We start from the raw sequence: 62,949 nt of genomic DNA on the forward strand, positions 1-62,949 counted from the left end.
ACTCCAAGATGTGGACTTCTGGGGAAGGAATCATTGTCTAGTACACAACCCCTCCAAATCTCAAGTACAGATTTATCCTCAATTCCCCTATTCCTAACAAACTACAGCTAGTTTAAGTATCACCTGGAAAATGAATGTACCCAAATTGTGTAAGTAACTCCCCAAACTATTTTCCCACCATTTAGATGCTGATTATTTTTAAGTTTCATTGTTCACTTATATAATATTATTTTCAAAATTCCATATAAAAAGGTATAGATACAAAGTGATAAATGGTTTTGTGTGAGTTAGATCCTAAATTTTTTTTTAATTTCAGAGAGAGAGAGAGAGCATGAGCAGGGGAGAGGGGATGAGGGAGATATATATAGAGAGAGAGAAAGACAATCTTAAGCAGACTCCACACCCAGTATGGAACCTGATGCGGGGCTCGATCCCACAACCCTGGGATCATGACCTGAGCCAAAATCAAGAGCCAGAGGCTCAAGTTAGCCACCCAGACGCCCCAAATTCAATCCTACACCTTAATGCATGATAGAGAACTTGGATCAATATCATCTCCATAAGTGAGAAAGACGTGCCCCTGCCCTGGGTCCTGGGCTTTGGAAACCCCTTTTCTGGATTTTCTCTGGCACTCACCCCCTTGTTGGAAAGAAGCCCGTAGAAAGGGGTCTGGCTATTCAGAGTCCTTCCCCACCCCCTAGACTACACGCATGACACCTGGTACCCTGGAAGTCTCAATTATGTCGCCCAGATTATGAGAATGCTTGATCTCTTCTCCCCTAAGTTTACCCCATCAGGAATATATGGAGGTTTCCCTTGATATCTGAAAGTAGAGACTTCCTATGAAACCCTCTGTAAGCTGAAATGGGATAAAGCAAAAAGTAGCCCCTACTTCCCAAAAGTTCCTGTTAGGCCACTTTACTTTCATAAAAGGCCTATGTTAATAGAGTAACGGCTTTCTTAATAAAAGCAAAAATCCTTTTCAGATTTCTTCTGGTTAGCGAATACAGGTACTAACACAGGTCTTTTGCAAAAGCAAATGGGTATAAAGCAAACTTTTGAAAAGTGGGGGGTACCTGTATGCATCCTTGGGCCTAAGAGGTGCCAAAACGTTAGTAAGTGCTTGAGGTATATATGGAGGTTGGAATGCAGGCTGTCATCTCCACACTAGCACCTGCAGGGTTTTGTAGTGCCCTACCAGCTAGAGGGAGGGAAGAGGAGACCAGGACACTTGGGGGGGGGGTGGCGGGGGAGGTACAGGGGGTGAAGGGTAGTTGCAGAGGCCAGAGGCCCTTCTGGGGCATCATCTTGCCACACAGATCTCCTAGGGATTCTAGAATTCAAATTCAAATCTGGCCTTTCAGGTTGTTGTAACTTACATTTGTCAAGGTAGGAGGGTAGAACATGTTTATTTGAGAGTTTGTTAGTTTGATTTATGACCTTTAAATATTTACATATAGAGTATGCAGGCTTGCATTTGTATACTCCTGCCTGGGGTCTTGAAAATATTAGGGGCCAGTCCGTCTTAGATATCCTTATTCTGATATTTTCATTCAAATTAAGTTTGCACATCAAGACAAATTAATACCTCTCGAAAAACACTTTTCAGACATATACTAGAATGTACCTATTTTTCCTCACCTAGTTCAAAGTATTCTGAAACTATCACAATTTGTTAATTTCAGGGCTTCAAGGACCTGATGATTCTTCAGTTTCTTATTGCTACAAGAAAAAGCTAATATTATTTGTGAATTCCTATCTATCTATCATCTACCTATCTACCTATCATCTATCTATCATCTATTTAGATATCTGTATAAATATGGGACCTGAGTTAGTGTATTTTGTTGGGAAGCCAAGAGAAACCATAAGAACTCTGGGCACTCAGAATGAACTAGGCATAAAGCCTTTCCATAGAGAGACTAACAGCAGGAAAGAGAAAAAAAGCCACTAGCAGTAATAGTAATTTTCACATTGTTTCATTGGTAGAATCATGAAGCAAAATATGGAGAACACAAGAAATTTTAAACTGGCATTCATACTTATTCGTTGAGTCAATGAATAAAATTTCAATTTGGCAAAAAGTATTTATAGAAATGTAAATTCAAGGGTCTTATTTTTACACTATGAATGTGAAAAGTCATAGAAGCTAGCTAATGATCAAGAGCAAATCTAACCAAGCCTCATCTTGTGTACTAACACCATCCCTGATAAATATGCACTAATCTCAGATTGAAGGTCAATCTTGTTTTTAATATATTATGTCAGTGTAACTACATTTTTAGATGTCTGTGTGATGGAAAAGAATAAAAAAGGAAAAGAAAAGAAAAGAAAAGAAAAGAAAAGAAAGAAAAGAAAAAAATAGAAAAGGAAAGAAAAGAAGAGGGAAGGAAAGAAAAAAGGAAAGGAAAAAAGGAAAGGAAAGGAAAGGAAAGGAAAGGAAAGGAAAGGAAAGGAAAGGAAAGGAAAGGAAATTCCAACCTCTCTTTGGAGAAAACTCTGAAAAGAACAAGCATATTTCTAATTTCCTATTGATCACAACTTCTACTGGTTATGGGTAACAATTATATAAATTTGACAAGGTTCATTCCTTTAGCTTGAGCCATTAAAAATCAATTCGTCTTTGTTTTATAGAACTATAGAACTACTGTTTTATATGCTATTGGATGTTCTTTATTGTAAGATCCTTTGATTATGTTTTCTACCAAAGAATATTGGGAATTTAATTAACTCCAAAAAATTACGAAATCTTAGGAAGTATTTTACAAAATGTCATTCTTTACTTAATAAAGGGCCAGCCCCATATTTCACGAGTTTCCATTCATCTGACAGAGCTGTGGTGTTTGTAATTGTGTATATAAAGCCATCAGTCTTCTAGAACCATCTTTAGCTGAGCGAGCCCCAAAGCATGGTCCATTCTGCTCATATCTGATCAGCATCTTTATAGCTTATCAGCCTTGGGGTTCAATTTTGTTTCGGATGCTTTTATAAATGAGCACAATCACTGGTGAATCTGTTCTTCCAGATTGCAAAGAGAAAAATCGAGAGAGGAACTTTAGTAGATTACTGTGTCATTGAGAATAAAGTACAAGCACAAATGCACCTAAAGTAGTCTCACAGATTATTTTTGTTGGGTGTACATTTTCAGTTTTATTTCAGTAAAATTAGATGATTGTCTTAGTTATTACTGTTTTTGAAGTTATGCTCTCACCCCAGGCTAGGGGTATGATCAATGCATTATCTTACTAAATCAATTTGTTCCAAAGTACTATTTTTTTTTTCTTAAAAGGAAGGAAAGATAAAAGAATACAGGAACAGCAATAGATAGAGAGCATAAGAATTATTTCAGGACTTTCTTCTTCTGGACAGGTGTATGATGCATTTTATAGTTTCTAGTAGCTAGATTCGACAGTATGGTTGTTCTCAGGATCCAAGGCAGTCACAGGAAATAGCAGAAGCCAAGAGGAAATTTTAAATCATTTTAGTGGCTTTTGCATTTATAAAATTTCTCTGTGAAAGAGGTCATAATAATATTTGCCTCAGCGAGTGGTTTCTTAAGTCAGTAGGACAATTAAAGTGTAATGTCCAGGGAAAAGTTGTATATCTCAAACACATGTATGAAAATCTTTCATAATATTCAATGTAGATCACATAAAATGTATCATTCAATATTTTAATAAAGGAAATAAAATCTCCAAAGATCAAGCTATCAAATGGTCAAGAGTATATGTTTAATTAATTAATCTTCAGAAAAACCATGAGGCTATCAAAGAAATTCCAGTGCCTGGCCAAGAATAATTTTCCTGTGTTACACCAGAAATTCAGAGGTGGAGTTTCAATGTTAAAAATCCACATTCAAATTGTTCCAGTCCTGGAAACATATTTTTCAGTCATTATAAAGTGTTATACTTTATAATAAAGTATGTCAAGTGATATAAAGCATTATTTCCTAGAGATTGTTCTCTTCATGGTAGGAGCAAACGCGGACATAAATGAGCCTCAAAGTACATGTGGTTTGTTCATTTTCTATCTACTCATACTGTGTGGGGCATATAATTGATGACATCTTTCTTAAAACACTTACAACACTTTTATCAACTAAATGTTTGTGTCCCTCCAAAATCCATATATTGAAACACTGTCCTCCAATATGATGGAGGGGGCTTTTAGGATTAGTTGAGATCAGAAGGGTAGAGTCCCCATGAATAGGATTTAGTGCCTTTGTAAGAGTCAATGAGAGAGCTTGCTTCCTCTCTCTGCTCTCTACCATGTGAGGACACAATGAGAAGCCTACAGTCTGCAACCCAGAAAAGGGTTCTCACCAGAACCCACCCATGCTGGCACCGGCCTCCAGAACTGGGAGAATTAAATTTCTGTGGGTTTATAAGCCACGCAATTACGGTATTAGAGCAGCACAAATGGACTAAGACAAAGAACTGTGAAACGTATTCCTGAGACTACTTCAGGTGCACTTGTGCTCATAATTTATTGTCAACGACATAATAATCTACTAAATATCCCCTCTCAATATTCAGTCCTCAAAACAGTTATCTTTTAGAATTGACCACATACTAACCATTTCGGCTGCTTGCATTGACAATCACTTTGGTTTACTTATAGACCAATCAATCAATGATGGAGCCAAAAATACCATCAAGATTTCTGGTTGAGGGAGCCTACAATGCATCATCTTGCCATTGTTACATCAAACAGACACCAGGAGAGGATTTCTTACAAGTGGTGAATGATTTAAGCTAAGTTAAAATTATTTCTAAAGAAGACGGAACTCCTGCCTGGATTTCTCTAAAATTATAGTCTATCACACTATAGACCCCTGGGTTCTTCCCTCCTCCTTTTCTCAATTCCGTGAGACTAAGTGTGGTTAAAAATAATTAATATGAAACACACTGACTTCAAAAGCAGATGCCGTGTTGGCCTAGCTACACTGTGCTCAGAAGTTTGTGGAGAACGGGCTTTTAGTAAAACTGAACCCATTTTAGAATAGCCATGATGACAAAAATAAATAAATAAATGAAAGAGACAGACTAGAACATCCAAGAGTATTAAATTCATGTACAAGTCTATTGGAGGAATTATAAAAATCTACTGTCTGATTCGTAGAGATCATTCAGCCAATCTTCTCACCCTTGGATGAGGAGAAAAGGAGCTTTAAGCACACAGTAGGTATATAAATAAAGCTGACCTAAAAGGACCAATGTATGGGAGGCAAAACAGCAAACAGTGATAGCGTCTCTCAATGCAGCTTTAAGGCTCGTACATGTTAGGCCTAGAGCAGCTGCTATAAACATTCCCTTGATAGGAAGGGACCACTAATGTGCCAAGGTAGCGCAGGAAATGGATGTGACACAGGAAACAATGGTTACAGTATGCTTGAAGTCTTAAATAGACTTATAGAGAAAAATAAATGAGACATATGGGCAATTCTATGAACATAGAAAATAGAAATGTCAGCATACATTTTAGTGAGAACTTTTGCGTGGAATTGGTACCTTCCTTTGCTATTTGGCCTTTTGAGGACATCTAGAGTCACAAAAGTTTCCCATAAATGAGGAGTTAAATAGAAGAAAATAAATAGCTGTCAGTCTCTCTGCTGGTCAGGTTTGGAAAACAAGTACAAGCGAAGAATGGCATTGCTTGAGGCCGGCCGGGAAGGTGTGGCAAGTTTGTTTTTTGCTTTACAATTTTTACGTATTTACTTTCATTTTTTTGTTTGTTTCTTTTAAGCTTTTATTTAAATACCATGTAGTTAACATACAGTGTAACATTCGCTGGAGGAGTCGAATTTAGTGATTCATCATTTGTATATACCACCCGATGCTCATCACAAGTGCCCTCCTTAATCCCCATCACCCATTTATCCCATCCCCCAGCCCACCTCCCGTCCAGCAACCCTTGCTCTCGAGAGCTAAGAGTTTGTTTTATGATTTGCCTCTCTCTCTTTTTTTTTCCACTATATTCATCTGTTTAGTTTCTTCAATTCCACATGAGTGAACTCATATGGTATTTGTCTTTCTCTGACTTATTTCGCTTAGCATAATACATTTTAGTTCCATCCCCGTTGTTGCACATGACAAGATTTCATTCTTTTTGGTGGCTGAGTAATAGTCCATTCCATTGTATATATACAATGGAAGATATACGTATATATATACGACCACCTCATCTTTATCCATTCATCAGTCGATGATCACTTGTGCTCTTTCCATAATTTGGCTATTGCTGATAATGCTGCTATAAACATTGAGGTGCATGTGTCCCTTCAAATCAGTATTTTTGTATCCTTTGGTAAACACCTACTAGTGCAATTGCTGGATTCTAGGATAGTTCTTTTTTTAATTTCTTGAGGAAACTCCATACTGTTTTCCAGAGTAGTTGCACCAGTTGGCATTCCCACAAACAACGCAAGAGGATTCCCCTTTCTCCACATCACCCCAACATTTGTTGTCTCATTGTGGTTTTGATTTGTATTTCCCAGATGAGTGATGTTGAGCATCTTTTCATGTGCCTGTTAGACATCAGAATGTCTTCTTTGGAAAAGTGTCTATTCATGACTTCTGCCCATTTCTTCACTGGATTATTTGTGGGTGTTGAGTTGGATAATTTTTATAGATTTGGGATAATAACCCTTTATCTGATATGTCATTTGCAAATGTCTTCTCTCATTCTGAAAGTTGCATTTTGGTTTTGTTGATTGTTTCCTTTGTGTGCAGAAGTTTTTTATCTTGATGAAGTCCCAGTAGTTCATTTTTGCCTTTGTTTCCCTTGCCTCTGGAGACATATCCAGTTGCTAGGGCTGATTCAAAGAAATCACTGCCTGTGTATTCCTCTTGGATTTTGATGGCTTCTTGTCTCACATTTAGGTTCTTTTATCCATTTTGAATTTATTTTTGTGTATGGTGTAAGAAAGTGATCTAGTTTCACTCCTTGCATGTTGATCTCCAGTTTTCCCTACACCAATTTGATGAAGAGACTTGTCTTTTAAACTATTCAGTAATACTACAGACCAGGAACTGTATAATAATCTCATTTGATAGAACTACTTTGCAAGATAGAAATTTTTTTTTTTAATTTTATGTTGTTGGGCTAAGAATACACAACATGAGATATACCATCTTAAAGAAATTTTTTAAGTATAGGGGCACCTGGGTGGCTCAGTTGGTTAAGCATCCAACTTTGGCTCAGTTCATGATCTCATGGTTCATGAGTTTGTGAGTTCAAGTCCCACATCAAGTTGTCTGCTGTCAGCACAGAGCCCACTTTGGATGCTCTGCCCCCCCCCTCTGCCCCTCCCATTATCATTCTCTCTTTCTCTCTCTCTCTCTCTCTCTCTCTCCCTCTCTCAAAAATAAGTAAGCATTAAACAAATGTTTTTTAAGTACAAAATATAGTATTGTTAGCTATAGATACAATGTTATACAATAGATCTCAGAAACTTATTAATCTTGCTTAACTGAAACTTTATTCTAGTTGAATAACAATGTTTGATTTCCAACTCTGCCTCAGTCCCTGTAAACCACCATTCTACTCTATGATTCTATATATTTGACTATGCTAGATACCTTGCATGAGTGAATTATGCAGTATGCGTCCATCTGAGATTGGCTTACTTCACTTAGGATAATGTCCTCAAGGTTTATCAATGTTGTGACATATTATGGGATTCCATCCCTTTTAATGGCTGAATAATTTTCTGTTGTACACATATACCATATTTTTTTCATCTAATCATCTGTGGATTGACATTAGGTTGCTTCTACATCTCAGCTATGAATAGTGTTGCATGAACATCGGGGTACACATATCTCTTCCATATCCTGATGTCAATTCTTTTGGGTAAACACCCAGAAGTGGAATTACTAGATCATACGACAGTACTTTTTTTATTTTTTATTTTTCTTAATGTTTATTTATTTTTGAGAGAGAGAGATACAGAGACAGACACAGAGACAGAGACAGAGTGTGAGCGGGGGAGGGACACAGAAGGGGAGGGACACAGAGGGGGAGACACAGAATCTGAAGCAAGCTCCAGGCTCTGAGCTGTAAGCACAGAGCCCGACGTGGGGCTTGAACTCACGAACTGTGAGATTATGACCTGAGCCGAAGTCCGACGCTTACCGACTGAGCCACCCAGGCACCCCCATATGGCAGTTCTATTTTAATGTTTTGAGGCACCTACCTACTGTTTTCCATAGTGACTGCACCATTTTGCATTCCTACCCATGGTATACAAAAGCTCCAATTTCTCCATATCCTTGCCAACATTTCTTTTTCTTTTTCTTTTCTTTTTTTTTTTTTTTTTTTTTTTTTGGTGGGGGAGGAGGGTAGAGGGATAGGCATAAGGTAATATCTTTTTGTGGTTTTGATTTGCATTTGCCTGATGATTAGTGACTCTAAGCATCTTTCCATATACTTTTTGGCCATTTGTGAATCTTCTTTGGAGAAATGTCCATTCAAGTGTTTAGCCCACTGACAGAGTTAAAAAGTAGCCTGTGGAATGGGAGAAAACATTTGTAAACCATATATCTGACAGGTGTCAAGTTACAAAATATGTAAGGAACTCCTGCAATTCAATACCAACAACAACAAAAAAGAAACTAATAAGTCAACTTAAAAATGGGCAAGGTTTTAGAGTTTAAAAACTCTACTGGGTCCAACTCAGTAGCTACTGGCTTGAGGGGCTATTGTTAGTGCAAAAGAGACAGTAGCATTAAAGTGTTCATGCTCAGAGAATCAGGTGCTATTTTCCTCACCACAGAAGCCTCCTCACCCATGTCCACATCTAAGGAATCTTAGCAACGCCCAAGGATTTCTTCCTTGAATTAATCCAGATGCAGCTCATAAATGTACATTATCACATGACATTTTCCCATACCATGAAATCTACGTTTATAAATAAACAGAGGAAGGGCTTTCTCATTGATATAATGTGGCCATAAATCTGTAAGTTAAATACTGGAAAAATAAATAGATAATGTAAAAGATTTTAACTTTTAAATTGTATATTACTTTTGGAATGAGGACTGTCATAATTCTGGTACCACTATTCTGGGGTGGCCTCTATTTGTCTTGGCAGCTTGAAGTTTTTAGAAACGGAGCTAATGCCGTGAATAAGTTGAGCCTCAAGATGTTAAGTGCCAACTGCTCAATACAAATATGTATTCTCTCTGCTTTTTCAGTTGTCTCACTCTTTTCCCTATAATTTTAATAAGCCCATTCACTTTGTCATCAAAAGTAGTTAACGTGATATAATCACAGGGACATTGACTTCTCCCCTCCTCCTGAATAAATACCATAGCAGTGAAACTTCTGAGTACTAGATACCAAATATATGATAATTTGTATGATGGGGAAGAGCCTACCAGGTCCAGAACTATGTCAAGAAAGAAGGATTTTAAATTCAAAAAACTTGTTTATTTTACCCTGTGCCAATCTGTAAATGTTAGAATTTGGAGGAACGGATACCTTCATAAGGGCTATCATCTTATTTGCTGAAAAGGTTATTTTCCAAATCTGGAAGATTTTTTTTTAACGTTTATTTATTTTTGAGACAGAGAGAGACAGAGCATGAATGAGGGAGGGCCAGAAAGAGGGAGACACAGAATCTGAAACAAGCTCCAGGTTCTGAGCTGTCAGCACAGAGCCTGATGCGGGGCTTGAACGCACGGTCTGCGAGATCATGACCTGAGCTGAAGTCGGCCACTTAACTGACTGAGCCACCCAGGTGCCTCTGGAAGATTTTAGACAATCAGATGTGAAGTTGGTAAAGGCCTAAGCTCCTAATATAAATTATTAGATATGATATAATGTATGAAGAAAATAATAAATATTGACCAACATCCTCTCTTCTAAGCCCATGTCAATGATAGATAAAATATAAAAACAAACAAAAACAAAAACAAAAAAAGGCACATAATGGCTCAAAATCATCTCTGTAGAGTAAAGCCAGAAGGCAGCCCAGTGGAGAGCAGGACTGAAGCCACTCAGCTTCAGCATAAAGAAAAGCAAGGGGGCCAAGAGATGGGTGCCTGCACAAAATTGAGAAACACGATGGGGCCACTATGGATTGAGGAACAGAGCTCACCTTATGGCTCGAGGCAACAGCCTGGGATAGAATATCCCTTGCTAGGAAAAGGAAGCTGAATCGAAAATTAGCTGCTGACCGCTGGTTTAGACTGTGTCTTTGGTGGCGGAGGACAAGATCACCTCCTCAAGCAGAGCTAGTGCTAAACCAACGCTGCTTTGGTGACTACTGGATCAGTGATATCTCTACCCACCACGGGGAAGAGCTCCAGAGTGACACCGTAAGGCCAAGTTCTGGACTTGGAGACTGGAATGCTGGAAAAGCTGGAAAGAAGCATCCCACCACACAAAGAAGAATTAGGAAAGAAAAAGAGATTGAGAGGGAGGGGTGGGGGAAGAAATGACACAAATAACCAAATCACCTTCCATTCAAAATCAATCTGTGACTAAAATATCAAAACACACGATGAGGAATTCTAATACTGAGAAAGTCAACCAAGTTAATCAATAGCATCAAAACATGAATGCATGTGAAAAACTTCGTCTTCATAGTCCAACAAAGACTTTAATTAGATTAGGACAATGAATGGGGTGTCAACATCCATTTAAAAGAAGAAACAGTGGCAATAATAAAATATAGGGAGAAATAGGTGATTGAGAAATAGATGATTTGAAAATGAAAAATAAAGACAAAGTTTGGACAACAAAGATTTCAAAATTAAACATTTCAAAATTAAAGATTTCAAATGGCAAAATAACTGGACCGAACTGGACACACCTGAAGAAAGAATGTTGGAGTTGATAAATGGTACTAAAGTATTTGGCTAGAGTATACCCCTCCCCTGAAAAAACACCAGAAACAGCAAATTTTGAAGAATTTTTAAGAGATATTAAATGATAATTTTATGGAATAATAATTTAAATTTTTTTTGTTTATTTATCCTTGAGAGAGAGAGACAGAATGTGAGCAGGGGAGGGGCAGACAGAGGGAGACACAGAATCTGAAGCAGGCTCCAGGCTCCGAGGTGTCAGCACAGAGCCCGACGCAGGGCTTGAACCCACGAACTATGACATCATGACCTGAGCTGAAGTCGGATGCCCAACTGACTGAGCCGAACCACCCAGGCGCCCCATAAGGAATAATAATTAAAAAAAAAAAATACGTTAGACCTGGGATCAGAAGTGCATTTAGGGGCACCTGAGTGGCTGAATTGGATGGTTAAGCATCCAAATCTTGATATTTACTCAGTTCATGATCTCACGGTTTGTGAGTTCCAGCCCTGCATCAGGCCCCACACTAGTAGTGTGGAGCCTGCTTGGGATTCTCTCTCTCCCTCTCTCTCTCTGCCCCTTCCCCCCTAAAAAATTTTGAAAATTAAAAATTAAAAAAAAGAAGTGCACTAAGAGAGTCAAGGAAGATAAATATAAATCCACTAGAAATACTGTAGTGAACCTACAGAAAATAAGAGAAAAAGCAAAATCCCATATGCTATCAGAGAGAAGATACACTACAAAGAAATAGCAAGTTGGCTTTGTATCAACAACAAATGCCAGGAAACAATAGGATAGTATCCTCAAATGCTGCTGGAAAATAATTGTCAGGATATGTTTAATAGATGAGTCTTACTCAAAATGAGCCCCCTGTGAAGCATTGGTGGCATAGTGGTGACCATAGCTGCCTTCCAAAATGAGCCTCAAATAAGTCATTTTAGACATATAAAAATAATCTACCACCCATAGACCTTCAGTACTAATGGGTACTCCAAAGCCAAGTTAATACAGATAAAGAAATGTATGTAAGGAACAAAGATGAGGACAAATTTTGAACAGAATAAGCTGGCAAGGAGCACCTGCGTGGCTCAGTTGGTTAAGCGTCAGACTCTTGAGACTCTTGATTTCAGCTCAGGTCATGATCTCCTGGTCATGAGATCTAGCTCTGCTGGGTGTTGAGCTTGTTTAAGATTCTCTCTCCTACGGGGCTCCCTCCACCCCTCCCCAATTCACGCACAAGTGCATGAGCTTTCACTCTCTCTCTCTCTCTCTCTCTCTCTCAAAAAAAAGAAAAAAAAGCTGACAAGTTTGATAAATAATATACTTTAATATAGAATCATGATATCTGTTTATACTTTTAAATTAAAAAAAAAAAAGACTCTTAAAAACAGTAGAAAATGCTTAGAAGCAGAGAAGTTTGCTTAACAGATCACCAAAATACTCTAAGGTCCTTTTTTGGGTTTGAGAAATAATTAAAACTATTGAGTAAGTTTGGAATTTGTTAAAAGATTTCATGGCTAAGTGCATGTGTTAAAAATTGAAGATAAATAATAAACTTAAACAATAAAAATAGTAAAAAAAAATACAGATGCAACTAATAGCTGTCAATTATTACAGGATGAGGACAAAAGAAAACATAAAAACTTTATCAAACTAACATGAGTCAGAAGAAGGAGAGGAGAATAGGCAAAGAATATAAAATGGAAGAAATTCAAACATAGAAATAATTAGGATTAAGGTAAACAAAGACAATTCATGTACTATTAGATCAGATTAAATATTTAAAACTCAACTTAAAATCAAAAAGACTTTAAAAAATATAGGACTAGAAAAAGATCTATCAGGTAAATCCTAATTAATTCTAATTAACTATAACTACTAATTCTTTTTTTAAGTATATTTATTCTGAGAGAGAGAGAACACAAGTGGGAGAGGGGGAGAGAGAGGGAGAGAGAGAATCCCAAGCAGGCTTCATGCTGTCAGTGCAAAACCTGACCCCAGGCTTGAACCCACAAACTGCAAGATCATGAGTTGAATGGTCAACCAACTGAGCCACACAGATGCCCCTATAACTAGTAATTCTAATACCTCTTATCACCAGATTATAAAATCACTGAAGTATAATTCATTGTTAAGAAAACATTAATCTAAAATAAATAATACATGTTTTATGCATTTAACAACATGACTGAAAAATATAAAGCAAAAGTTAACAAAATTATGAGGGGAAAAATACAACAACAAAATCAGAGTGGGATATTTTAGTATATTTCTGTCAGAAGCAGAGAAAAAAAATTAAGAATATAGAGTATGGAATTATAAATAAATTAAGAATAAAATTATAATATATAATATATATATATATATTATATATAATATATTTATATATATTATATAATATATATAATACTATATAATTTATCTGTAATAAAAATGTATATATATATATTAAACTTAAATAAATTCTGAACTAATCATAAAAATATACATTATTATCAAATTCACATGGAGCATTTACAGAACATATGACTCATTCAGTTGGTCATAAATTTAGAAAAACAATATCACAGAGATCATATTCTCTGACAAAGAAACATAAAATGGAGGGGCGCCTGGGTGGCGCAGTCGGTTAAGCGTCCGACTTCAGCCAGGTCATGATCTCGCGGTCAGTGAATTCGAGCCCCGCGTCGGGCTCTGGGCTGATGGCTCAGAGCCTGGAGCCTGTTTCCGATTCTGTGTCTCCCTCTCTCTCTGCCCCTCCCCCGTTCATGCTCTGTCTCTCTCTGTCCCAAAAATAAATAAACGTTGAAAAAAAAAAAAAGAAACATAAAATGGAATTCAGCACTGAGAAAACAAAGGTTTCTATACTTGGAAATTTAAACAAGCACATTTAAATAACTCCTTAGTTTAAAAAGAAAATAACAATGGAAATTATAAAATATTTCCAACTTGAAATAAATGAAACCAAACAATGGAAGTACTTATTTAAACAACTGTGAAATGCAGCTAAAGTAATACCTAGTAATAAATTAATACTTCAAAAATACTTAAAAAGGAAAAAGAAATAAGAATGAAGACTGAGGAAAAAGAGGACAGCATTTTTCAATTCAAAAGCTAAAAAAAGCATACTAATGTAAAACTGAAAAACCTAAGAATAAAATAATACATACTGTGTAAGTCAAAATGAATGTAACAGAAAACCAATAAGCAGGAAATCATCCACAATACTGTTAGCTGCCTAGTACAAATGTGATACCAAACCAGAAGGATAACACAAGAGAAGAAGGTAATAAATCAACATCATACACAAGCAGAAATGGAAAAATTCAAAATGAAGTTTTAGCCAATCAACTTCAGCAGCATGCAATATGGACTACACACACCTACACACATGTGTATAGTATGATGAGGAGAAGATCGATTTTAAAATCAGAGAGGGAGGGAGCCAAAACATAAGAGACTCTTAAAAACTGAGAACAAACTGAGGGTTGACGGGGGGTGGGAGGGAGGGGTGGGTGGGTGATGGGCATCGAGGAGGGCACCTGTTGGGATGAGCACTGGGTGTTGTATGGAAACCAATTTGACAATAAATTTCATATTTAAAAAATAAAATAAAAAAATATAAAATCAGAGAGAGCTGAGTTTGTGTCCTGCACTCTCTATCTATTAGGTAAGTTCCCTTGGTATTTAGTGTTTCTGGTGTTTATTTTGTTAACGTGATTTTAGTAGACAGTGTCAACATAGCTACAACCAAAACAGTTCTTAATTTACCCAATATGATGAAAATTGAAACTTTAATTGAAAGGTTTTAACTGAGAAAATGTCACCTTTGAAGCTATTTATCTGCCCTGAAAAATGCTAATGGTGTAATGGTTTTGTTGACTTCAGGTAAATATCACCAAAATATATATATTTTTTAAGTATAAACACATCTCAAGGGTGGCAACTGAATTCTATTTTTAGTTTTGTTTGTTTTGTTTTACAGCTAAAAAAACATGATTTCTTGGTGGTTTTGTCTTGGAGGTTAAACATGAAAACAATGCTCATTTCTTGACTTTTCCTATTGTGAGCTCTCCTGGCCTTCCTGGTGGAGGGTCCAAACCACACACAGTGTACTAACCCATAAACTGTAGGCACTGCATCCACCCAAAAGTTACATCATTCAGGGATGTATTGTGTCTGCTCCCACCTGCCTGAATTTTCATGGAAGTCCTGCTCTCATAACCTGAGGAAGGCAAGTAGGACATAGAGCCGTTGTCCTTCCAACCTGGACCCCCAAAATGCAGCCACCTTCCTCATCTCATCACCAGAGTCCATGTTACCACCCTGGAAGACACCATAGTGATCATAATCAACCATGTTGGAAATTTGAAAGCCACAAATTTAGTGGCTTGAGTGCCAGAGAAAATTGCCATTAACGAACATATCAATAAAAGCAGGTTGATTCCCAGCCAGCTGCCAACAGTAGGCATCTTCGCACTGTGCCTGTAGCCAACCCCTGCAATAGTGTCCCTCCACCTGCTAGTGGAAAATGGACTACTAACAATTACCAGACCAAATGTGCCGTAGCATGCCTTTCCAAGCAAATTTCAACAGGTATAATTTGTTCTGTTAAAATTTGCCACGTTAACCCCCATACCTAAGGACCCTGAAGAAAGTTGGCAGTTGTTTCATAGGTAGTCTGAGAGTTACAGCCCAGAATTTCCCCTGAACTTTTCCTGTAGCCTAGCTTACTTCCACCAGAGATGACCTTGCACTTTACTTACTTATTCATGTAAGAATGCCAGACCATCTCTCAGACACCTGAATACACATGGGGTGGAGAGAAAGCTGGAGTTTCTCCTTCAGAGGGGTAAGGTCCTTAAGGCCACTCTGTCCCTCCCTGAGATGTGCTGAACTTAGGTTTCCTCTTGGAACAAGTGTAGCAATTAATAATGTGGACCTGTCTTGTCTAATGACAAAAGTCAGACTTGTCACCATTATCACATGATGTGTTTGGGGATCAACATGAACCTATTATACATCATAAATAGTCAAGTATACGAAACGTTCTATGGCTTACTTAGAATTGTATAAGAAAAAAACATATTCTCCTCTACACATTATTACTTTATCTTCAATCACTTTCTTATTTTACTCTTTTTTTTACTTCCCCCAAAAAACTATTGATTGAATTAAATCCAAACATAATAAAATAACAATGTAGTGAATATTAATGCAGAAGCCACAATATTCTAGAAGAGAGGATGCTTTTGTTTCTCAGGATTTTCTTATTGTGGTGATAGGCACGGTGATGGTTGCAATCATTTTAGTAGCTTGGAGAGAAAAAAAGGAGACAAAATAAATGGCCTTGTTGGGCTTCTAAAAAAATAAAATTAATATAATCAATGTAATCATGGTGATGGCCATATTTTGAAAGAGAGTCTTTCCCAGTATATATATATATATATATATATATATATATATATATACATAGGCGTAAAATGTTTTTTGTTTGTTTTTAAAAATGTTTAATTTTTACCTTTCCAAAAAAAAAAATCTTATAATCAGGTAAATTGAAAAATGCCAAAAATTAACAATTGCCTATCTAACCAGATAAGGAGAGTTTTATTGCATTTTTAATTGCCTCCAGGGAGGAAGTTTCTTTGTAAAATGTAATCAGCTCCCAATCATGGATGAACCTATCTTAGATATATTAGGGTAACATTTAAAAACAGAGAATCAGAAACAGAGGGGCGCAAAGGAATCAATACTTTGCCACCTGCTCTTAAGAGCTTTCCTAGATGCAGAGCATCTATGGATGGTTTCTGGAAGGATGATTCTAGCAAGCACATGTTGGAGCAAAACGTACTAGGGTGTGTGTGTGTGTGTGTGTGTGTGTGTGTGTGTGTGTGTTAAGATGAAAAAGTATTCTCTAATTACTCTACTGTAGTAAGTAAAAGAAAGCTTCAAAGAAATAGTGAAGGATGCTGGCAGACAGCCAAAAATATTTAACGGTTAGCAGGACAAGTGGAGTCTTGCTGCCTTATTCTTAATCATGGTTAGAGAACTCTGCTCTCTTCCGATCACTGTGAACCCTCCCAGTTTGTACATTTCCCTTTCCATGCGTAGGACACCAGGAAAGCAAGCATCACCCAGACCCAGGCTCTGTCCTGATGCAGGGGATCTACGGAAATGCAACTTCGGCTGAGGGTTTCCTTTTGAATTGGTCACGGTCACGCTATTCAAATAGGAAGAAATCTGCAACCCATTAGACATTTTCCTCCTGCGTTAATAGTCAGAAAAATTAATTATATCTTGTAGCCATTCCTATTATTGGTTATTTTGTTTGTTTCCCCTGGTTGGGAAATGTTCTCAAAGAGCCGTGCCTGGATAACAGCATGTAGAGTCCATTCCATTAAGTGGTGAGAAAAGAGAAGGGAGCGGGCAGATTTGCAATCCTATCCTTGGAGGGAGAGGGAGGTGGCAACAGAAAAGGAGGGCAAAACTTTTGACATCTGGGGTACCACGAGCAGCCAATTCAGTAAAACGGAATTGCAGAAAACCAACCCTGTGCTTTTGAAACATTTCAAATAGAATCACAATGCGCTCTCCGTTGTAATCCTGTCCTGAGCTGGCTGAGACCGCCTTTCTCTTGGACTGAAAAGCTGAATCAAACTTCCGGTCTAAAAACCACGTGGGTGCTCCTGGACCGTCTGAGGCTCGAAACCTTTCAACAGAAGTATGCACACAATGACCCTGGGTTTCTCACAACCGTTTGGACAGAATCAAGTAACCACATGAGTTGCACAGATCCAGTTTTTTTTTTTTTTTTTAAGTTTATTTATTTATTGTAGGGAGACAGAGACAGAGACAGCCTGAGAGGAGAGGGGGCAGAGAGAGAGAGAGAGAGAGAGAGAGAGAGAGAGAATCCCAAGCAGGCTTCCCTGCTGCCAGCTTCAGAGCCCCCCAGGGTTGGAACCCACCAACCAGATCATGACGTGACTTAAACCAACTGAAACACCCAAGCACCCCTAGGGACCCAGGTTTAAAAAAAAAAAAAATGTGCCACTGCCCTTGGCAATCTAACTAGTTCACTTCCAAAGCACACGTTTTATTATTTCGCATTTTCAGAGATTGCATGAATTATAAAATGTTACTGCTAGTGGCAGCCTTACATAGCATCCAATTAAATTTCTTAAATTTCCAGATTAGGAAACTAACCCAAGGATATTAAATGACTAAATTCAAGGTGACAACTAACCAGCGACAGAGTGGGCCACAATCAGTTTTTTTATACTTATATAAAAAACTGGTAACAAAAAATCAAGCAAAATATATTTTCTTCCAAAGCTAATGCTCTATTTTCCAGATTTGACAGAAATGTGACATGCTCTACATAGCTGAAATTCAACAATATGTTGTTCTGTGTTCATTTGCTATATTTATGTATTTATACATGTGTTTCACATACTGTTAAAGCAGCAAATGGCATATTTACACAGGTGACTATAAGTCTCAGTCACAGAATAAGACAGAAGGATATTTTGAAGAGCAAGACTTCTTTTCCTTGCAAGATATTGCAAGGTATGAGGTAATTCCGTGCTCTAGGATTCATTATATGTCTCCTTTAAAATTCTGTAAAGTATCAGATAATCATGAGAGAGGCATTATCTCATGATTACTTGAATTTATTATAAGTACATATAAAAATTAATAGCAGATGAACAACTAAAAGCACTTTTATGTATGTAGCTTGAACGAATATAGCACTTTATGGTTTTCGAAGCAGATTTCAGTTTTGTAGCAACTTTTCAAGGAATAGCACTGGCCCTTGGATTCTGGTCTTTTGTCTCTTTGTGATTTTTTTTTTTTTTTTTCATTAATAGAAATGTGAAGATGGTCAATTCATGAGGACAGTGTTGGGTTTTCATGTAATTTACAAACACACCCAAAGGGGCATTTCTTATCTTTGGCTATCCAGCCATCCTTCCTCCAGATATCAGTACCTAGATTTTTCTCTCTGTTCATGCGGTTCTGGGCATCTAAACCCCCTCCTCCCAACCCCCACCACCGCCATCCTTACTTTTCTTTCCCACCAGCTAGGTGAAAACATGACCCAGATCCAACCAATAGAGTCTATCTCTTTGTCCACAGGGGTTTGGAGAGAAGCACAGAATGAATTCATTCCAAACTGAACCCTAGAACTTTCACTGGACCTATCATGAAAGAGATTTTCTTCTTCTGCTAGGCTTTACTAAGCTTAAAGGGTATGAGTTGAGAGTAGCCATTTTATAAGGAGACCGTGTTGGAAAAAAATGAAACCACACAAGAAAGTTCAGTGGAGAGAGCCACTGATGCTTTTAATATTGCCCACATCTTTGGATCCAGCCATCTCTACAGACTAGCCCTGGCGTTGAGGTGACATGTGCTAACGAGCCCCCCTCACCACCACACCCTGCTTTTACTTTGTTTTTACTTAAATCAGCAGGAGTTGGGTTTTATTCCCTTGCAGCTAAAAGACTTTTAACTAATATCAAACAGCAGAGAATTGAACTAGAACATATCAGGAATCTTTGACTTTGTCCCTTGATCTAATTATCCATTTAAATAGAGGCAGCAAACATTATAGGTTTAAGCAACTGGGGCTTCAAGTTCTGAACTCTTAAAGTTTTCTCAGCCTAAATCCCACCTTTTCTCACAGCTTTCCCAGGGTCCACTTTCTGGGATGGCATTTCTGTCTCTTGAGCATCCCAGAAAAGTCTTCAAATATACACAACAAAAGCTGAGCAATATTTCTGATTTCTTCCTGTTAGCAGATTGGTTAGCCCAAACACAAGCAGGAGAGGACGGGCATATCCAAGGTATCTGTGAAGCTGACAAAAAAAAAAAAAAAAAAAAAAAGTGAAAGGCTTCAGTAATTCAGTCAAATAGGAGGGTTTAGGAACCTTGTTACAGCGCTGATGTCAGGAAATGTGAATATTTTGACCATATCATATTTTAGGATTTTTTTCCTAAAAGTATATTTGGAGAAAGGTAAGAAGTCAGAAACCTCTAAGGTTATGATTTCAACAAGTCTACAATGTTTTAATGTCTTTAATCGAAGAAACATAGTTATTTTTAATTCTAGTTATGCATCCAACCAAGTTTCGTCTACATCATCTCAAATGACTGGTGATGGGAAACTTTTTAGTATTCAGGACATTCTTGCTTCCTTATCCCCTCCCCATCACCATTTGCAGAGTCACCACTCTGGGATCTCCTATCATAATGTGATTTGATATTATTATGTGTAGCAGCTTGAACGGAGAAATTAGTACACCGCATAGTAAACTTAACAGACATGACTCAGGCATCCTACCACATGTTTTTATATTTTGAATATTTCTGAGCACATAAGTTTGAGATAATTCTGAGGTTAATTCTATCAGAGGCCATAAAAAGCAAAAGTGATTTTAAAAAGAAGCTGTCATCTTACTTTAAATAATTTTAGTTAGCAATTATTGCTTATGAAAAGATATTATTACATTATATTAACATGTAACCGTATCTTATATTTATGTAGCTCCTTCTAGTTTCGAAATGATCTCAATCTGCCCCCCCACCCCAGAGATCCTACAAAATAGGTCCAAGAGATTTAGTCAAAGAGAAGGGTCTCTATCAAATAGGAAGAAGAGGCTCAAACCAGGCAGCTGGTAAATGTCAGATTTGGGTGTTTTCAGTTGGTTCATACCTTTGGACTGGATACCATAAAGCACCCAGTTAGAAGCATCTCCTATTTATGTATTGGGTCAGGGTATTCCCTGGCTAATCACCAATATCATGAACAAGTGTCCAAACTTGGGTCCAGATATGTCTACTAAAATCTTCCAATGAGGCTTGAAAAGGAGGAAATTAATAGAGCAAAGCCAAAAGAACACCGTAGAGACTAGCTCCGAAATGTTAGTTCCATGAAGGCTACAAAAATGTTGCCTGTCATGGTTCTTCTCCAATAGCACAAGTTTATCATGCATATAAACATTGCTCATGAACTGGTTTTCAGTGCATGAACAAATCTATCCAGTTCAATCAGTAAGACCTAGCAAATGTATGGATCTATATGTTACACATACACTATTATGAAACCAGTTAAGCTATGTATAACACAGATACAATTATTTATTATTTTGTTTATTCTTTTTTTTTTTAATTTTTTTTTCAACGTTTATTTATTTTTGGGACAGAGAGAGACAGAGCATGAACAGAGGAGGGGCAGAGAGAGAGGGAGACACAGAATCGGAAGCAGGCTCCAGGCTCTGAGCCATCAGCCCAGAGCCCAACGCAGGGCTCGAACTCACGGACTGCGAGATCGTGACCTGGCTGAAGTCGGACGCTTAACCGACTGCACCACCCAGGCGCCCCTATTTTGTTTATTCTTTAGAGAGAGAGGGAGTCCATATGTGAGCTAGGGAAGGGGCAGAGAGAGAGATAGAGAGAGAGAGAGAGAAAGAGAGAAAATCCCAAGCAGGCTCCATGCTTAGTGGAGCCTGACATGGAGCCTGACACGAGCTCCATGCCACGACCTTGGGATCATGACCTGAGCCCAAATCAAGAGTCGGGTGTTCAACTGACTGAGCCACTCAGGCACCCCAACACAGATACAATTCTTAACGAATACCAAACCTTTCTCTCCAGGATCAGGTAAAATGTGGTCATGAGTTGCCAAACACAAGTTCTCAGTTACAGCCTCAATATTCTTATATGTCAACTTGCTTGCTCTTAATTGGACTTCTTTTTCTTTATAAAACCTGTATAAATATACTGGCTATCGAAGCATCCTTACCATTCTCTAAGAGACCAAGGAAGTCAGGGTCACATCTTACCTAACTTTGGTTGTCCTAATAGACATAGCCTCATTAACTGCACTTAATCTGCTGTCTGCTGTCAGTCATCAGATTTCTCTACTCTACTCTGCTACCTGGGTCATGGCAATACCTTTAGTATAGACTTCTCTTTCAAGCCAACTATTCCTTCAGTTTCTTTAAGTGCCCTAGGAGAGACCATTGATTCTGGCTCCATGATTTTGCATGGGTAGAAACAGCTTGAGTAAACCTCTTATTTCCCTTTCCTAAATTTAATGGATTCCATTAAACTTAATGGATTCACACTTTTGAGATACTAATCAATATATTCTCATAATAGTTTGCAAGTCTAACCCACCCTTATTCCTACTCCTCCTCAAGAATTTACACCATTAAGTATATGTTATTTCCTGCCTCTGAACTATTTAAAAAACAAAAACAAAAACTCCTGAGACCAATGCTATGAAATCCAGGAAGAAATGTTATAATCACAGCAAAAGATTTGAGGAGAATAAGATTCTACTCTGAGGGGTGCCTGGGTGTCTCAGTTGGTTAAGCATCTAACTCTTGATCTCAGCTCCGATCATGATTTCATGGTTCATGCGTTTGAGCTCTGCACTTACATCCAGAGCCTGCTTGAGATTCTCTGTCTCCCTCTCTCTCTCTCTCTTCCCCTCCCTAGCTTGTGTGTACATACACTCTCTCTCTTTTTCAAAAATAAATAAACTAAACTTAATAAAATAGATTCTGCTCTGATCCCATATTCACAAATAATAAAATTGGTTTATATGTCTCTACACACATGAGAGAAAGGGAGACAGTTCTCAGGGGAATTGTTAAAGAAAACATTCCAAAAAGAATCCCAGGATCCTTTTCCTTAGGAAGCCAAAACCCCAGAGATGGAAACCCTAACAAATATAGAGTGATGAGATTGGATCAGTCTCTTAGAGATTTCTGTGACCTAGCATGAGAAGAAACAGCAGAGTAAATCTTTGGCCCTAAAAACAGCACAGACTTAAGAGAAAGAGCCCAAGACCCAATGAGACAGGGTAGACAAAGATATCTCAGTCATGACACCCCCAAATTAATGGCCAAGGGCCATTTCTGCTCACACCCATAGAACTATTTAACGTCTTCAGAGTCATATACGACTCAGGGAAAAATGAATGTAGGGAAATCCCAAACTAACTGCAATGAACTCTGTTGCCATGTTGAGACTGGCCCTCAAAATGAAATCAAAATCATTTGTGGAATAGAAGGACTATTGTGTATCTCGTGCACTGTTGGTAGCTGTTGATAAGGATTCATACTCACTGGAAAGCCAGGACTTCCCTAAGAAATCAAGAAACAATATGACTAGACTCAATATGAAGAATTTCAACAAAATGTTGCTAGGGCAACAGAACAAAAAACCGGTTCATAAGTTTTAAAGCCTTCTGTTATTTTTTGTCCCTTCCTACAAGGGTTATATGTGCACATTTTTATGCATGAACCTGATTAATCCACTCAACAAATATTCATTGAGTACTTCTAATGCAGAAGGTGCTAGATATTATAAGAAATGCAGAGAAATATACAACATACATTCTCTTACCCGATTGAGGACAAGGAGACAAATTAAATGTAATATATTGGCATGCATCAAATAAACCATAGAAATGATAAAAGTATTATGAGTTTAGACAACTGAGGGAGGCACCAGTGGGCTGGAATTATCAAGGAAAGCTTCACAGAGAAATGTTTTGCAAACAGTGGATGAAGACACATTGGCAAGAATGAAATCATTTTCGGGAGCTGTGACCAAGATTTAAACTGAATAAGATAAAGGAGGCTAGAGTCAGATGCAATAGAGCAGGAAGGGTGGGAGAGTAAATGAAACGCTTGTGTCAATGTCACTGAGAGGGACTTCTTGGAAATATTCTAATTAAAATATTTTTCTTTGACATCTGAAGGTTCATTCCCCTTAGAAATCTTAATCAACTGAACTAGATCACTCCTCTTAAATCGCTTTTTTAGTAATGAATCCTTAGCCTTGATATGTATCTTTTTAGTGCCCTTTGAGATAAACTTTTCCCTGACATCACCCAGTAATTCTGATAAAGCCAAAGTCCCCTCCCGACACACACACACACTGACACATTTACACAATTCCTTACCCACTTAGATCTAGATGAAAGTCAGTGTAACACCCTCCACCCTGCATACACACAATAATACAACCATAACCCCTATGGCTCAACCTAGACACCCTTCCAAATCCTTCCCTGTGACTTAAAATGCACCAGTCCTGTTCCCTTTCAAAACATATAGTTTCCTAGAGAACTGGTAAAACAAAAAAAGAGGAACACTGGCGTTATTTCTATGAGCACTTTGTGTCTCTGCAAACTCTAAGTCCCATGCAGAAGTCTGCTGATACGGTCTGCCCTGTTCCCACGTTGTCTAGTAATTAGAATTCTTCTCAGCAGGAGACAATGCCATGCATCTTGAGCAGAGAAGAGGAAACTGGAAGGATTCCAGAACCTTTGCACTATTGGCTCAACTTGCCCAACTGGTAAACATAATGTTTCTGTCGTTTGCTGGAGGTGATTATATTCAGTCTGAGTTGAAGAAGAATAAGTTTTTTTTATTATTATTATTCTAAGGTCTTGCAGTATTTTTTTTTTTCTTAAAACACCAATGAGTCAACCAGCAGAGGAAAACCCTGAGGATTTACTCATAATACCCAGAGGCAGATCATGCAGGGAAAATGAAGACCTTGAAAAAGGATGCGAGGTATTCTCGTGCAAAGAAACCAAATCCAATCGGCACATTTCTAACAGATCCCTACTATGTGCGAGACCAAGATATCACATCAAAATAAGTAGTTAAGAGAAGCAAATATTGACGCGCGGAGACTTGGATTCTTTTTAGATTTGTTTGCTGACAGTTGATGGGACACCAAATTGATTCTGGCCATATACATATACAGCCTCAGGTCTGACGTCCTGGAGTCGTTTTATCCCATCATCCCTGGGAACATCACTAGGCGATTTAATAGACTCTGTTCCAGACAAGACAAGTAGTACTCAATACCAGGTTAATGAAATTTTTGTGGTCATTGCCTCTTCATACATCTTTCTACTAAAGAATGTGTGGGTTTTAAACAATCATATAAACCTCTATTCCTTAAGCAACCACAGTAAAATTCTTAAATCGTTTCTGGTAAGTACTTTATCTGTGCAATCCCTTCTAGTCTCTTCGCCATTTTTATAGATGTAATCAATTATTTCAGTCAAGCAAAGTACACTGCCAACTTTCCAGAATTCCTAGCACGATTTTAACTACCAGCTTGGGGTTTTATTCGGTATGAGCATAAAAGTTATTATATTCTAATTGCTTGTGATTGTTACTACATTGAGATTTATTTTTGTTGGTTTTTTTCAAGAGATTGTTAAAATGAGTTTAGTGACTTCATTCTGGTTTTCCTGATTGATTCTATTATTAGGACTGTGGAAGCCTGGGGCCCTTTGGCCTTGCTACACATCTTGAACAATTTTTTAAGCAGTTTGGGTTTGGCAAAACCTATTTTACCAAGAACATTACCCTTTAATTTTTAAAAACCATGTGCATTTTAAGGAAAATGTGACCCATATGTTCCTAATTCCTCTGTACTAAACACATCAAAATGTTTTGTAAGAAACACTTGATTTCCAAGAAGACGTATGAGCCTTCCTTATAAGACCTTTTAACTTATTTTCTTTTAAAACAGGAAGTTGCTTCTGCCAAGAATAAAGTTATTTAGACACCAACTGTTTCAAGAAACTCATGAACTAAATGGACATATTTTACGTTACTCTGGAATATATTTGCTGAATAAAATGGTAGCCAAAAACAAAAACTGACCTGTGACAGAACCCAATCAAGTAAAAAAAGTTCTTAGAATATATCTATATTTTCTGAATCTTCGTACCCTTGAAATATTTAGTTATAGATTTACTATTTGACAAAAACACCTGCTTCAAAGTCTTTTATAAAAACGACTGGGGGGGTTGGGGGGGGGGTTTCATTTTGTTTTTGTTTTCTTAGCTCTGGGGAAGATATTTTAGAATCTTATTTGAATATCTGTTTTCAACATGGTACACATTCACTTCTCCCAGAGACTTTGGAAATTTTAATTCAATTTGTCTTCACCTTCACATTTCTATCTCTAATCCTAACAGTAAGAATAGAAAGAATATTCACAAACCAGCCCAATGTATTTTTCTGCATATATATATATATATATATATATATACACACACACAAATGAGACTCTCGCAGACAGAACAAACAACCTGTGTTGTTCTGCAGACAGAACAAACAACAGGCCTGTGTCTGGCTGGGTTTCTTAGATATTCCAGTATATTCTGGTTTCCATCTTATTTGCAAATATCAGATCAGAAGAGAAAAGTAGAAACTGTCTCCATGCCGCAAGCCTGCAAGGATCCACCTGTTTGCCGTCTCCAGGTTAGTTCTCCCCTCAGATCCACCTCATTTTGGAGGACCCTGAAGACAAGGACCTCTGCTCCCACTGGCCATGTTGCTCAAGGCTCTTGAGCCCTTCCATCTCCACCACCACAGCCCCCGGAGGCTGCTGTATCGTAACTCCCATCTGTGAGCCAGCCCAACCCTGAGCAATCAGAGACAACCCAACAGATATCACAACAAAGCTATTAAAAGGCAAAATGTTCTGATTTGTAAGTAGCCATATGGTTCGTGCTCAACGATATGAGACGATGGATGTGTTAATTAGCTTGATGGTGGGCATCATTTCACAATGTACAGCTATATCAAATCATCAAATTGTACACCTTATGTATATAAGAGTTTTATTTGTGAATTATGCCTCATGAAAGCTGGGGAAAACGTGAGAAATTATATTATCCGGCTCTGTTGTGAACATAATTTGTTATATGTTAATATTCCTGTTTATGCTCTATTAAAATGTACAGATCAGGAGCACCTCGGTGGCTCAGTCGGTTGAGCGTCTGACTTAGGCTCAGGTCATGATCTCACCGTTGGTGAATTCGAGCCCCGCGTCAGGCTGTGTGCTGACAGCTCGGAGCCTGGAGCCTGCTTCAGATTCTGTGTCTCCCTCTCTCTCTGCCCTTCCCCCGCGCTCTCTCTCTCTCTCTCAAAAATAAGTAAACATTATATATTTTTTTTTTAATTTTAAATGTGTAGATCAGAAACACAAAAAAGACAACTCATTGTCATCTTCTCCCAGGCCTCAGTTTCCTCGTCTGTAAAATAGCGTGAGAGGATGGAATAGTTCCTAAGATTATTTCCTGCGCAAACTTTTTATGAACCTAATTCTTAGCACGTGAGCTTTCCTTCCAGCAAACCTGACATTAAAGACGTCAGTGGCGGTTAGTGTTCAGGGCTCACAGTACTTCTTGCTGCAAATATTTACTAGATCCGCCCTGAGTTCCTGCTGCATGCCAGACACTTTGCTAGGATTAAGAATACAAAGAAGAAAGCAGAAAGAAAGAAACAAATTCTGCCTTCATGGGTTTTAGAAGAGCTTAGATAAATAAGCATCCAAACAACTGTGACAACGTCTGCTTAGAATTTTCACCGATAAGAAAAAAAAAAAAAAAGTAGAGGCTGGAAACTCTTTGTATTTAACATGGAGATGTAAAAACAGAGGCTGATCAATGTCAGGGGGTAATTGACAAGGAAGGCGTGGTGTCAGAGAAACTCCAAGTTATCTGATTAGCAGTAAGAAAATTTCACTTATTTTGTACACATAATATACTTTATGTCCTCACTTTCCTCTTCATTTTCAAAATGAAAGGTTTTATCAGTTCTAAAACAGTAACTACAGAGGGATTGAGTTCTATTTGTTTTAAAATCGCCGCTGCTTTAGTTTCAGTGCGTATTTCTATGTGATGCTTTTCTTCTAAGTTCTCCAGCACCCCAATGTACTGCATCTGTTGCCAACGAAAATAGAATAGGAGGTCCATCAAACATCTTACGGTCATAAAATTCAAAATATACAGAACCATCTCCAGGCCTGGAAATTAATCTAATAATTTCTTGCCTATCTGTAAAAGAGGCCATTATGAAACTGGAGGAGGGCCATGGAAGCACCCCAGATCGTACTCACGTGACAGCAAGAGTGCAGCATAGTGAGGGCATTTAAAAACAATACAACCCTTCAGGGGCGCCTGGGTGGCTCAGTCGGTTAGGCGTCCAACTTCGGTTCAGGTCATGATCTCACGGTTTGTGAGTTAGACCCCCGTGTTGGGCTCTGTGCAGACAGCCCGAAGCCTGCTTCAGATTCTGTGTTTCTCTCTTTCTCTCTCTGCCCCTCCCCTGCTTCCACTCTGTCTCTCTCTCTCAAAAATAAGCAAACATTATAAAAAAAAAATCTGTGACCCTTTAATCTTAAAAGACAAGAACAAAGCTAGTCATAATCAAAGTTTTTAAATTGTGAAGAGTAATGTTACAAGAATATTCTGATTCTCTTATGATCTTTAAGGATTAAGGCATTTCGTGAAATAAACAACACACAGTGGATTGCCTGTGTTAAGGATTTAAAATAGGAAATGGCAGATCCATCCATAATTTTCTAAGTTAACCTAAATCTTTCTGAATGTACATCATCCACATTTTTAGATTTAAATTATAAACCACAAAAAAAGTGTTAACACTTGGGAATAATCCGGTAAGAGTGTTCTTTGCTGTCAGGATTGCTAGGAAGTTCATGTGTTAAGAATACATTCATAAAAAGTTTGTGCAGGAAATCACCTTAGAAATCATTCCACCCTAGGACACCTGGGTGGCTTAGTGAGTTAGGCGCCTGACTCTTGATTTCGGCTCAGGTCATGATCTCACAATTTGTGAGTTCAAGTCCTGCATGGGGCTCTGTGCTGGTGGCATGGAGCCTGGTTGGGATTCTCTCCCTCTCTCTCTGCCCCTCCCCTGGTCATGTGCACATCTTCTCTCTCTCTCTCTCCCTCTCTCTCTCCCTCTCTCAAAATAAATAAACTTAAAAAAAATCATTGTAAAATTCCTTTACAAATGAGGAAACTGAGGCCTGGAGAAGATGAAAATTATTTGTGTGTTTTGTGTTTCTGATGTGCAATGTGATGATGTGATATAGCTGTACCTTGTATATATTGGTAATATCATTAAAAGCAGATCTGCTCTCATAAATATGATCTAAGAGAAAAATATTAATAAATTGGTCTTAATAAAGAGCTGACACTTCAAACTTATAGAAGATCCATTAGTATGTTGCAATATTCCCAAAATTTTACATACAGTTGGAAATTTCCTTTCATCTGCCGCTTTTGGTAAGGGCATGGATGAGGAGGTGAGAGAATTCTCCAGAGTGAAGCAAGTGGGTATAAATGGTCATCAATTACTATTTCTTCTTCACATATATTGTGTTTGAAAAGGAAGGAAGGAAGGAAGGAAGGAAGGAAGGAAGGAAGGAAGGAAGGAAGGAAGGAAGGAAAAAAGGAAGGAAAAGAAAAGAAACCCTCCGAAAAAAGAATAAATCCAAACAACTTGAATTATAAAAATATTTTTAAAATAGAGTCACTAATCTCACCAGCCTCAACTACAGTAATAAGAAAAGTTTGTTTGAGAAACAGCAAAATCTAGGTCTTGACTGGCTTCTTTCAAAACTTACTTTTGTATAATTTACCCTGAAATTCAGTCTCTGGAGAAGTTAAAGATCAAATGCTGAGGAAGGTATCGAAGTATAGATAGAGAGAATATGGCTTTGGTGAATATAATGGTAAAACCAATGCAAATTGTTCTATCTGATAAACTTTTTTAAAACTCAGAAACATTCACCTATAGACTATGGAATGGGTTACTTGATTTTTAAACCAACCATAGTGACCACTAGCTTTCCATCACTGCAGAAGTATTCAGAGTAACCACAATTAAATAATTATAGTCACTTAACTGTAAATCCAATATGTTTGGTCAAACTTTTTTCCTTTCTATGACACTATGCAGAACTGATGCCCATGTTAGCAACAGTCTACCACTGTTCATTCAAGTGAAGTCTGTCTAATTTTGTGGTAACAGCAATCACACAAAACAGGATTTATTCTGTTTGTGGATTGTGAGTAAACAAAATTTGTAAAGAAGCGAATTGTTTACCCATGGGAGGCGGATGAGCTCTTCCAGAAGAGCAGGATTTAGTGCCCTCAAGGAGACCTTTTATGAAATGGAGCTACAGGGGCACCAGGGTGGCTCAGTCAGTTAAGCGTCTAACTCTTGACTTTGGCTCAGGTCATGATCTCACGGTTTGTGGGATCTATTCCCACATCAGCATCTGTGCTGACAGCATGGATCCTACTTGGGATTCTCTCTCTCTCTCTCTCTCTCTCTCTCTCTCTCTCTCTCTCTGCCTTCCACCCTGTGCTCATGCATGCTTTCTCTCTCTGTCTCAAAATAAATAAATAAACTTAAAAAAAATAAAAAAATAAATGAAACTAGAGAGCAAAGGCATCATCATTAAAGTTACATCAGGGCACTAGGATTTCTGTATCAGGTATTATGTAAACTTTGTACAAACAACCTGCCCTCACAAGCAGTCACAGCAACACGACAATATTTATTAGACCATCCTGCCATGTCATCTCATAATAACGGAGGGGAGCAAAGCCCTATTCTAGAAGTCAGGACATCTCAGTTTGTGTGACCTTCTATGAGCAAGACATTTAAACCCAGGCCATTCATCTGTACACATGGAAGTTAAACAAGATAAGCTCTAAAATCTCTTTCAATTCTAAAGTAAAATTTTTTATTCATTTTCCTTTTTCTGTGTTAACATGTCTTCCAAGTTGTGCTTAAAACATTTTTCTTTCAAGAATGCCTCTTTTACACCCTCCCCAAATATACATGTAATTCCCAAGAATTAAAAGAATGTTTTAAGTGCACTCTTCTCTTTCAAAACACACAAAGAGGCCAAGACAATGCAAAAACTGTTTCATGATTGTGACACAATCACTAAACAAATAATTTCCATGCCTAAATAACAGGAGTGTAGGCCAGTCATTTCACTTCCCACCTCCTCTGTTTTCCATCCCCCAAACAGATAATTACTTGCTTATTTTATGAAGTGGATGTCAAAAAGTTTCCTGGAGATTGGGGGGGGGGGGCAGGCAAAAGAGGATGCAGAGCAAAATTTGATTATATCTTTTATTTTTTAATTTTTTCTCTCATTACACTTTTGTTTTAATGGGTCTCAAAATTCTGTGACACGCTTTTGGTCAACGTGTTTCCATTAAAAAGCACTGATTTGAGAAATTAATAACTTAAAACTGCCACACACACACAAACTTAATGGGTTCCCCAAAACATCCTCCTTTCCTTCTGAAGGTTTCACGATGCATTGCTATCACTAACTAGTCTTTTACTACTAAACTTAATGGCCAATTGGCACAAAGAGTTCTGAGACTGTTCTTCCACCGCTGATTAAGACTGGGGTGGCAGGTGGTGGCAATGATACTCATTTAGCCTTCTGAGCTTTCTAGGCAGGCTTGGTGACCTTGCCAGCTTCAGCTGCCTTCTTGTCCACTCTTTTGATGACACCCCCAGAAACCATCTGTCTCGTGTCACAAACAGCAAATTAGCCCAGAGGATAGTCAGAGGAGCTCTCAACATGCACAGGCTTGCCAAGCACAATATCAACAATGGCAGTGTCACCAGATTTCATAAACTTGGGGCCATCTTCCAGACTTTTTCTAGAACTACGGTCAATATTCTCTTTCAGCTCAGCCAGCTTCCGAGCAACGTGAGCTGGGTGACGATGCAGCACACGTGCATGTCCAGCCCTGATTTGGCTGGATGGTTCAGGATAATCACCTGAGCTGTGAAGCCAGCTGCTTGCTGTCACCAGCCACATTGCATGATAAGATCTTTGACAGATGTGTTCTTGACATTGAAGCCCATGCTGTCCCCAGGAACAGCCTCACGCAAAGCTTCACAGTACATTTCCACAGACTTTACTGCGGTTATAACATGGACTCGAGCAAAGGGGACCACCATGCTGGATTTAAGAACACTAGTCTCCATTTCGCCCATAAGGACAGTACAAATGCCCCCAAATTTGTAGATGTCCTAGAGGGAGAGACACAAGGGCTTATCATTTGGACGAGTTGGTGGCAGGATACAATACAGACTTTCAAGGAGCATGGTTCCACTGGCATTGCCATCTTTATAGGTGACTTTCCATCCTCTGAACCAAGGCATGTTAGCACTTAGCTCCAGCATATTGTCACCGTTTCAACCAGAAATCGGCACAAATGCCGCTATGTTGGGATTGTAGCCAAATTTTTTTAAGTAGGTGCTGACTTCCTAACGATTTCCTCATCTCTCTTCTGGCTGGAGGGTGGTTCAGTGGAATTCACTTTGTGAACACCAACAATGAGTTGTTTCACACCCAGTGTAAGCCAGAAGGACATGTTCATGGGTCTGCCCATTCTTGGAGATGCCTGCTTCAAATTCACCAACACGAGCAGCAACAATCAGGACAGCACAGTCAGCTTGAGATGTGCAGTAATAATGTTCTTGATGAAGTCTCTGTGTCCTGAGGCAACGACGGTGGTCACCTAACACTTGCTGGCCTCGAATTTCCACAGGGAAATGTCAACGGTGATATCGTGTCCATGTTCAGCTTTCAGTTTATCCAGGACCCAGGCCTCCCTGAGAGGACCCTTTCCCATCTCAGCAGCCTCCTTCTCAAATTTTTCGATAGTTCTTTTGTCAGCCACATTTGTAGATCAGATGACCAGAAGTGGCAGACTTGTCCAAATCTGTGTGTCCGTGGCGATGATATTGATATGAGCCTTTTCCTTTCCCATTTTGGGTTAGGTTAAGCAGGGGTTTTCATGACACCTATATTCTGGCAGCAAACCTGTTGCAAAAAATCTGATTATATCTTTTTAAAAACTTGTCAATCTTTTGGGGAACTTAGTATTTTGAAAAGAAATAAATGAAAAGGGAGATCCTGGGTCTAAAATTCAAGTCAGATTGACTTCAGAAAGAATCCAACGTGACAAATTTTAAGTTATTGCTGAAAAAGTGAAGGAGAATACTACGAGGAAACTAACCATACAAACACAGCTCATCACTTTTGTGCCCCTGGTATATTTCAGAGTTCAATATTCACCTCTTAGAATTCCCATAACCGCCATTCCTAACTATGAGCTATCTATGTATTTTTGTGTCCTCCAGGCACAGTGAAAATACCACCTCACTGATTTCATTTCGTTTAGATAATATTTTCAACAAGGCAAGGACTCATTATGCTCTACTCTTTGAACATGTACGCAAACACCCCCCAAACAATTAGACTGTTATGCCTTTGAACGTAGGGGTTCTGCTTTATTCCCTTGTGTCCCAGCACCTACCACTAGGCACATACCAAATGATTAACGCAAATGTGCTGCCTACATAAAAATAAAGTACTCTATATGGAGTTTCATTAAGGTAGAACACGAATTGAACATGAGCAAAACAATAAAACACGTTTAATGTGCTTGTGTTCACTGGTGCCAAGCACTTTACCCACTTTACCTTTAACCCTTAGAATTGCCCTGTCAGGCATCATCATCCATGTTTCACAGAGAGGACATTTCTAGGAAGTAAATTGTTCGCCATGATAACAGCAAGTAAGTAACCCGTGGCCCGGCTCTCAGCCCCGGTCCGTTGACAGCACAGCCCGGTGCTCTATCCCTTCCAGCACATTTTCTCTCCTTCCTCACTGCTCTAACCACACACCATCCAACTTACATATGACTTTATGAACACTATTATGAAAAAGCATGGAGAAAAATAGGTCTCTGCTTCACGGCTGGCTAATATCTTCCAACGAGATCTCCAACTTAGTAATCACTTTGTCTGGTGGGTGAGTTGCTTTGTTTTGGTTTACCAAAATATTTTTCTGTCAGAGGGAAAGGCTGTCTGAGAAAATATACATACATCAGTACAAAGGAATCAAATAAAAGGATTATTAAGTGTTTTAGGTAACCTGTAAGCTAGCCACGGAAATAATGGAGGGATGAGGTAGACTGGGAGAAAGAAAGGGGACCCATCATGGTCGTCCAATTACATTAAGTCTTCAAAACTCAAGCTCTTGAGTCAGAGGCCTAATCATTGGAGGTCAGTGGACAAAGAAGTTGCCTGTGTCCTAAAGCAAGGCCCTTTTGTAGACTGGGCTCCTTAATCAGATTGGTGTGCTGGTTAAGGAAGCCATGGAGTGACCAAACCCCCTGATTATAGCTTGCTGACACAGGGCCCCACCTGACCCACAATTCAATTACTTATGTTGGGAGAAATTGAAGAATCAGATTAAGTTTCCAGGATCACTCAGCAAGCAGGATATGAAAAACAGCAGCCTGGGTTTGACCAGGATTCAATTTTTTTATGGAATGTTTTTATAATCCTTGCCATCAGAAGTGGGGTCTGATCCTTATTGGTTGTACATTCTCCTAAAAATTGTCACTTTGACTCACTCTGTCTAAAGATTGTCATTTACTCAACTAGGGATTGTCATATTTACTCAAATTCTTCTTCATTCATGGCTTGGCAACAGGTGGTTAACATCAGAACCTAACGTTTGCCTTCTTAAAATCAGTACTTGCAAAACATAAACATTCTTGCTACTTGATATTCTTTCTTCAGCTTCCAAGAGATGATCATAAATAAAATATGACTAATCCTCAACAATTCACTAAGCTTCAGTTTTGTATTTATAGCTACTATGCATACACATGCATAACAAATGTCATACCCGCATTTGTCATAAATATGTAATTAAAACGTTCCCAAGGATTGTGCAAACTGTTCTATATAAATTATCACAACAAACCTAGGAGGTAGTAATGGAAAAAACTGTGGCTCAGAGACGCAAACGTGCCCAAAGTTGTGTGGCTGTTTAAACAAACTTTATAAATATACATAACTAAAGAGATGACTCTAAGTCCATTGAGACAAACTAACTACATCTTCTGAAGTAGCAAAACCTTATGATGTAAATCACTCTTTTGGTTCTTATCATAAACTGATTTTTATTGTCATAGTTCGTGTCCAGTTTTATCTTCAAAGGTCAGCTCTTTAAAGCTGGAGAATCTGATGAAAGCAACGAACACTTTCCCCAGAAAAATCCATGCATCCACCATGGTTGTTCCATAATTTCAGAGAGTTAGAAGGCCTTCTGTAGCCTGCCTCTGGGCTTGAAGTTCCATGTACTCCATAGAGCCTTGAGCTCCAGGTGCAGAACACTTCACATGCTCTCTTACCCTCCTTCCTGTCTTCCACAGACCTTGTACTCTTCTGTTTCTCAAGAAATATGCTGACTTCAAAAGAGAAAGACCCTTGCTGTGAACTTTGCAGTCCAGGAGCCTATAAATGTGGTTTACCAGAGAACTTGTTTTTCTTTTTTATTATCATACCCTTGAACACATAAAACCCAGGAAAATAACTGTAGCTTGTGCTGAGCCTTGACTTTGGCGAGCACTATGGGAACAGACACTTCCGTATTGGACTGTTTTTGTCTTGCATCAAAAGCTCCAATGGCTGTTGAAGACCTGGATTTGTCTATATCAACTGGCTCATGTTGGAGATATTTAGGGAGGTGTCAAAGTGGACATTATCACTCTTTGGAAAGGAAAGATTCTTCTTTCTTGAAAACTCTTATCATGTAAAAATAACCTGGCAGACCAAAAATTGAGACTCTTTAATATATGCGTCTAATATATGCTTCTTTGGTAAAAGCAAAAATTCAATTGAAAGATCTTCATATGAAATTCACATATTATGATTTTACTTTGCTTCCTTCTAAAAGCATTTTAAAGTCTAAACACTCTTTTTATTGTGGGATCTGTAGCAGAAATACCTTAAATCCAGTCCTCTGCTCCATCTTTTTTGACTAATTCTGAACTTTATAATCTTTTGCCTAGGTTCTTAGAACAGCTTTTTGGCTCAGAACCCCTTGACCAAGTTGGTAATGTTGAGTGACTCTAGCTATTTTCCTAATAATTAAGTCTAATCATGTCATTCACTTGCTTAAAAACCTCTCTTGGCTCCTATTGTTTATAGAATTAGAGTCAAATTTCTTATTTTAGCTCTGAAGTCCCTTCTACCACAGTTCTGGCCTAGTGTTCCTTTGCCAACTCCATGTAAACTCTTGTCCACTTCCTCCAAGCCATTAACATGCCTCTAAAGTCATTTTACTAAAGTCATCATCATTTGCTAAGCACAATAGTCCTACCATAATAATAAGCATACTATCTCTTCTGGAAGGTCCTTTCTTATATTCACCTATTCTTACAAATACCCCTCATCTTTTTTTTTTTTTTTTTTTTAATTTTTTTTTTCCAAAACGTTTATTTATTTTTGGGACAGAGAGAGACAGAGCATGAACGGGGGAGGGGCAGAGAGAGAGGGAGACACAGAATCGGAAACAGGCTCCAGGCTCTGAGCCATCAACCCAGAGCCTGACTCGGGGCTCGAACTCACAGACCGCGAGATCGTGACCTGGCTGAAGTCGGACGCTTAACCGACTGCGCCACCCAGGCACCCCTACCCCTCCTCTTTTAAGACTCAATTCAAATGTTGTCTCTTCTAAGCAGACTTGAAACATTTCATGTGGTTATTTATCCTTTTAACTTCAGTTCCATTTTCTTTGTAACTGTTAAAGTCGATTCCATTGGAAGTTTCATGTGTGATGGCTGTCTTTTCAAAAAGACTACAAGGGCCTAAAAAATAAAAACAAATGTTTTTGTCTCTATATACCCAGCACCAGACCAATGATTGGTGTAGACCATTAGCTCAGAAATTGTTTGAATAATCAATGAATAATATATAGGAGTGGAGGTGAGCACAAATTTTTGCTCTGTTGCTAACCAATGTACAAAATGGAAGTAAATAAATTTGAGTAGAGAGTGTCATACATTTATAACTTATATTTTATTGAATTAAATTAACATGCAATATTACAACAGTTTCATGTATACAGCATAGTGATTTAACATTTTTTACATTATGAAAGAATCACCTCAATAGTTCTGTCACTACACAAAATTATGCAAATATTGACTTTATTCCCTATGCTGTATATTATATCTCTGTGACTTATTTATTTTATAACTGGAAATTTATATCTTTTAATTTCCTTCACCTATTTTGCCCATCCACACCCAGCTCCCCTTTGGCAACCACTAGATTATTTTCTGTATCTGTGAGTCTTTTTCTGTTTTTTTGTGCTTTTTAAAAAATTTTTTTGTTTTTATTTTAAATTCCACATGTAAGTAAATCACATGGTATTTATCTTTCTCTGACTTATTTCATTTAGCATAATACACCTTAGGTCCATCCATGTTGTCATGAATAGCAAGATTTCATTCTTTACTATATGTATGAACTTCCAATTCTATGTTAAATAAAAGTGGCAATAGTGAGCATCCTTGCCTTGTTCCTAATCTTAGAGGAAAAAACTTTCAGCTTTTTACCTTTGAGTATGACATTAGCTGTGGGTTTGTCACATATGGCCTTTACCTTGTCGAGGTGTATTCCTCTATCCACTTTTTTGAGAGTTTTTATCATAAACGGAAGTTGAATTTTGTCAAATGCATTTTCTGCCTCTATTGAGATGATCATAAGAATTTTATCTTTTGTTTTTTTATGGGGTATGTCATGTTGATTGATTCGTGATGTCAAATCATCCTTGAATCCCTGGAATGGGTCCGCTTGGTCATGGTATATGATCCTTTTAATTTATTGTTAAATTTTGTTTCTTTGTTTGTTGAGGATTTTTGCATCTATGTTCATTAGTAACCCTGGCCTGCGATTTTCTTTTTTCTTTTATTTTATAATGTCTTTGTCTGGTCTTGGTATCAGGGTTACCCTGACCCTATAAAATAAATTCAGAAGTGTTCTTTCATTTTCAACTTTTGGAGATAATTTGAGGAGGGTAGATATTAACTCTTCTTTAAAAGTGTAGTAGAGGGGCGCCTGGGTGGCACAGTCGGTTAAGCGTCCAACTTCAGCCAGGTCATGATCTCGCGGTCAGTGAGTTCGAGCCCCGCGTCAGGCTGTGGGCTGATGGCTCAGAGCCTGGAGCCTGTTTCCGATTCTGTGTCTCCCTCTCTCTCTGCCCCTCCCCCGTTCATGCTCTGTCTCTCTCTGTCCCAAAAATAAATTAAAAAAAAAAAGTTGAAAAAAAAATAAATAAAAAATAAAAGTGTAGTAGAATTAACCTCTGAAATGGACTTTGTTTATTGTGACTTTTTTGATTACTGATTCAGTTCCATTACTGCTAATTGATTTGTGGAGATTTTCTAATTCTTCATGATTTCAGTCTTGAAAGATTATATGCTTTTAGAAAATTATCCATTTCTTCTAGGTTGTCTAATTTGTTGGCATGTAATTTTTTACAGCATTCCTGTGATCCTTTATATTGCTGTGGTATTGGCTGTAATTTCTCTTCTTCTATTTTTTTATTTTATTTATTTGGGTCATCTCTCTTTTTTTCTTAATGATTCTGGCTAGAAACTTGTTGAATTTTCAAAGACAATCAAAGAATCAGTTCTTAGCTTCATTGATCTTTTGCTTTAGTTTTTTTTTTTTTTTTCCAGTCTGTATTTTTTTATTTCCACCCTGATCTTTATCATTTCCTACTTTCTTACTTTGGACTTTGTTCTTTTTCTAGTTTCCTCAGGTATAAGGGTAAATTATTTATTTGAGATTTTTCTTGTTTCTTGAGGTAGACCTGTATTGTATGAACTTCCCTGTTAAGAATTCTTCTGCTGTGTCCCAAAGATTTTGGAATGTTGTGTTTCCATCTTCATTTGTCTGAAAATATTTTTTTTATTTCTTCTTTGATTCTTTTATCGACCCATTGATTGTTTAGTAATATGTTCTTCTCTACACTTGTTTGTGGGGCTTTCTTCCAGTTTTTTTCTAGTAATTGATTTTTCATTTTATGCCATTGTGGTTGGAAAAGATATTTGATATGGTTTCAATTTTCTTGAATTTCTTGAGACTTGTTTTGTGGCCTGACATGTGGTCTACTCTGGAGAATATTCCATGTGTATTTTTTTTTAATGTGTATTCTGCTGTTTTGGGGTGGAATTCTCTGTATATATTAAGTCCATCTTGTCTAATATGTTGGTTAAGGTCACTGTTTCCTCATTTATTTTATATTTTGATAATGTATCCATTGACATAAGTGGGATATTAAAGTTTCCTACTGTCATTGCTATCTGATTCTCCCTTCATTTCTATTAATATTTGATTTTTATGTCTAGATGCTCTTATTTTGGGTGCATAAGTGTTTGCAAAAGTGATATCCTCTTGTTGGATTGACTCCTTTATCTGATGTAATGTGCTTCTTTGTCTGTTGTTATGGTCTTTGTTTTAAAAGACTCTTCTCAGGGGTATTAGAAATACCCAGCAAAAAACAAAATAGAACCCTGGACTGAGGTAAAACTTCTTGGAATAAACATAAATTTATTAGGTCAGAAACTAAGGAGTAAAGAAGAAAATTCAGATACAATTGGCGGAGGGCACCAGACAGATATCAGAAAATACTGGATGCTTGGCTATATGGAGAGACAATATTTTTTAATACTCTGCACCAACAACAGGATACAAAATCAGAGAGGAGTACAAAAGAAGAACCAAATTCTAGAAAAAAAATCTAGCTTGACCCACTTCTATGCTCTACACAGGAATCTCTTCTTTGAAGTATAGAGGTACCCAGCTCAGTCCAATATGAACAGAAAAGAATTAAATATTATTTAATGTAATATTAAATTAAATATTATTATATTAAATATTAAATATTAATTTAATATTAAATAAATGTGTAGACTAAATAACCTTAAAGAAATAAATACATATATAGTGAAAGATGAGAACAAAAAGACCACATAAAAGAATTATAAATAAAAGTAATAGGTTTAGAAATGAAGACTCAATGGAAACTAATATAAAAGTAGAGAGACGACTCAAGAAGCAATGTTAGGAAAAGAGAAAGAAAAAAAAATAGAACTAAAAAAAGTAAACAAAGAGATTAAAAATAATTTGAGATAGACATAGGACAAAGAAGACCTAGCATGAGTATAATTGGAGGTCCTGTTGAAGAAAATCAAAACCATGGGATTAACAAATACTAAAATTACAATCCAAGAAAACTTTCTTCTTCATAAGAAATTTGAATCCATATATTGAAATCTACAATGTGTACCTGGAAATTGATGCAAGATAGTTATATGTTAATACACAATAAGAAGCTAGATATTTTTATCGAATTTGGAAAGACTACTTAATTATGGTAACCATAGATGATAACATGTACACTATTTAACTTTAAATTTCTCAAAATTCCAGAAAATAGCTTGTCTATTTGAACATAAACCCATAGGTAATACCTCTTGAATAAGTAATTACCTCTCATCATCTATCCTGCCAAAATAGCCACGTCTGTCATTGTGATAATGATGGCAAATCATACTGATTTGAAGATCTGTGTTGGTAGTTACCTGTATCTTTGATTAATTAAAATTGCTATCCAATAAATAATCACTTAACATTGTAAGTGATGGTAATTAATGATGGGGGAGGGAGGGAAGATAACCAAAGTTTTGTCATAGAAAATGTTGAAAGCTACTCACCTTGTGCTGTTCTTTCAGTGTATAAACAAGGAAATCAAATTTAAAGAAGATAAGTAATTTGCCCGAGATAAAACAGCCAGACCGTACCAGGCTTCAAATAAAAAGTTTAGTCTTTTAATTTTCAGGTCATGTTTTGTGCTACTAGGAGCATGCATAAAATTAAAGTTATTCATTTTATTTAAGAGTAAATATCATAGTGTGGGAAATTAAAAAATCATAGTTCTTTTTGGAATATGATCTTCACAACCGTTATGTATAAATAATAGAGCCCTCTGAATCAAAAGATAATTTTAAAAATAATAATAGTCAGTGTAGTAAAGAATACTATAATATTATGGATTTATCAAAATCTACATGTTGTCACAGCTTCCTGGGCCCACAGCTACCTTATAGTTAAGTATGGCCAAGTGCCTGATTTCGAGCCAATGCAACGTGACAGAAGTGATCTGTACTGCTTCCAAGCTGGGCTATAAAAACCTCCCATAAGCTGCACTCTAAGAAGGAAGAAAACGTTCTAGGAGCAGATGAGACCAAACTTTGCTTATTTTTTTTTTATGTTTTTATTAATATTTGTGAGAGAGAGTACAAGCTGGGGAGGGGCAGAGAGAGAGGGAGACACAGAATCTGAAGCAAGCTCCAGGCTCAAACCCACAAACTGTGAGATCATGACCTGAGCCGAAGTCAGATGCTTAACCGACTAAGCCACCCAGGCACCCCAAACTTTGCTTGTTTTTGATTTTTAGTATCAATAAAGATAATGAGAGAAAAAAAAATAAAACAATTAAACCTCCCATAAACAAATCTGCATTCTCCCTTCCATATCTGCTGGCTAAGTGTCAGTGCCTTGAAAAGTATATATTTAAAACAACAGAGTATTGCTACTTTGGACTGCTAGATGAATTTATAAAGCAGAACCCACAGCCCCTCCAACTATTGGATTTTACATGAGCAAAAACCAAACATCTTGTTAGATTAAGTCATTTATATTTCAAGGTTTACCTGCTACTATAATTAGTGTTATCTTACATAGAAATTTCAGTCAGAGTGGGTAGTAACAAAAAATATAAAATCTGTGTTACTGGCAGAAGAAAACTAGGAAACTAATATCAGAAGCTAGGCAAGTGAATTATCAAGTTAGGCAGTGGGAAAATATTCAGTTACAATGATGCTGATGATATTTGGAGAGGCAAACCACACACCTTCCTAGCCTGTGGCTCTAGCAGAAGAGATTGGAAAACAGAATTACATTAGCATGCATTAGATACTAGTAACTTTATGTGGCAAGCTATTAGAAGAAGAAATGACCACAGAAAACACTTGCAACTAATTTGGCCATCTAATAAAGAATTGGCAGTCTTTGCATATTAAAAGATTAAAGTAGGAGTGCCTGGCTGACTCAGTAGATCATCCTTAGGATTGAGAGTTCAAGTCCCACGTTGGGCATAGAGTTGACTTAAAAGTAAATAAAAATAAACAAGAGATTAAAGAAAAGCATTAAATATTTTACAAATATATATAAATGTATAAATATATAAAAATATATTGAGAAATCTTTTATAAATATATATATATATGTATATAGTATGAGTGTGTGTGTATGTATGTATACATAGAGAGAGAGAGAGTAGAAAGGAAGCCTCCAAAAATTTAAATCTTTGAAAATTTGGGTATGCTTATCTCAAAGATTAGATTCCAAAGATTAGAGAATAAGATTTTTTTTAATTGAATCATTAAGGATCTGATAATATAATTATGTGACAAAGTTTAGATTGAGCTGGGCCCTCAACCCAAGGCTGATGTCCCTAAGGTAAATGTCATTGACCAGAGAAAAAAAAATTGTGATGAAAAAGAAAATAAATTAATTGGATTTAAGAATTATGTCTAACAAAGAATTGTAGCTGTGAGTACCAGCATATTGAACTAACTACAAGCAAAGAGAGGAAAGTCTTAGTAACTTTAAAGGAAGTTATATTGCCAAAACAGCTATGAGTTAAAACTTAAAAGTCTTTGGCTGATTAGTTTTCTATTCATTTGTTTATTAGTTTATTGATGTGGTTTTTGGAAAAATACCCTGAAATCCTTTGAAATTTAAGAGTTAATGTTTATTTAGACATATCACCTATACGACAAATTCTTGATGTAAATGATTTTGAATTTCCTATTGGCCAAAATATGTATCATATATTTTTTACTGTAAATCCATATAAATGATGTCTATTTGTGAATTTGTATCTTTAAACCTTTTTTCCTTTGCCCCCACCTGCAAAGCAGAAACATTGCTAGACATAAAAATATTCATGATGGGAATATTATTATTATTATTGGATTTGTTTTCTTCTCTTGGTGACGTTTGAAGTTTAAGCCTAGACATAGGCTCCTTTCCTTCTCTGAATGATCATGTCTGATGAAATAGCAAAAACAGAAAATATACTTTCTTTTTAAAGCCCTTGGCGGAGAATTAAAACAACTCTTAACCCACCCAATTCATACAGACAGGAAGTACGCAGCAAAAAACTCTGGAGCCCTCAACTCCCACTACAAATGTGGCCATGTCACGTCATGGACCAGCGAGAAGCCCCAGATGGCAGAACCAGAGACCACAGAGGACAAGGAAGTTCCTCTCCGAAAGCAAAACTGAGTTCTAAGCAAGGAATGTCACTCACAGCCAGGACTTCATAACAGCTGTCCAAAAGGATTTCATCATTACCGTGGACGGCAATTACTACGTATAATGCAATTTTCTGTTTTCTGAATGGGCTATTTATTACAGTCATCCTGTCTCTATTCCACCGTGCACATTGGCTAAAGACACACATTGGAGGAGACAGAAACCTTGCAACTAATTTAGCCATCTAATAAATCATTTGCAATCTTTATAGATTAAATGATTCAAGCAAAACATGAAATAGATAGATAGATAGATAGATAATGTCTAAACGGTATCTAATTCAGGAATTTCCAAGTCTTAAGATCTGTAATATTTTCACATCCTCCTTAGTGAAAGGCTTTATAATCAAGGTCTTCATTAAACTACTTTAGGCTACTTTCCTTGTCTCTGCCTATAACCTCTTTACCCACCAATGATATTTGTCCAAAGACTTCCTAATGTCCTTCCAGGTCCCACAATTCAGTATAAATAAAAGGAATCCTGTAGCTGAAGAAATAGTCCACTGTGTTAGTTTATGTCAGCCCCTGCCCTGCCCTTACCCCCTTACCCCCTCCAAGCAGACCCTGAGATAAAGATTTGAGTCCTCAGGGTTTATTTGGAAGGTGAACCCAGGAGATACTGTGAGAGAAAGGGGAAGTGAGAAAAGGAAGGGAAGGAAGACGATAAAAGGTGCTTTATCAAGTAATTTGCCCTTGAATGGCTACAGTCTTATGGCCTTAGGAAACTGTAAGAGATCCTCCAGAATGTGCACCTCACTGCCATCCCATCCATGGAGGAGAGAATTCCTCTGGGTCTCACTGAGGACGCTCCTTCATGGCAGCATCTTCCCAGTACTCTGAGGCTGTTGCATGCCCAGGCAGAGCAGATTCCATGGGCCAGAGAATGCCCTCAGGCAAAGGGAAGCAGTTGCCAGCAACTGGAAGCCAAACCAAATTAATACATAACTGGTGAGGGGCAAGGTGATGGTAATCTCATCTATACTAAGGAAAAGTTATTATGTTATGAGTTGTTTTGGAAGCTGGATATTTAGTCTATTTTGGATATACAGCATGATGCTACTTTGCTAATATTTTGGTAGAAAGAAACTATTCTTCATTTTATCTGAATCGTGAAAGGCAAAGTCTTCTGGGAATAAGTCCTAGATAGAAGGCTAACTGAAAATATTTTCTGAGTACCACCAGGAATGCTGATAGGAAAGTAGCTTCAGATCCTTTAAGCTTAGCTGCTTCTCACTTACTCTGTGTGTTCTTTCCCTGCCAAATTCCATAGTGAATAGAGCAAACATTGAACATTCAGTCTGAGTGAGAAGACTTTGGGATTGCAAGCCACCAAGTCGGGGGAGTTCTTGCCCCTGCAGCTTAACAGTAACAGATATATTCCATTTACCCCTTCAGTTAAATTCTCCACCCTCCTCTGCTGCAGGAAGCCAGCCTGTAAAGAGTATACCAATGAGCTGTCTTGCCCTCTGGCTTCTGCGTGAGTTCAACCACTAGAGACCTGGCAGGAGATTAGAGGGAGAGAAGAGAGTGGGAACAGAGTATTCATAATCCCTTAACTCCCTCTCTGTGGGTCACTGTGGGTTGCTGGTTCCTCCCCATAAAGATCATGGCTCTTCACAAGGTGGTCCCTCCACAAGACTCTCCTTCCAGGTAATTTACCTCTTCAGATCTATAGGTGAAAATTGGCTCTGAGTGACTAGTGTTGGGGTACTTCTCCTTGATGGTTCTCCTATATCCCACCTACATTTTCACAAATGGCCCCTTTATTAAATACTCCTTGAAATATTCTTTGGAATGAATCATCTATTTCCTGCTGGGACATCAACTGATACATTATTCTAACCTATACCATCTGGTTTTGTTTTTCTGTAATAAAACATCACATCATGATGGCATTCTTCCTGAACCACTGTGGTTTCCACTACATTCAACCTTGCCAAAATCAAGGAAGAGACTGGGAGATCTAAATTCCACTGTCATCTCAACATTATTTATGCAATAGAACTCTTTCCGCAGACAATGATGTCTTTATATCTGAGAGAGCAAGTGTTCCATCCAAATTGCATATCTATTGCTCCATTGACCAACCCCAACCTATTTTTTAAATGCAGTACTGATTCTTTAGTACTTTAGGGAAGGTTTCTAATGTAAGATCTTTGATATTATTTCTTCTTCCCCATGTTACTCCCTCAACTCTACCCCAGGTTGAGTCTGTTTTTGTTTTACGTGTGGAAAGGACAATTTTCATAAAAGTCATATTTGTTGAGAATTGATTAGTAATTCCAAATACTGGATATTAGTAGGAGGTAAGGACTGACATGCTTCAAGTGTTATAAATCAATTCATTAAGTCAAGGTAAGAATTGAACAGATTATTTAACTACTTGGAACCAGGGAAGACTTGTTTTATCCCACACTTAAGTGTTCAACAACATCACCTAAGGAAAATTATAAAAGGATCTCAAATATATGTATTACAATTTCAAAAAGAAACAGAAACTAGTAAATTAGAGATTATCATCTATGGAATATGTTCAAACACACTGTTTAACAAGCCTATATTTAAAATTATTATAAGTGAAAGTAATTTTGCCATTACAGGTAATTTATGTTGTATGCAAATTAGACTTACCAAATCATCTTATAGAATTCTAGTCCAAGTTTGTTAAAGACAAATGGACATTTTTTTTTCTCCTACTGAAAATTACCATTTTGTTTTTCCCTCCTGAGCATTGCTTCTTTACCCTTGAATGCCACTATTTACATAGTGTTTCACAATTTAAAATCCTTTTCACATACAATGCTGGTTCATCTAACAGTCCTTTGAGCATCTAATGGCAATAATGAGCACTCTGTCTAGAGTTCTGTTCATGGGCCTATATACATATACTACTGCACTGCAATTATGGAAAGTTCATTGATTTCCTAAAATCCATGCAATGGTGAATAACTCCTGTAATTTATAAGTTAATCCTCACAACACTTCTATGAGATAGGTTTTGTTATTCCCATTTTTCAACTGAAAAGATTAAGCTACAAAGAACTAAATGATTCGCCCAAGCGAGGCAGAAGAATTTGGTGTTGAACTCAAACCTAGCACTATATCAAATGTGCTCCCCTTTGTCCCATGATGCCCTCCTACTTCGGTTAGTGTGGGTCATCACCTATATTCCACTATAAAGCATTTTATGTCAATAAGGTAGAATCAATATTTATTGAATGAGAATTCCAGGATATCTAAAGTTTTCTGAATAAGTTACGGGCTAATAATCTCATCTGATCTTCAAATGATAACTCCATTTTTATTTTAGATTCAATTGAATTTCTGGTCTATAAAGCATTTTCAGTTTATCTTATGGTGTTATAGAAAGTTAAAAGGCAATATCTATGCCCCAAATATAGATTTGGCTCATTATTTCAACAGTGTTTCCTCTCCTCTGTTTGCCTCTCAGCATTTATGCCCAACCTACCACCTTGGACTCTGGACCCACTGCCTGGACCTACTGATACCCAAGTGTCGGTGTGGGGAAGAGAATGACGAAGATACTTGAATACACATAAGAAGACCTGATTCTAATGCATTTTGCCACTTAGCAGGTGAATTACCTTAAGTAAACCACTTATTTTCTCTGAGTAATAATTTCCTTACCTGAAAATGAGGATGATATTGTCCACATCTATGTCTCAGGGCATAGAAAGTATCCAACAAGATATACTGCCTGAGAAAGCACTTCAGAAATGTTTAAAGCAGCATACACTTAGGTTGCTGTTATTAGAGTCAGCAAAGATGCCTCCATCAGCAAAACCAGCATTAAATTTTTTAAAAGTAAGAATAGTGAGATTATTCATCCATTAAATTACTCACTGCAAATGTCCAGCCATCACTATTATGTTCTACATGTTGATGCTGCTTCATTATAAGAAACTGACTACATTGAGCTCACTCATCCAGCCAACTTTGCAGAAGAGCTTGTGTCCTGGTTCCCAAATTGAACATAAACCAACACATGAGTCACTTAACAAACTCAGTGACCTTGCATGATGCAGGGATTTATCTAGTGAAATTGTATGGTAGATTTACTGTCTGGTATTAAATTACTATTTCATTATAAATAGCACCAACCTAATTGTCTTTAAAAAGTAATCTTCAGTAACATCTTTAAATAAAGAGGGATCAATTACTTCTCAATATATGTGGGATTTTTAAAGATATTGTTGCATAACCTGTTTGGTAGATTTCTCAGAATTTTTCAATGCAGTAAAGGCTTATTTTACCAACTTTCTTGCGTCCTAATGGTTGAGTGAACAACACTGCAGTATGTCTTTCAACACACGGATTAAGCCCTTCTGTAAATGAAGCCAGTAGAATGATATCACTTGAGTACAAAACATGCAAGGCAAATATAAACTATGAGTAAAAATCAAAAGGAGTCAGAGAAGACCCATAAGCAACTGTTTTCCAGGACTATAAAATCCAGTTAGGGAAACTGGCTCTGAAAAAGCCGAAAAAAATAATGAAATTCCTAGTGTTTTACAGATCTTTTTAAAGAAGAAATTAAGCTCAAATGCAATTCCTTGAAAAGGCAAGTTTTATTACATGATGGCTAACCTATGACTCTACCACAAACAATAACTGCAGTCACTTCAGTGACTTTTTACATTTCATAGTCAGGTTCTCTTAGGTTGCAAATCTGTAGCAATTAAAATGTCCATGAATAAAACAACTGAGGATAGTAATCTCAGGCTTCAAACATGCGTATACAAAGTTTTCTCATTTTATATTTTCTTTAGCAACTCATTACTATCATGCACCCCAGTCAGTCTCATGGTCAAATTCAGGATTAATCAGTCAGTGCAGTGTTTTCTCCAGCTATGACTAACCTGAAGGTTTTCTTTACTCATTCATTATCCCATGGTTAAATGTTGAGACATTCACACCTTATCTTCTTTCTCGCCATTGGTATCTAGTATTGCAATCTCCCCATTCCCACCGGGTCTTGGATCATTACTCCATGCAAGTCACCTTGCATCCTTGAAGCCCCTGCTGAGAGGCTCCTTCATGTCTACCAGCTGTCTCTCCACTACCAGTATGCCCCTCGAAAGAGGGAGCGGAGAGAAAGAATGTTATGTAAAATGTAATGTTGATGTATAGACTTTAGAAATGACTCCTACTCTAAAGGTGCTTGCAATCCAAAGAAAGCATTAACTTAAAAGTTCTCTGTTTTTCTGAGTGGCCACACCAAACTTTACCCACTTGAGTATGGGCTTTGGATTCAGATGGCTGGGATCAAACCCAAGCCCTACCTGTGGAAGAGTTTCTGGTTTTACTTTGGATATCCCATCAACGCAACAAATTGAACAGTAGCCCCCTCATAAGGTTGCTTCACAGATAATAGATCTAAAAATAATTAAAACATTGTCTAATAATCTCTAAAGAAGTCATCTCCAGTCTCATCATCATTATATCTCCTTCTTTCCATTCCCTCTTTCACCCACTCCTACTCATAGAAATGTGTCTGGGTTGATGGCTCCAGTGAAAAAACAGCAGAGCTAACACTGAGTTAAATAAGTGGGACACCACGTTGGTCAGGAGAAGACATTTTTACCAGATCCCACGTACTGTTCACAATCCTGTCATGTTTGCCTATGAGTGTATAGCATTCTTTATTGCTCTGCAAAAAAATTTTCCCCAAATTCCTAAAATATATTCTTTCAATGTGAACACAGAAGGCTAACATTTGGATCCAGTCATTAAAATCTATTTAATTTTATGACCAGAAGCCGGGGTGGGATATTTGAAGTAAGAAAGGAATGCATGAATTCTGTCAGCTTTCATCTGTTTCCTTTCCTAAAAGTATCCAATTGTAAATCCAAAGAACTAGTTCTTCCTAAGTCGTGGAGTGAAAAAGCTCCAAAGATTAAATCAATCCAGAATCACCTCATGGGTAACTAGCCCAGTATGTTAATTACAGGATTCTTTGTTGCTTTTTTTTTTTTTTTTTTTTTTTATTGTGGGTAAGAGTTCTTGATGCAATATTTTTGGTTAATTGAAGATTTTCTTTAAAACTATGCAAGACAGCCAGCAAATAGTGCATTTATGTATGTAATAGAAATGGTTGTAATATATCATTAAGGCACTCCAGGGCATGTTTTATTGGTTCATTAATACAGTACATGCCTTAGGTGTATTCAACCACTCGGGGCCTATATTAATGGACCAATAAAATATACCCGGGAGTGCCTTAATGCCACCCTAATATGGCTAAGTTTAAATTAATTTTTTCAGGCTTATCTTTTTAAAAATCATTTTTCCCCACTTGGGAAGATAGATTCCTTTACAGGGGGAAAAGTTCATGGTGACAGAATAAGAAGAAGCAGGATAATGAAAATCTTTTTTGTTCCATCAGTTTTCTAAAATGTTTCATCCTTTCAGATCCATTTCTAATCGTCTGCATTCTACATCCAGTGTCTTCCCACATCTTCCATGGAAATCAATAATCTTATGGCTAAGATCAGGGAGATAACAACTATTCTTGGAAGTAACAGATCAATGTGCCAGCAAATGTCATATCTAGCTATAAAAGCCAATCACCTTTCAATATTCTACCTGACCAGGACAAATGCTTACACTGATTTAAGGACCAGCTTTTCATCTACCTCCTGTCACCTTGTGTAATCAAGCAATCATGCTTCCCTACAAAAAGAAAAATATTCTTCCCAATCATCCACATTATACTTCTCTTTCAGCTTTACAAAAGTTCTTGATTTCCACTTTGGTTCACTGAGGAATCTTCTTTAAGAAGAGAAATGTGTAGAAGAAAGAAAAAAGCATTGAATCCAGTTGAATGAAAATCTTGGTCTTACCATCTACTTGTTCTGATACTTATCTGGAAGCTTCTAGGTCCTCCTCAGCAAAATGTGTACAATAATGTCTATCTCATAGGAATAGAATGAATGTTAAATGAGAGAATTCATGTAAAACACTTGTTATAATGCCTGGCATGTAGCAACTACTGGATAAGTGTTAGGTTTTATTAACCTGTGAAATGCTATGGAAGAGACCAAGGTGAATGCAACAGTTGAACAGCATGAACTTCCTAAAGAAATGCTGAAAAGTTGAGTATCCTGTCTATGAAAAGCAGATCTCCCTCACTCCTTCCTGTTTTTCTTTTCCTATTACTAGTGAGATACATATCTTTAAAGGTTACTTAAAAAACAAACAGAGTGTAATCCAGGACTTATAAATGCCATAAGTAAGGCCTACTCTGTGGGGGTGGGGTAATGGAAAATCTGTCACCATCTTCAAAGAGGTTATCCGTTACTTGGAATAACCATATAATATGGAAGAACATAAAATAACAATACAAGATTGATCAATTGTAGGTGCCACCTAAGTTTTAATTCATTTTTGGACATAATGGAAGAAAGCTCTGTACACAGGATTGATCAGAAAAGGAGTCAGCCGGCCAGTAGGATCTATACAGGCCCGTTTGCTTAGTGAAGAAGGAAGTAAACATTGAAACCGGCCATGGTGAATTCAGAAGGCAGAGGTGGAAATATTCCACAGTGGGGAATGAAACAAAGGCATGTGTAACATTGAAACCGGCCATGGTGAATTCAGAAGGGAGAGGTAGAAATATTCCACAGTGGGGAATGAAACAAAAACCAGCGAGTTTTTGAGGAATGACCTTTGGGGCACTAGCAGGAGATGCAGTAGGCTGGGTGGTGTGGAGAACTCTGCCTTTCAGGTGATGATGGAAAACCAGTGTAGGGGTTTGGATCAGGAAATGTCCTGAAATAAAAGCAGTATTTTTTAAGTAGTCGAATTACCAGTCTGTCTGGAAAGTGGAGTAGAGAGAAATGATACCAGAGGCACCAATTGAGGGAATATTATTCTATACTATGTTTGAATTCGGAGGGACCTGTACAAGTTGCTGAAGGGAAGACTGAAGACTGTGAATGCAAAAAAAAAAATGTTCGTGATGAGCATTTGATTGTGGTATGCAAGAGAGAGGAAAGGTAAAAGAACAACTGAGAGGCTGAAGAAATGGGAGTGTTAAATAACTATTTGCTCCATTCGATTTCTTATATTCCATTTGCTCCATTTAAAATAATTTTCCAAGTACTTGTTCTATGAGCTTCACATACTCTTGAGTAAGAATAAAACAGGATGAATGGCAAAATAGAGCCAATGTCATTATTAGGAAATACAGTGAAAAGGTACAGGGGCGCCTGGGTGGCTCAGTCGGTTAAGCATCCGACTTTAGCTTAGGTCATAATCTCGTGGTTTTCGAGTTCAAGCCCCGCGTCAGGCTCTGTGCTGACAGCTCAGAGCCTGGAGCCTGCTTCAGATTCTGTGTCTCCCTCTCTCGCTGCCCCTTCCCTGCTCATGCTCTGTCTCTCTTTCTCTCTCAAAAATAAACATTAAAAAAAATTTTTTAAAAAGTACTTACCCCGACAAAGGTGTGTCAGTCAAGTGCATTAATTTTATGTCTGAAGAAAACCACTTTGTCAATGATCACAGCACAAAGTATGGCAAAACTTGAACACGTCATTGAAATGTTTCTGTCATTTCAAGTCATGCCATGCTTCATGCATTTCCTTCATTTTGCCAAAATGAGTCCCTTCCTCTGTGCTCTGTCTTCTCCTTTCTGCTTACCTAAATAATATTTACTCTCAAAGGCCCACTTTATCCAAGAAACTTTCCCTAACTACTCAAACAGTCACTGAGCCCCCTCTCCCTCCTTGAAGTCCTAGAGCCCTTGCTGAATTAGCCACTTAAATTAGCACTTAATTATGTATGTCTGCAACACACAAGTCTGTGTCACTCTCAGGGTGATTGTGCTATAAAATACTGTATCCCCACTTATTAATTCAAGTAAAATATTAATTTCTTAGTTCAAAGTTACATGTTATTATAAGCATTAACTGTAACTGTCATGGAAATAGGAAAGGTGTCATTTATTTTTATATTTTTGCCAAAATTACATGAAAGAAACTTTTCATAAATACCTTATGGCTTATTGGGACGTTTACACAATTATTTGAACAGTTAAGAAAATACATACCTTTTTGTTCAAACATCTGCCCCAACTCAAAGATGACAAGGCCAGGGGGGTCTCATTGACAGTTCACAGGGGCGTGTGTTCCAGACAGCCATAGTGAGGTGAGCCGGGCATGAGGGTAACGAAGGTCTGCCCATCTGAGGTTGTACAGAGAAAGAAAACCCAGAACGTTAGGAGAAGCCAAAATCCATTAAGGAAAGCAATGAGTAAAAGCCAGAGAGAACAAAATCTGAATGTGGAAGCCAAAGAGCCAGAGGCAGATCAAAGCTGGGGTGTATTGCCAAGAGTGAGAGCTGGAATTAGTGAGAAACCCAGTGATAGCGTATCAGCTCTGGTGTTGAAAATTTCAAGCAATTGCTTAAAAATAGCTTGGAGCATCTGAGATAGACTTAATCATACTGAGTAAAGGATACTTTTCTAATATTTCTTGACACTTTCTAAATCTGTTTTTTAATGTGTTTGTATTTGGGGGGACCCAGCCTCATGGGTTAATCATGAATTTTAATAATTTGCCCCAAATTCAAATTTTCGAAATGCAGAGTTTCTATGTGTCCTATGTATAAGTTAAAGTTTTTCACTACCTGTACAAATGTAAAAAAACGACATGTCACCTACAGACGTTGAAGCTGACAACATATTTTAGTAATCAGCGCACGCGATTCATTCTTAACTGAAACCTATCAGATTGGAAGACAGGAATTTTATAGATTTCCAGGCACATGGCTCAGATTTAATTATCAACTAAGAATCTCCAAGTAAATTCCAGTTTTGCAAATAGCTATTTAAGACTATCTCATAGAACCTGAAAATTTCCCCCAGTCATCTCTATAACTTAGGCTCAAAAAGTAGATTTGTCACAGATGGTCTTTTACACTACCATGGAAATAATTGTTCCAATCTTTCTGGAAGGCAATTTGGCAGTTCATATTAAAAGCTTGCAAATGTCCTTATCCTTTGACAGCGAAATCCTGTTGTGCTGTTTGTGAATTTTTCCCAAAGAAACAGTTACGAATGTGTACAAATATGTCTCCACAATGATATTCATTGCATCAGTGTTAATAATAGCTAAAACAACCAAAAACTCAAAGGTATAAAATAGGAGTGTGGTGAAGTAAACTATGAAAAATCCGTATAATGAAACTAATTAGCAGAAACAAAATTGTTGTGGAAGAACATTTAATGAATACAGATGCAAGTTACAAACAGTGTACAATGGCTGATCCTCTGAGAATTAATGAAAGAGAAAGAACAAGTTGGCTCAAGCTATTAATATTTTTTCTCTCTCATTGTTTTTAGAAAAGTTGAGTTCCTTCAAAGGTGCCACATGATCTGGTTCTGACCTGCTGTTCCAGCTTTGTCTCTGCCACCTTCCTTTTTGCTCACCACTCCCCAGGCATTTGGGCCTCTGGGAACTTGCCAATGGCCTTCCATCCTCAGGGCCTGGCCACTCACAGTTCTTTCCATCTAGAATGTTCTTCTCCCATTCACCACTCCCACCCTCTTACCCAGGCTCTGCTCAAACTTCAGACTGAAACACATTGTCACAATATTCACCCCTTCCCCTAGTCTACAATAGGTCCCCATGTCATGCATCCTAAGAGAACCTTGGACTCTGTTTTCATAGCATTGGAGTCTGTTGCAATCATGGAATCCTTTTGTGACTCTCTGTTTAATATCTGTTATCTCTGATATTCTATAAACTCTATAAAGGCACAAAATATGTATTGTACATATTAGGTACTCAAATTGTTACAGAGCATAGGATAAATGGATAAAATTATGAGTATTATTTATTTTCCTCTCTTGTCATTATAAGTTTTTGTAGCAAGCGTGCATAATTTCTGTAATAAAAAAACAAAAAATCTAATTATAAAAAAAGTTGATATGAAATATTCTAAAATTAAAGAAAATTAAGTTTGGGAATTTACTCAAATTATTCAGGTTATATCAACACCCCAATTTGCTTGCTAATATAAACTAGACCGTGACTTTGAAATCAGGGTTTTACATGTTGGAAACCTCGTCACACATTTTAAACTTGAATTTGACTTCATATTTTTTATTGTTGCTTGTTGAAAGGATTTGTTTTATTTTGTTTTGTTTTGGTTTGTTTTATTAATTTATTTTCAAGTTAGTTAACATACAATGTAGTCTTGGCTTCAGGAGTAGAACGCAGTGATTCATCTCCTACATAAGACCCCAGCAGACATCCCCCCAAAAATGCCCTTCTTAATGCCTGTCACCCGTTTAGCCCATCCCCCTAGCCACCTCCCTTCCAGCAACCCTCAGTTTGTTCTCAGTATTTAAGTCTTGTATGGTTTGCCTCCCTCTCTGTTTTTATCTTATTTTTCCTTCCCTTCCCCCATGTTCATCTGTTGAGTTTCTCAAATTTTTTTCACGGCAATCATTAGAAACTCCTCAGAGTAAGAATCTACATACCACGCAGGAAGTCTCTGTGTGGATGGTGAAAGGAATTTTGCCTTAAGTTAACAAGCTACTTCTCAGATAATAAGTACTAAAATAGGAATTTCATGGGTCAGATAAAAAGAAGAGATAGCTCTTAAATTGCGGAATGGTTCAATGGTATGTGTGAACTGATAATATCTTGCTCTACTCTTTCCTTTTAGCCTTGACCTATGCAACAAAGAATTTGGTCTCCACCATTCCGCCAATTTGAACATGAATTGCCAACCTAGTACATGATCCAGTCTTAGTTCATGATTCTTTTTTGATGAGAACAGATCCGTATGTTTGTACTTGTTTTAGGCTAGTTTTTTTTCTCCTTAAGTTGCTTCTCTGTTTTTAAGCACATAAAATGTATTTCAACACTTAACAACACAAGAAGTATAATCAAGGGCTACAAAATGTTCCAGCGAAGGTTCTCTTTTGAAGTGATAACCAAGCATTGCTACACAGGCTGACTACATGGTAGCTTAATGGTACGTTATAAAAACCCTTTTCAACATTAAACAGGAAAGTAAACCTGCCAAATTTACTTTAAAATGCAAAATTAATTTCCTGCCACGATCTCATTGCCAAAATGATTTCTTGCAATGCTGAAAGTTTGTAAGCTAAGTCTCTTCCTAAAAATTGAAAGTTGAGTGCTATGTTCCTAATTAAGACTCAAGTTATTATTTTTACAGGAGAAAAAATAATAACAAATATAGTCCCTCCTCTTCAGGTGATCTGAATTGTTTAATATGTATGTAAGATTCTTAATAATATTTTTAAGTTCATTATTATTAACCTTGACAAAAATACTGTTCTGTAGTCAACGACAATTTTACTAAAATCACATGTAACTGCGATATTATAAATGCCTCATCTTGGCTTTCTTACAATCTATCCAAATTCAGTGTTTCTGGTGTAGCCACTTGAGTTCACATTAGATTTATCTCACCCTATAAAAGCACAATTCATTAAACAGACTAGTCTATTTAAACTAAGGCAATTTTATCACAGTCAATTCAATTATTTAACACTGCTTTTTTAACTCACTACTTAAAGCTTTCTTTTGACAAGTATTCCTTTAAATAAATGAGTTGTAATTTAAAGAATGAAAAAAGATTAAGTTCCTTTACAATATATGCAATTAGCCTATAGGGAGATGTTTTTCTGACACAAAACGAAGTTTTCTTTGAAAGTTAGACTGAATTTCAAGTAACAAGAGCCACCAAGTTTATTTTTCAACAGAAATAAACAAAAAGGCGCTTCCTCTGTATAGTTAACTTTCTTTTTTCGTGTTGCTTGAATTTCATTTAAGGAAGTAACTTCTTGGCCAAGCCTACATAATTAAAGAATCAGATTGATCTTCTGAATAATTTATTCCAAAGATAATATAACCTGGACTATGTAGAATTGGCTTCCTCATCCTACTAAATGATAATCTGGTAAGTGACTTTATAAAGTCATAATAAATGCCAAAATGAAAGTTTAATAGCTGCCTACTCCACTGCTAACAAAAGCAACTTGAGCTGGTGTGCCAAGTTCTTTTACAAAATTTCCCCCCAAGATGCTTTGTTTAAAATTATTCAGAGGCTTGGGGCGCCTGTGTGGCTCAGCCAGTTAAGCGGCCAGTTTCGGTTTATGTCAAGATCTCGCGGTGGTAGGTTGGAGCCCCGCGTAGGGCTCTGTGCTGACAGCTCTGAGCCTGCTTCTGTTCCTGGGTCTCCCTCTGTCTCTGCCCCTCCCCCATTCGCGCTCTGTCTCTCTCTGCCTTTCAAAAATGAATGAATGTTAAAAAAAAAAAATTAAAATTATTAAGAGGCTTAAATTTTATTCCATATTACAAATATGAACTGCAGATTACACGAACGGAACTACGAATGGCACCATCATTAAAGAAAAAGGAAGGTAGATGTGTTTAGGACACAGTATATTCACCGAACAGTGGCTTCATAAAGGCGATGTCATTAATTTTTCCTGCGAGTTATCCTAGAAAAACAAGGTGAAAAGAGTCAAAGGAACATGGCACATGTTGTCTGTATCCAAGAGGATTACCATGATTTATTTTATTTATTTTATTTTTTGAGAGGGAGAGAGAAAGAGTGTGAGCGAGCTCAAGTGAGGGAGGAGCAGAGGGAGAGAGACAGGGAGAGAATCTTAAGCAGGCTCCATGCTCAGTGTGGTGGAGGGTTTTATTTGTTGGTTTTTTGTTTTTCTTTTTGTTTTGTTTTGTTTTGTTTGTTTTTTAAGTAGGCTTCATGCTCAGCGCAGAGCCCAATGCAAGGCTTGAACTCATGACCCTGAGGTCAAGACCTAAGCTGAGATCAAGAGTTCGATGCTTAACCTATTGAGCCACCCAGGCAACCCTGATTTTGATAGGTATTACATGAAATGAGTCTCATGACTATTAGGTCAGGTTTCATGTAGTGTTGCTTCTTAATGGAAATACTCAAAATATATTCTTATTACTAAAATATTTGAGGGAAAGGGAATTTTTGGAACTTGGCCTCTCATGAATTGTTTTTGTTTCTCCTTTCTTTTTCTATTAAGAAATAGGTTTCGGTGACTTTTATTTTTCTGGTATAACCACTCATCATACTTTAATAAACAATCCATGGATCAAATTACTTCCTTTAGTATAGATTAGTGAATTAATAACTTTTATCAAAAAGAATTAAATAATTGTCCAGAATGAAATCTTTCATTATATTGGAATCACCTAGAAATTAAATGCTGCATGCTGGGATGAACCAAAATCATCTACTCATTACCTGAAAAAATATTCCTAAATTTGAAGATAGCTTTGTATGCCCCCTGGACTTACTTTGTACCTTCCATATCCAAAAAATGAAATACATAATTTTTAACAAAACATTACAATATTTTCATAGGATATAAGTGTCAATTTTAACCAGTAATAGATAGTAAAACCTAAGAGCCAAGTTGGATATTATCCAGAATGCCTCATTTTGGTGTTAATTCAAGTGAATTAATTACCTAATTTAGGACTACGAGGGTAAGCCAAGCTATACCTGGAAGGAAATGAAAGAAAAGTCTAGACAAAAGTTTCAAAACAAAATACGGTCATGGTGTGTGTGTTTATTTCAGAGACTTATTTTATCCCTGCCTTTCACTTTCTCCAGTAGAGGGGCCTAACACACTAGTCAGATCTTTCTCCACTCTAAACACATTCTTTGGGCCTTATACGCATCACCACTGACAAATGGTGGCCATAACTGAGGGCACTCAAGTTCGTGGCGGGATCCTTGTAGTGGTCAGAGCTGACACCAGCAGATAAAGCAATAGAGTCAGTAGTCACGAAATGTGCCTCCACTGAAAGCAGCTAAATTCTTTGTCCTCAAGTCTATCATAAAGCACAAGGTTGTATCTCTTTGATCAACCTCCAAATTCCATTTTTATATCATTATTTCACTTTGCCAATTGAAAAGATTTTCTTCTGTAATTAAATTCCTTCAGTAGCATGTGTATGATACATGGGATTTGTGATTGTTATTGTCATCTACTTGATGTCGGGCTGATGATTTCTCATGAGTTAACACTAAGTGTTGGGAGTCTTAGGATGAAACAGGTTGGATCCAGATTAAAAGGATTTGGGCAGACCATAGAGACATTCCTATGCGCCCAGAGGAGATACATATGCCAGTGTTTGCCAGTACAACTCTACCTTATGTCGTCAAGAAGAGACAAGAACTTTTCTACTACTCTCAAAAACGTTTCTACTCTTCTGGGTTCTTTTCCCTTATAATTGTCTGTTCTCACATTTTCTTTATCATTCTCTATGCTTCCAAAATTTATAAAGAGAGAAATAATTTAGAAATATTGTATCTGGGGCAGCTGGGTGGCTCAGTCAGTTAAGTATCTGACTTTGGCTCAGGTCATGACCTCATGGTTCATGAGTTCAAGCCCTGTGTCAGGCTCTGTGCTGACAGCTCAGAGCCTGGAGCCTGCTTCGGATTCTGTGTCTTCCTCTCTCTCTCTGCCCCTCCCCCACTTGCACTCTGTCTCTCTCTCTCCCTCTTTCTCTCTCTCTCAAAAATAAGTAAACCATAAAAATATCTTAAATAAAATAAAAAAATAAAAATATTGTATCTGATGGATTTAATCCATAAGACATATAAACCTCCATCTCAAATTAATCTAAAAATTAAAAATAGGAACAAAAGTACTCAATAAAATTTTCTTTAATATCTGAATCTCATCTTCTCCTCCTCATTACTAATCTTTCCTTTTTTTGTTGTTTTAACTTAAAAAGTACTTTTATAGCCATGAATTAAATTTCTACTAGAACCTTAAGGATTTTACAAAGTATAATGACTACCAATAATTTTGTCAATAGATAATTCTTTAAAAAGAGTTCCATGGCCAAATCACTTTGGAGATCATACATAAACTTCCTAATTCTGGAGATTGTATAGAAAAAGTACCAAGAAATCTCAGAGGAAAAAAACCCTACTAACTTCATTTATCTCAAATTTTCCCAAGTTTATTTTATCGCAGTTTTAGCATGGAATACTAACGTCTTGCAGAACTGGTATCCAGAGCAATGCAGTTTAGGAAACACTAAAATATGTCACATTTTATAGACCAGGAAACTGAGGCTCAAGAGGTCGTTCTATCTCACCCATGGCCAACCAGTCATTTATTAGCAAAACTCCCACTGAAATCCCAGGCTCCTGAATCCCAGTCAAGTTGTCTTTTTCTCACTAGGAAACATGCATTTAAAAAAAAAAAAATTTTAACGTTTATTTACTTTTTGAGAGACAGAGAGAGGCAGACTGTGAGTGTGGAGAGGCAGAGAGAGAGGGAACCACAGACTCTTAAGCAGGCTCCAGGCTCTGAGCTGTCAGCACAGAGCCCGACATGCGGCTCAAACCCATGAACCGTGAGATCATGACCTGAGCTGAAGTCAGATGCTTAACCAACTGAGCCACCGAGGCACCCGAAACATTCATATTTTTACCAAAAATAAATGCAGTTGCTTTTTCTAATATTGTTAGATATAAATTGTCAAATGGATCTGTAAATTATTTAATACCAAAACATAATCAATACCAACTGAAAACTAAGGATTGTAAAGACGTTTGAACCACAGCATTGAACAGAAACACCTTCCAGAAAAGCTTTTAGACCATATTTCATATTGGGGCACCTGGGTGGCTCAGTCAGCTAAGCGTCCAACTCTCGGTTTTGATTCAGGTCATGATCTCATGGTTCATGAGATCAAGCCTTACGTTGAGCTCTGCACTGACAGTGGGAAGCCTGCTTGGGATTCTTTCTCTCTCTCTCTCTCTCTCTCTAACCCTCCTCTGTGCTCTCTCTCTCTCTCTCTCAGAAACAAATAAATAAATAAATACATAAATAAATAAGTAAATACATAAATACACTTTAAAGAAAATATTTCATATTTTAAATATCAAGGTTATGAGAAATAAAACATTTCAGTAATGAATATCTTAATTATATATTTAATATGGCATGTAAATCTGAATTTATAAGTGAGAATTCTAGATAGCATATTTTATTAAACATTGAAAACTATCTTTAAATGCCTAGGAGTTACCAAACATAGGCTGTATACCTTGTATCACAGTAAATATAGATTGAATAATCCTACTTCACTCAGAATGATCTCAGATTAATGTAATAAATGTAAATTGTAACTTACAGAAACAGGACGGTAAGTACATGTTACAGCCTTGGTCTTTGTTCAGGTTTGTATTTCAAAAGTTAAACAAAGCTAATAGATGGAGATGCTAAGAATGAGTAAGTCTACACAGCACAGGACCCAAGAAAAATTTCTCCTTCAGACGAGTGATAGCTCTACCAGCTGGTATAAATGAGGGTGATCTTTCTGAAGGAGAAATGTCCCTTTAATCACCCATTCAATGAACATTTATTGAGCGCCTACAATGGCAAGTCACTGTGGCAGTTTAGGCATAGGAATGAGGAGAGAAACACAGTTACTGACCATGGGAGCTTAAGTTCTAACAAGGGAAGCAGACGGTAAATAATTGCACAGGTAATTAATCCATTAGTTGTGGTAAGTGCTACAAAGTGGTGCAGGGCTGAGTAGAGTGGGGCATAGGTATGAACATAACTGTCACATCAGAAGACCAATCCATGGGATAGGGCAAGTCTCTTTAGACAACTTACATTTGATATGGATCCTGAGCCTGATAGGAATTTCCCAGAAAAAGAAGAGAAAGGTATTTAAGGCAGAGTTGCTGGGTCCTTTAACAGGAAAGCTGGCTGAAGAGTAGAGAGTTAGGAAAATTTGATCGCCAAAGGCTGGTAGAAAGTCAAAGTTCTGATATGAAGGTCTGACCAGCTGAAAGGAGCAGATCAAAAAATCACAGCCCTGAAATGAGCAAAAGGCCAATTAAATGGGCCCATAGTTACACAAATACAGTTTGAGATTAGAGGGTGTAGGCAGAAGGGCGACAGTGAAGGGAATAATCTACCTACAGCCCTTCAGAAAAATAGTGTTTTCTATGAGCTTTCCAAGATTCTGGCCTCTGCAGTGGCTGGCCTTGACTCCTCAGTCTTTGTAGCCTGAACTGATACCTTCTCAGTTCTCCTCATTCTGTTCATGCTTCCTGTTTATTTCTGGAGTTTAACCAACCACATCCACAGAAATACACCCTGCTGGTTCTGTCCATGTGAACGTACTTGGGAGGGTGGGGAATGTATCTTCACTTGTAATCCTCACATATTGAAAACAGATGAGCCTCCATTCTGTCTTTGAACTCATTACTTTAAGATATTCAATTAACTAAACACCAAATTAGCTACATTTCAAAATCCTTATGAAATACACTCAAACTCCTGGATGTTATTAAGATTAGGAGAATGAAAACCGTTTTTGAAACATTTTGAATGAAAAACGATAATATCTCACTATCTGTTAAAGCACGAAGTACATTCTCCCCTCTCCTGTTAAATATGGGTAGAGATATGACTCCCAAACTACTTACCTTTTCAAAATGTAGTCATGTGCTATAATTTTCAATGTGAAAGTATGGGAAATTATATCCTAGCTTCTAATCTGAATTTTTTTTCATAAAAAATATTGGAAAATGAGTTATCTATTTACCTCTTATTAACACGTGAGGATACTGCATTTTTGCAATTATACAAGGTTTATAACTAAACATTTATCCCAGTAAAAGACTTTTATCTTGAAACAAGTGTTATTCTTTATGGAAATTTTCAGTTTTCTGAGGTTTCTTGAGCAGTCTGTCAAGAAAATAGGAAGCATACTTTTGTTTTATAAGCCAGCTTCCGTATGATTCCATGTATCACAATTCTAAATGACTTTACATCCAAGATGTCTTATTAACTGGTTGGTGAAATAAATAGATGTGAACCTCAGCAGATATTATGCACAGGTATAGTTGATGATTAGCATTTCAAAAAGTTATATGCAATCTATGGATGATATTTGGAGATTATAAATAAGAGGGGCTGTTTTCTATTTATTTGCATGCTTTAACTTGAGGATATTTAAAGAGGAGACTATGGAAAAGCAAGTGTTGGACATATGGTCCCAAAGGTAGTTTTTACTATTGTTCCCTGGAACACGGTGGTTCTTCTAAGAAAATTATTGCACAAGGTGCTTGTTTAAATTTTGCATATAACATAAAATGCAACTCCAGGCCGTCTCAAATACTTCTTTTTCCAAAGGTTTGTTATTCAGAATCCAAAAGGCATATTCCCAGAAAAGAAACAGTACAACATTTACCATTGTTAAGTTACCATGCCAAGCCTATTTAGCTCACAATACAAGTAAACCTCATATTTCTTGTGTGTGGGAGTTTTTGTGAAGATTATGTAAGATGATAAAAAGCACCTAATCAGATTTTGAGTATATAGTCTAATATAGTCATTCTTTTTTATGGAACCTAGGGGTTCAACTGATGTTTGTGTCACTTCTCTGTCTCTTGTTATTTAATAGGCTGATTTGAATTCAGTGTTCTGGAGGCATTGGTAAGAAGCCGGAAATATTAATAAAGGAGAAAGGAGGGAAAAATCAAATGACTTTCTCAATATCCCAAAGCTTCATCTATAGAACAGACATTGAGCATCTCCTTCCTGCTGGTCAGATATTCTCAAAATAACCACCTATCCAGGCCTGCCCTGATCTCCAATTTACCAACCCCTGCCCTCAAGCATCCAACCCAGCACAGCTGATCCCAGCTAGGTATTTGAAATGAAGTCATACTAACACATGGATGTAATTTTAAGGAAGTTTAAAATACTGAAGGGTACTCTAATTTAAAAGTAGAAATGGGGGCTCCTGGGTGGCTCATTTGTTGAGCGTCCAACTTTGGCTCAGGTCATGATCGTAGGGTTTGAGAGTTTGAGCCCTGCATCAGGCTCTGTGCTGACAGCTCAGAACCTGGAGTCTTTGGATTCTGCATGTCTCTCTCTCTCTCTCTCTCTCTCTCTCTCTCTC

General features: G+C 37.3%; 1 long non-coding RNA gene across 2 annotated transcripts; it reads right to left on the reverse strand.

The window, feature by feature from the left end:
• Positions 1-19,414: 19,414 nt before the first annotated feature.
• LOC121020572 (uncharacterized) lies at positions 19,415-53,714 on the reverse strand. 2 transcript variants are annotated; one of them, XR_005786198.1, is made up of 3 exons: positions 53,369-53,714; positions 52,032-52,165; positions 19,415-19,667 (listed from the first exon to the last, which is right to left on the reverse strand). It is a non-coding gene; the product is annotated as an uncharacterized LOC121020572 (long non-coding RNA). The 2 variants fall into 2 exon arrangements; XR_005786199.1 differs by lacking the exon at positions 19,415-19,667 and adding an exon at positions 50,347-50,755.
• Positions 53,715-62,949: the final 9,235 nt, after the last annotated feature.

Source organism: Herpailurus yagouaroundi, unplaced genomic scaffold, assembly GCF_014898765.1.
Source record: "Herpailurus yagouaroundi ecotype Mexico unplaced genomic scaffold, PumYag 250, whole genome shotgun sequence".
NCBI lineage: Eukaryota > Metazoa > Chordata > Mammalia > Carnivora > Felidae > Herpailurus > Herpailurus yagouaroundi.